At 42.6% G+C, this 72,089-nt stretch overlaps 1 protein-coding gene and 1 pseudogene across 1 annotated transcript; one reads left to right on the forward strand and one right to left on the reverse strand.

Moving 5' to 3' along the window:
- Nucleotides 1–15,942: 15,942 nt before the first annotated feature.
- On the reverse strand, nt 15,943–16,072 carry LOC116871925 (annotated as a pseudogene).
- A 7,506-nt stretch (nt 16,073–23,578) lies between these two features.
- Nucleotides 23,579–30,984, forward strand: SPINK2 (serine peptidase inhibitor Kazal type 2). Its single transcript, XM_032865169.1, has 4 exons — nt 23,579–23,714; nt 24,560–24,612; nt 28,734–28,843; nt 30,669–30,984. Exons 1-4 carry the CDS (start codon nt 23,660–23,662, stop codon nt 30,712–30,714), a joined length of 264 nt encoding a protein of 87 aa, XP_032721060.1. The 5' UTR covers nt 23,579–23,659; the 3' UTR covers nt 30,715–30,984.
- Nucleotides 30,985–72,089: the final 41,105 nt, after the last annotated feature.

A 72,089-nucleotide genomic window follows, 5' to 3' on the forward strand; every position in this document is an offset into this window, starting at 1 on the left:
TTCCTCAAAAAAATTAAAAATAGAATGACCATATAACCCAACAATTAATTCCACTTCTGGGTATTTATCTGAAGGAAACTAAAACACTAACTTGAAAAGGCCTATGTACCCCTATGTTTACTACATTATATACACTAGCCAAGACATGGAAGCAACCTTAGTGTCTGCTGGTGAATGAATGGATAAAGATGTGGCATGTAAAACCAATGGATATTATTCCACCTTAGAAAAGAAGGAACTCTTGCCATTTATGACAACATGGGTGGACCTAGAGGATATTATGCTAAGTGAAATAAATCAGAGAAAGACAAATACCATATGATTTCACTCATATGTAGAATACACAAAACATATGAACAAATAAACAAAAAGCAGAAACAGACCCATAAATACAGAGGGCAAACTGATAGTTGCCAGAGGGAAAGGGGGATGAAAGGATGAGCAAAAAGAGTGAAGGGGAGTAGAAAATACAGGCTTCCAGTTGTGGAATGAATATGTCATGGAGATGAAAGGGACAGTATAGGGAATATGGCCAATCGTACTGTAATAGTGTTGTATGGTAATAACAGACGGTAGCTACACCTGTGGTCAGTCTAGCATGTCAAATCAGTATGGTGTACACCTGAGGCAAATGTAACATTGTGTATCCACTATGATTTGATTTTAAAAAAGGGGGGCACCTGGGTGGCTCAGTGGGTTAAGCCTCTGCCTTTGGCTCAGGTCATGATCTCAGAGTTCTGGAATCGAACCCTGCATCGGGTTCTCTGCTTAGCAGGGAGCCTGCTTCCTCCTCTCCCTCTGCCTGCCTCTCTGCCTACTTGTGATCTCTCTCTCTCTGTCAAATAAATAAAATCTTTAAAAAGAAAAAAAAAAAAACTATGCTGGGATGCCTGGGTGGCTCAGTAGAGTAAGCATCTGCCTTCAGCTCAGTCATGATCCCAGCGTCCTGGGATGGAGTCCAGCATTGGGCTCCATGCTCAGCAGGGAGCCCACTTCTTCCTCTGCCTGGTGCTCCCCCTGCTTGTTCTTGCTCTCTTGCTCTGACAAATAGATAGATAAAATCTTAAAAAATAAATAAATAAAATAAAAGGATGTTATTTTACATCGCCAACTTTTAAGGTAATTTATTAGCAACAATTAGCAATAAGCAAATAATACAATAATAAAAATTAAACAAATTAAGCACTGAATATAAAAAATTTTTTAAAAAACATAAGAAAAGATCATATACAAAAATCAACAATTTAGAGATAAAAAAATGGTAGAACTAATAAATCCAAGAGCTGACTCTTTGAAATGCAGTAAACTACTAACTTACTTAAGAAATAAAAAAGAAGAAAACATGAATATACAAAATAAGAAATGAGAATGGGGAAATAAGCACACATACAGAAGAAAAATTAGGAGTACTTGGTTGAGAAGCCAGTCTAACTGCTCTCTGTTGGGGCTGTTTCTCCCTTTACCCTTAGCCATAGGCCCAAGAAAACCTTGCCTGTCCCTTTGGAAAAAAGAAAGAAAAGAAAAAGTACTTGACTCAATTTTATGAATTATTAAAGTTTAAAAGAAAATGTTTATTTCATACCTGATTCTTTCCTTTTCCCTATGGGGAAGTCAGGTGATGTAAGTTTGGGCTTTATGTCTTTATCCTGATTATTCTCTGTAATTCAGGGTGAAACTGGGTAAAAATTTTACAAAGCAGTGTTAATCTCCCAGCATGTCACCACCTAATAATGGTCATGAAATCCATGTAGTGACTCTTGACCGGAATTTTAAAATGACATACAATAAAAATTGGAATGTGATACACACTATTAATAAAACATAATATATACTAATACACACTATTAATAAAACATAGTAAGGATAAGTGTTGTTTTCATAAAACTTGTACTTCAGTTATGTGTGGGTTATGCATGCACATTAGTTGTTAGATAAAATGTATTTCTTGGGGTATCTGGGTGGCTCAGTGGGTTAAGCCTCTTCCTTCAACTCAGGTCATGATCCCAGGGTCTTGGGATCTAGTCCAGCATCAGTTCCCTTCTCGGCGGGGAGTCTGCCTCTCCCTCACTCCACAGCCCCCCTGCTTGTGCACTCTCTCACTCTCTCCCTCTCTGTCAAATAAATAAAATTAAAAAAAAAATATTTCTTCCTCTTTGTCCAGGTCAAAAGCATTTGAAAGTCACTCGTGCACACTCAGGATATATGCAAAGTAATTCTGTACACACGGAGAGCTCCCAAGAGTATCTTTAATTGGGAGCCCCAACACCAAAACATGGTGGGATGACTTTTTACCATTAAAATGTATGCCACAACCTTATAGGTTTCAAACTGTGACTCATTTTTTTCCAGGGGTTAACTTTCCTTTTTCCACCTGCTGTATAATACCATTGGTAATTTCCATCTGTTCCAATAATCTTGTATCTCATGGCAACTGCTAGACTTCTTCAGTTTTATCCATTTTAAAATTATGTTTGCATGTTTTTTATATTGAGAATTTGTTCGTTTCTTGCTACAAGATGGATTCCTAAACTTTATGTTATTTTTCCTTTAGTTTTAAGCTATATATATTTTTTCCATATGGAATCTATCTGCCTAGCATATGGAAGAACACAAGGAAAATGGTGAAGATCAAACCTTTTCACAAGTCCTTTGGGTTGCCCTTACCTCCCACCTTAATTCCTTCTTCTTGCTCTTCTATGCTTTACTCCTAAATTGCATTGAGAAGGCACTAGCATTCCTCTCTCCCCGCCCACACTCTGGGGGAGGAGCTGCCCATGGCATAAAGTAGCCCTCTGGAAAGGTCTGTGTGGCAGGGAACTGAAGACTGGCTAAGAGCCAACAAAGATCTGAGGTCTGACAACAGCCACAGGAGTGAACTTGGAGGTGGACCCTCCCCTAGTTGAGCCTTGAGGTGACTGTTCTCCTGGCTGATAACCTTCCTTGTCCGAGAGCCGGGGCCAAATCTGTATCCAGATTCTTGACCCACAGAAACTGTGAGATGATGTTTGTTGTTTTCAGTCAGTATGATTTGGGGTAATTTGTTACACCCCAAAGGTAATGAATACTGAGGCAGTCACCATTGTTTCAGCCTTGTTGGAAGCATGGCTCAGCCTCTGTCTTTGGTGTTGAAAGGAGCCAAATATGGTCTGTCCTCAATTCCAGATGAATATGGGCACATGTGGGCACATGACCCAGGCTCAGCCTGTCCAGGAATGGCCTGGGATTTAGTGACCTAAATCCTTAAAGCAGAGAGGGGTGAGAAATGATTCTTCACGGCATCTGCCCTGAGGGTAGCACAGCCGTGGTACCAATGGCAACTCCCCAGCGGGACTGTCCCTTTTCTCTAGTCCTCAATTTCCCTGTCTGTAAAATGGACACAGTAACAGTTCCTATAAGCTAGGGTTGTTATGAGGATTGCACAGATTCCAGTAAAGTGCTTAGGTCAGCAGCTGGCATAGAGTAAGCGCTATTTTAATGTTTATTTTTATTATTATTTTATACATGAGGAAATGAAGTCCCAGAGAAGTAATTCGCCAAGATTGGAACTCATATTGGAAGAGTGGAAGGGGATATAAGAAAAAGGGGGCTCCTTTCCCCTTTGTTTTTAGGGAACTTGTAGAAAGCTGCTCTAGAATTGGGAGGTGTTGACACTGAAGACGGAGATTGAGTGGGAGAATTACGAGTAGCAACGCAGAGTCCTGCTTCATCTCCTGTAAGTCATTCAGTCTCCCCTGCATGCGTGTAACGTCAGATTCCCAGTGTAGTCTGCTTCTTCACGGCTGGACTGTGGACACACTTGGTTTTGAAAGGTGGGTTCAGGGCATCCCCAGGTTTTCCCTGTGGGCAGTCCCAAATAGTTGCCACTTCCCGAGGGCTTCCTGTGTGACTGGCACAAGTTACCCACGTGCTCTGTGCATTAACTCATGGGGCAGTTATTATTAGCTCTATTTTAAAAATGAAGAAACGAAAGCAGAGAGAGGTTAAGTAACTTACCCAAGGTCACACAGCTAGTGAATAGAAGAGCTCTGAATGTGGGCAGTCTGGTTCCAGACTATGCTCCTAACCACTATGTTTCCCTGCCTCTCAGGTGAAGTGTCCAGTCCTACCTACCTCTAGGAAGGCTCACTCAAGTGCCCAGTAACCAGCTCATGTGCTGGTCACTATGGTCAGCTGAATAATGGCCCCCAAAGATAACCCATGTCCTAATGTCCAGAACCTGTGAATGTTACCTTATACAGCAAAAAGGACTTTGCAGATGTGATTAAACAGAAGCTCTGGAAAGAGAAGGATTATCCTAGATTATCCAGGGAGCACTAATTATAATCACAAGTGCCCTTCTGAAGGGAGCCGGAGGGGGATTTGAGGATAGAAGCAAGAAGCAAGAAGAGTGATTCCAGAAAGGTCAGGAGTTATGGGACACCGGCAGCCTCGAGAAGTTAGAGAAGGCAAGAAAATGGATTCTCTCCTACACCTCCAAAGAGAGCCATCCTGCTTACACACCTTGCCTCTAGCTCAGCAAAACTGATTTCAGACTGCTGACCTCAGGAAGTATAAGAACATACATCTGTGGGGTTTGAAGCCACAAAATTTGTGGTAATTTGCTACAGCAATGACAGGAAACCAATAACAGTCACAAACTTTGAGGGTGCCTCATTTCAGGGGTCATGGAATTAAGGGTAGGCATTATAGGTAATTCTGCTCCCCTCGACCCTGCACACACACCCCCCACCATGAGTCATCGGTCCAATCATATACCAGCAGCTTTTGCTCCTTCATTCACACATTTACGGAGTGCTTCTTAGAGTCTAGGCACTATCAGAAGTCCTGGGCTTACGGTAAGCAGCAAACAAAACGAATGCTATCTCACAGTTTCCATTTCCAACGAAGGAAGGGGACGATACATGCACAAAGGAAGAAATATATTCTCTGAAGACAATTATTTGTTTAGCTTAGGCCTCAGTCATTGCTCACCTGGGTAACCTCACAGCCTTCTACCTGCCTCCTCACGAGAAAGACATCCTTGTCCAGTTTCTTTGTAAACAGGAGACCATGTGTGAGTCACCTTCACCTTGCGCCCCTCCCCCACCAACCAATACATTCACCACACCAGTGTTTTCTTTTTAAAATTTTTTACGTAAACACCACTCCCAACATGGGGCCTGAACTCATGACCCTCAGATCAAGAGTCACACACTCCACCAACTGAGACAGCCAGGAACCCCCAGAGTTATTTATTTTAGATTTTTATTTATTTGTTAGAGAGAGAGACAGAGCACAAGCAGGGGGAGTAGCAGGCAGAGGGAGAAGCAGGCTTCCTGCTGAGCAAGGAGCTGGAAGCAGGACTTGATCCCAGGACCCTGGGATCATGACCCGAGCTGAAGGCAGATGCTTAACTGACTGAGCCACCCAGGCATCCCCCAGTTATTTTCTTAAATGGCCCATCAGCCCTGAGCAATCAAGAGCAAAGAGCCTGGCTCAAAAGATCTTTCTGGCTCTGGTCTCTGCTCCCTATCCAGTCTCATCCCACTCTCCCCTTTCCTTGCCTGACCTTGCCTCCGCAGCCCAGCTGACCCATGGGTACCCCGTACTTAAGCCAGGACCCTTCTAGGTCTTTGCCGGTCTACTTGCCTGTTGTAGAGTGCCTTTGCCCATTCCTCTTTCAGAAAGCCTTTCCAGGACCTCTAAGTTTGAGTTAGTTTTCCAAGGGACCTGGGGAACATCCCACACATAGCACTCACCATATAGTAATATATGTACATGTTGTCCTTCCTCAATGAACTGCACGCTCCTTGGGGAATGGGACCGCCCACCTCTTTCATCTTGGAATTGTGAGTGTACCTTACAAAATCTCCAGGCACACAGGAAGCCCTCACAAACACTTCCTGAAGGAACAAGTCTGAGTGGGGAGGTTTCAGAGATCTCACCATGGGAGTGAAGAGAAAGAAATCATTCATTAGGGCTAGGTGTGCCTTTCGAAGAATGTGAAATTTCAGACATGCTGCGAGAAAGGGCCAAGGCTTGGCAGGGCATTCCATGCTGGCAAGCTGGATGGGGTTTCTGGAGAAGCCCAAGAAGCCTGGGGAGGAGGCTGAGGGGAAGCAGCTTATCCAGGGCTGCAGGCGGGTAAGTTGGAAGAAAACATAGAAAGTGTCAAACCACGTTGGCGAGGTATGTGGCTCGTAATGATTCAGGTATCAGAAAACTGTACCAGGCAGCTAAGTCGTTGGGTTGGATGGATGGACCATTAGGAGGTCCTTCTCCAGAGATGTGTTACACAGAGCCACTTCTGAACGCACCTCTCATTCTTGCATGAAAAGAGCTGGAATGCTTCTTCCTTTATTTGGGCCGGGGTGCTTTAAGACAGCTCTGACCGCCCTCCTAAGGAGGAAGAGGCAAAAGTGAGGAGAAAGAAGTCACGGAGAGGTGGCAGTTTTGAGACTCAGTGAAACCAGGCTGCTAGAAGCACCGGAGAATCTACTGTGGGCCAGTTTCATGCCCCGTAGGTACTTTTAAAGCTAGAAAGGGTGTAGCCTTTATATAGTGTGTCTAAAGCTTGTGGACTGCCTCGGGGGTGGTTCTTTGATTGCCGTCCTTTAGAATATTTACATATGAATTAGACACCAGGAGACAGTAGTTACACAAACCCCCCAGGTGGGCTGGTTTCAGGACCAGAATTAAAGATGGGCCTTCCATTCTTCTGAGAAGTCTCTTACAACTTAAAGGACTGCTGAGCGGATCAGAAGATAGGCTGGGTGGGGCCTGAATTTGTATTCTCTTAAACTGTTTTTACACTGATAGAAAACAGGAGAAGAGATTTTCGTCTTGCACCCAACCCAGCGCCCACCTCACTCCCACCCTGTACTCTGTCGCTTTACTCCACAGAAACCGCAAAAAGGTGCTTTCCTCCGGTTGCCACCAGATGTAGAATTTTCCAAGAGGCTAGCATTTTTGTGGTTGTTCCCGGTTGGAGACTATATCCTGATGCCAAATCTCCTCCCCTGTTTCTGTGTTTTGACCCCTTCACCAACCCCACGTGTGTCATCTCACTCGACATTTCTTCAAACACCTGGTACTGTGAGCTCATACTGCAGTGCTTGCTACCAGTGACGTTATCTATGGAATTTTAGCTTAAAAACGGAACCCTGGGGCGCCTGGGTGGCTCAGTGGGTTAAGCCTCTGCCTTCGGCTCAGGTCCTGATGGGATCGAGCCCCGCATCGGGCTCTCTGCTCAGCAGGGAGAGTGCTTCCTCCCTTCTCTCTGCCGGCCTCTCGGCCTGCTTGTGATCTGTCAAATAAATAAACAAATAAATAAAAGGGAACCTTTCAGTGACTGAGGAAAAAAAAGTTTAAACCTAATTTCAAAAGAATTGAGGACCATATATCCACATATATTTCTCCGGAATTGGGCCTCGTGTAGAAAAGACTCTTCATCATGGGGCGCCTGGGTGGCCAGGTGGGTTAGACGTTCTCTTGATTTCGGCTCAGGCCCTGATCTCCGGGTCCTGAGGCCAAGCCCAAGCGTGGGCTTTGTGCTCAGCAGGGAGTCTGCTTGGGATTCTCTCTCTTCCTTTGCACCCCTGCCCACGTTCTCTCTCTCTCTAATAAATACACATATCTCGCAAAAAAAGAGAAAAAAGGAAAGACTAAAGACTGTTCCTCACTACTCCATGCTTGGTTCACTGCCTACTCAAAAGTTTCGCAGTAGCCAAGACTGTGGGATGCCTGAGGTTCGAGGCTGTGTCATTTATTTCGGGAGCCGACGCACAGCTGACATTCAGTAAACATGTTTGTATATTTAGGAAGAGAAGCCGCCAGTATTCTCCAAGCTGACTTCTCCCTCACGCCCCGCTCTTTCTGCAGAAATCATAGACTCACCGCTCACCCCTGCAACACCAAACTAAACAAGCACCCCCATAACCGTCCCCCTCGCCCCACGCCCTCTGGCTCGCCCCTGATATCGGCTTTAGGTACTGTCTTTTCCCTTGCTAGAAAAAAAGCACGTGATTAGCCTCACTTCTCTTCACTCCCTGTCCCCCGACATTGTGAAATCTGCCTCCAGCGTCCATTACTCACAGAAATTGTCCCCACAACACCGGTCAGGGGCCTCTTCATCGCGAAGCCCATGGGGCCCTGTTTGGTCTCCTAGCATGGCTGCTGTTGATTGCGCCACCTGCGCATGACCCCACCGCGGCTGCGCGGGCCACACCTCTTCCGGTTCTCCCTGGATCTCTTCCGGCCACTTCTCCCCGCCTCCACTTCAGGGTCTCTTCATTTTTAGTCCCTGCCTCGTAAACACACACGTTGCCAAGGAGTCTAACACTTGTCCCCCCTCCCCACCACCAATCTAGAACATTGTTCCCAAATGTGCTCTACCTCGATCGCCAACATTGGCATCAGGGACAGCCTGGGAGAAATGCAGCATCTTGGCTCCTCCTTTGGCCTTCCCGCATCAGAATCTGCATTTTTCCCAAGTGACTCATCCACACGTTAAAGTTGAAGGATGGCTGGTCTGTAGCTGCAAGGGCCAAGAGAAATATAATGCACGCCCCGCATGTGTAATTTAATATGTCTAGTAACTACAGTTAGAAAGGTGGCGAGAGGGGCGCCTGGGTGGCTCAGTCGGTTAAGCATCTGCCTTAGTCATGATCTCAGCATCCTAGGATGGAGCCCCGCAAGGGTCTCCCTGCTCAGCCCAGAGCCTGCTTCTCCCTCTCCCTCTGACTGACGTTCTGCGCACTTGTGCTCTCTGTCAAATAAATAAATAAAATCTTAAAAAAAAAAAAAAGGGGAGAGAAGGGGCACCTGAGTGGCACAGTGAGTTAAGCATCCGGCTCTTGGTTGGGGCTCTGGGTCATTGGACAGAGCCCCAAGTGGGGCTCTGCACTCAGCATGGAGTCTGCTTGGGACTCTTTCTCTTCCTCTCCCACTGCTCCTCCCCCATAAAAACAAATAAATAAATTTTTATTATTTTTTCTTTTTAAAAAAGGTTTTATTTATTTATTTGATGGGCAGAGAGGGAGAGAGCACAAGCAGGGGGAGTAGCACAGGGAAGAAAAGCAGGCTCCCCGCTGAGCAGGGAGCCCAACCATGCGGGGCTCCATCCCAGTACCCTGAGATCATGACCTGATCTGAAGGCAGTCCTTAACTGACAGCCAACCCAGGCGCCACCCAGGCACACCCCCCACTCTCCCCACCCTCCCCCTCCCCGCCAAATAAATCTTTAAAAAAGTGAAGAGAAACAAGTGAAATCAACTGTAATCACACATTTAACTCAATATATCCACACTGTTATAACTTCAGCATGTAACACATATAAAAATGATTGCAGCATTTTTGCTGCTTCTTCTGTAGGAAGTTTCTGAAATTTGGTGACTATTTTACATTGACAGCACACGTGGATTCACCCCACCGCATTTTAAGTACCTAGTAGCCACATGACCAATGGCTACACTATTAAACACTGCAGCTGAGCGGTTTAGCAGGAATATAAGACTTTAGGGTTTAGAGCCAAACAAGTTTGTGTACGAACCAGACTTCAGCACTTACTAGCTTTGTGATCTTGGGCAAATTTCCCTCTCTGCACCTTCTTTCCTCCATTAGCAGGGAATAATATTCACTATCCTATCTGGTCCCAGTGAAGATTAGAGATAATGTATATAAAAAGTACATGGCACTTGATAAATGGTAGCTATTAATACTTTTCTCTTTATCTAATTATATGCCAGGTTTGCCTCGTTGATTAGCAACATGTTAATTATCATTATTATTTACAAAGGTTTTTAGAAAGTTGAGTGGTTATTAGAAGATGGCTTTCGTGCTGCTTCATATGGTTCTCAGGGGTTGATTCAAAACATAAACAATGTATTTTTAAAGTTTTTATTTAATTTCTAGTTAGTTAACATATCAAAATGTAAACAATTTAAATCCTTGCTTTCCAAAGTTATATGATGGCGGACTCTAAAGCCAGACTCCCTTGCTTCAAATCCCAGCTGTGCCTGTTTCTTCTTCTAAAATAGGATAGGGCTTATAATAGTCTCTGTACTATGGAGTTTTTGTGAAGATTAAATACATAGAAATTCCTCACAAGTACCTGACCCATAGTAGGCACTACAAATTATAACAGTAATAAAGGACCCATTAGCAATAACAATTATGAAGAGTTTGGGGATATTGGAAATGCTCCCATTGTGATGTTAAATAAAAGAAACAGAACACAAAATAGCTCCTCTAGTAACATCACAACTATAGTTAAAACGAAGTATCTTAGAATTATGGCTAGGAGTGACACACTAAATGTTAAGTGTGGTTGTGTTTGCGAGACAGAATTTTGGGTGACTTTTTTCCTTTCTGCTTTTCTAAATATGCCTTAATTTTGTAACAAGGAGACCTAAATTACCTTTATTTCTTAAATTGTTTCCTTTAAGAGAATGGGCTCTGGACTAAAACTCCCCAGGTTCCCTTGAGGACATTATGTTAAGTGACATAATTCAGACAGAGAAGGACAAATACTGTAAGATCTCCCTTATATGTGGAATTTTAAAAAAGCCAAACTCAGAAACAAAGACTAGAATAGTGGCTGCTGGGAGCTCTGATGTGGAGGAAAGGGGGCAATGGACCAAGTATAAACTTATAGTTATAAGATAAACAAGCTGTGGGTATCTAATATTCAGCATGGTGACTAGAGTTAGTGATACTATATTAAAATACTAAAAAGTTGTGGGGTACCTGGGTGACACAGTTGGTTAAGTGGCCAACCCTTGCTTTCGGCTCAGGTCCTGATCTCAGGGTCATGAGATTGAGCCTCGCATTTGGGCCCCATATTCAGCGTGGAGTCTGCTTGAGACTCTCTTGCTCTGCCCCTCCTGCTTGTGCTCTTTCTCTCCCTCTTTCTCAAATAAATAAATAAATCTTTAAAAATATATATACTAAAAAGTTACTAAGAGTTATTCTCAAATGTTCTCACCACACACAAAAAATTGTAGTTACGTGAGGTGATGGATGTGCTAACTTAATTGCAGTAATCATTTCTCAATACATATATAATCAGATCATCACATTGTATGCCTTACACTTACACAATGTTATGCATCAATTATATCTCAAAAAACCTGAAAAAACCTAAGAAATGGGGGATAAAAGATCTATTTCATAGATGTCAGAGAAGTGAATTTTAACTTTAATTAAGTAAAATATTAAAATAAAAAAAATTTCTGCGGCACCTGGCTGGCTTAGTCAGAAGAGTATGGTGATGTTTGAGCTCAGGGTTGTGAGTTCAAGCCCCACTTTGGGTGTAGAGATTACTTGGAAATAAAATCTTTAAAAAAAAAAAATTCCCTAAGCTCCAATTCTGCCATCCCTTTCGCTACTGGTGACTTTGGGTAACTTGCTTAACTCCTCTGTGCCTTGTTTCCTTATCTATAAAATGGGAATAATAATTATACTTAACTCATAAGAATTGTGAGGATTAAATTATGTAATACCTCTAAAGGGTTTAGGAAAATGACTGGCACATAATTACCATGTTTTTCGATGACGATGAAGAAGAAAGCGATGAAGATGGTTTGTGCTGGTGACGTGTGCCTCCTCTGGGTTTGAATCCCAGTGTTCCCGCTTATTAGCTGTTGGAGTGTGGGCATGTTTCTTATATCCACTAAGCCTCAGCTTCTTCGTCTGTAAATGGGAATAATAACACAGGTCATGGTATCATATAAGATTGTCATGGGTGTTAAAAAACAAAGCCACTGGCCCAAGGTTGAGTCATTTTTGCCAGGCGAAGTCGCCAAACTGGGGCTTACTCCCCAGTTTAATTGCAATTTCAACCTTCCACAGAAACTTGGTCCTAACTGGTCAGTCAAGACTTTTCTGATCAGCCCCCCGCACAGTAACCTGTCACACAGACCCTCTCTGTCCTCCGCTCCCTTCTGTAAGGGAAGATGAGGCAATCTACATGGTAAGACCTTAGCCTGTCCGCTTAAGGGAAGAGGACCCTCCTTGCAACAATCCTTTCCATTTTGTACAACTCCTCAGGACTTCCCTCTTCTTGCTAGATGGGATGCAGCCAGATGGTTAATTCACTTAAAAATTTGCCAATTACATCCTCAAATTTATTCCACTGTTGGTTTTTGTTGTTATTGTTTTGTTTTGTTTTGTTTTAACGGGGAATAGGGGCTCCTGGGTGGCTCAGTCCCTTAAGCATCTGCCTTCAGCTCAGGTCATGATCCCAGGGTCCTGGGATAGAGTCCCGCAGAGGGCTCCCTGCTCAGTGGGGAGTCAGCTTCTCCTTCTGCCTCTGCCTCTCCCCCTGCGTGTGCTTGCGGGCGTGCACTCTCTTTCTCTGAAATAAACACAATCTTAAAAAAAAAAAAAAAAAACACAATACACGGGAGAATAAATAAGATCACTCATGTATAGGGCTTGGCTTACAGTAAGATAAATATTAATTTAAAAAATTTAAACAAATTGGAATAACAATATCTACCTCATAGGTTATTGTGAGGATAAAGTAGGAGCGCTTTGAAAACCACTCTATGAGGCACTAGTTATGTCAACTCAAGGCCACCAGATGGCAGTAGACACCACCAAATACAGCTTAGCTCAGCTAAATCTATAGCTAAGGGAGGGCAGTTAAGAGGACAGTTTCCAGGAAATTACTTAGCAGGGTTATGTGACTACAGTGGAGTTCACTGAGTGCATAGAGTATTTCAAACGAGTGAACTACCTGCGTGGGCTTAGGAATTGTTTTGTTTGATGTAGATTGCAAGAAAAAAAAATGATGATTTTTACCAGGGAGGCCTTGTACAGGGTCATCTTCCCAAGTCAAAGCCACCTCCTTCCCCGTCTGCTGGGCAAACTGGCATCTTATTTGTTCTTCTTACTAAACTCGTTAGTGAAGGAACCAGCAGGACAGGACACCCGGCTCCAAGGAGAATGGAAGACATGAGTAAGCATACAGTCTGTGAGGAAAAGAACTTGGGGATAAGACTGCAACATCACAGGCAACCACACTGCTTTCTGTGGTCAGAGGAAGAGCGCAGTGGGCTTCAGAGTTACCTTTTCTGCCTGACAATATCATTTGCCACTGACCTCCCACAGGTTAGTATCTGACCTTACCGACTCTGGGCCCTGTCAATATACATTACAAGCCAAATAAGATGTAGAGTCAGATGAGCCCCACTTTGGCTTCTTAGACAATACTCCAGGATGACTTTGAAAAGGCACATAGCAATATTTTGCCTTATTTCCAGGTTTTCAATAATTTTTCTTAAAAGCTTAAACTTGATGACAGAGGTAATAAGAAATATACATGTTGGGCTGTCAAACTTAATACAGTACAGTAGAATAAGTTCCTTTCAGAGGATGAAGTGAATATCTACATCACAAAGCTGAACAGAAAGGAAAACGAGATAGAATTAGGTTTCTCTTTTAAAAGATTATCTTCCTGACCTTCCTTGGGCCCCACTACACTAACCATAAAATGGGCATAACATCTGTTTCATAAAGCAGTTGATCTCAAATATTTTGGTCTTAGAGTTCGAGACCAAATTTTCTTTTTTTTTTTCAAGATTTTATTTATTTATTTTACAGAGAGAGAGAGAGAGCACGAGCACAAGCAGGGGGAGCCACAGGCAGAGGGAGAGGGAGAAGCAGTCTTCCTACTTCTCAATCCCCGGACCCTGGGATCATGACCTGAGCTGAAGGCAGACACTTAACTGACTGAACCACCTAGATGAAATTTTAATATTCTTAAAAATTATTGAAGATCTTAGAGTTATGCCTATCAATATTCCATCATATTAGACATTAGAGTGGAGAAATTTAGAAAATACTCTCATTTAAATAATAATAAGAACAAACTCATTACTTGTTAACATTAATAACAATTTTTAAGAAAAAAAACCCCTATGTTTTCAAAAGCCCCACGAAGATCTGGCTTTGATTCAGAGGACCCAGTTAAAGTTTCCACAGTGCCTTTGGTACTTCAATAATTTCTTTAAAAACATTTTTTTGGGGGGTGTGCCTGGGTAGCTCAGTGGGTTAAAGCCTCTGCCTTCGGCTCAGGTCATGATCCCAGGATTCTGGGATCGAGCCCCACATCGGGCTCTCTGCTCAGCAGGGAGCCTGCTTCCTCCTCTCTCTCTCTGCCTGCCTCTCTGCCTGCTTGTGATCTCTGTCTGTCAAATAAATAAATAAAATCTTAAAAAAAATTACACTATGTGTTAATTAAAAAAAATAAATTAAATTTTTTTTTTTTTTTTTTAGTAGTCTCTACGCCCAACATGGGGCTTAAACTCATGACCCTGAGATCAGAGTCTCGTGCTCCACCAACTGAGCTGGCCAGATTCTGAGGCAGTAATTTCTATATTTCTATTTCTATTTCTATTTCTATTTCTATTTCTATTTCGATGAGATTTGCTAACATACTGGTCCAAGACAAGCCTAGGAGTGACAATATATATATTTGGTATTTATATGGCTTGATTTACTCCACTGACTAAATTTTTATAAAATTTATAAAATTTTTATAAAATTTATAAATTTATAAAATCTGACCCATAGATTCCTATAATCACTTCTGTATAGTGGGCTATATATACATTGACAGTGACCATTAACTGAACAGTTTGTATTTTTTTTTTTTTAAGATTTTATTTATTTATTTGACAGACAGAGATCACAAGTAGACAGAGAGGCAGGCAGAGAGAGAGAGAGGGAAGCAGGCTCCCTGCTGAGCAGAGGGCCCGATGCGGGACTCGATCCCAGGATCCTGAGATCATGACCTGAGCCGAAGGCAGAGGCCCAACCCACTGAGCCACCCAGGTGCCCCAACAGTTTGTATTTTTTTAAGGGCCTTTTATCATAGTAATATCACTAGATACTAGGATTAATCCCTGCTTCCTGAGGGCACAGATTTTAAGTAGGCTTTGCTCACTGCTAATCTGGTTCCTGAGATAGTGCATTAAATAGCATTTTGAAATATTTGTGGAATGGATGAATGAATACAATGAACGGCATTTCTAGAATCATATATCCTTCTGGATAGTGAGTTTGGTTTCATTCAAAAATAATTACCTTAACAATTTTTTTTAACTTCCAATTTGTGACCCTGGGGGTTACCACCTATATTTCAAAGAGGGCTCTGAAAACTTCTCTGTGGTAAGAGTCATACATACCTCTTGAGAATTCTTCTCAAATGGGTATAAATTTGATGATTGGTTAAAATTCTGAGAGCCTTTGCTAGTGGCCTAGGTAATGAGCTAGCAAAAAATGCTTCCATTAAACTGTTTTGACCACTATTTTCTGTTTTTTAGCTTTTTGAGATTGGGTTTCTTTTCTTTAACTCAGCATAATGCCCTTGAGATGCACCCACATTGTTGCAGGAATTAGTTTTGGATTCACGTTTACTGTTGAGTAGTACGCCGGTATGAATTACCACAGTTTAACTGCTCACTTGATAAAGGATACTTAGATTGTTTCCGGGTTTTGGCTATTACACATGAAGCTGCTATGAACATTCATGCTCAGGCTTTTGTGTAAACATAAGCTTTCATTTTTGTGGGAGAAATGCCCAAGAGTACAATTGCTGGGTTATGTGATATTTGTATGCTTAGTATTTTTAAAGAAACCACCAAACTATATTCCAGTGGAGTTGTACTGTTTGACATTCCTGCCAACAACGAATGATCCAGTTTCTCCACAACCTTGGATGTTACTAATATTTGTTATTTTAGCCATCCTGACAGGAATGTGATGGTATCATTACATTGTAATTTGCATTTCCCTACTGGCTAATGATGTTGAACATCTTTTCATGTGTTTATTATTCACCATCTGTATATCCTCTCTAGTGTAATGTCTGCTTATAAATTGACTATTTTCTGATCAGCTTTTTTTTTTTTTTTTAACTCTGGCGTTCTCTTTGTATATTCTAAATACAAGTCCTTTGTTGGATATGTGTTTGCAAATATTTTCTCCCAGTCTATAGTCTCTTTTCATCCTCATTACAAGATCTATTTTTTTAAACTGGTAAGAACAGATACTACACTTAATCTTAGTCAAAAGGCCGAGAAGCAATACTAGGTCTATTTTTTTATAACGCTTTTTTTTTTTTAAGATTTTATTTATTTATTTGACAGAGAGAAATCACAAGTAGGCAGAGAGGCAGGCAGAGAGAGAGGGAAGCAGGCTCCCCGCTGAGCAGAGAGCCCGATGCGGGGCTCAATCCCAGGACCCTGGGACCATGACCCGAGCCGAAGGCAGAGGCTTTAACCCACTGAGCCACCCAGGCACCCCTTTTATAACGCTTTTATTTATTTGAGAGAGAGATAGAGAGAGAGAGAATGAGCAGGAGGAGGGGCAGAGAGACAAGCAGACCCCTGGCTGAGCAGGGAGCCTGACCCACGGCTCAAGCCCAGGACCCTGAAATCATGATCTGAATCAAACAGAGACACTTAACCAACTGAGCCACCCAGGTACCCCCTCATTACAAGGTCTCTTACAGAGGAAATTTTTTTAATTTTGAAGAGGACCAATTAACCAATTTTTCTTTTTATAAATCATGCTCTTCGTGTCAAGTCTAAGAACACTTTCCCTAGATCCTCAAGGTTTTCTCCTGTGTTTTTCTCCAAAATCTTTTTTTGAAGATTTTTTTTCTTTTTCAAAGAATGATTGACATACAATATTGTATTAGTTTCAGATTTACAAGGTCAGTCGGTGAAACATGCAACTCTCGATCTTAGGGTTGTGAGTTTGAGCCCAATATTGGGTGTAGAGATAAAGAAACTTTAAAAAATGTATAAAAAATGGTCATCAAAGGAGGACTGGTTACCATCTGTCACCATGCGAAGTTGTTATAATATTATTGACTAAATTCCTTATATAATGTACACATTACATCTTTGTGTCTTATATAGTTTACAATGGAATATTGAACCTCTTAATCCATTTCACCTATTTCACCCATCTCCTGACCCCCCTTCTTTGGCAACCACCATTTTTACCAGTCTGTTTTTGTTTTGTTTGTTCGCTTGTTTTGTTTTTTAGATTTCACATATACGTGAAATCATATGTATTTGTCTTTCTCTGTCTAGCTTATTTCATTTAGCATAATACCTTCTAGGTCCACCCATCTTATCAGAAATGGCAAGATTTTATTCTTTTTTCTCTTTTTTTTTTTTTAAGATTTTATTTATTGATTTGACAGAGAGAGATCACAAGTAGACAGAGAGGCAGGCAGAGAGAGAGAGAGAGAGAGAGAAGCAGGCTTCCTGCTGAGCAGAGAGCCCGATGCAGGACTCGATCCCAGGACCCTGAGATCATGACCTGAGCTGAAGGCAGCAGCTTAACCCACTGAGCCACCCAGGCGCCCCTCTTCTTTTCTTTTTTAATTTTAATTTTTTTGGAGGGGGGAAAGAGCTCAAGTTGGGGGAGGGGCAGAGGAAGAGGGAAAGAGAGAGAATTCTAAGCAGATTCCAGGCCCAGCAGGGAGCCTGATATGGTGCTCCATCTCACGAAATCAAGAGTTGGAACACTAACCAACTGAGCCACCCAGGTGCCCCTAGATTTAATTCTTTATGGCTGAGTAATATTCTATCACATATTTTTTTGATGGGTAAAGAAGATGTAATACATATGTTATATCTTCTTTATCCGTTAATCCACCTCTGGACATTAAGATGGCTTCCATACCTTGTCTTTTGTAAATGATGCTGATATGAACATAGGCTGCATATGTCCTTTCAGTTAGTGTTTTTGCTTTCTTTGGATAAATACCTATCATGTAGATTGCTTTAGGTAGGATGGGTATTTTAACAATATAAACTTCCAATCAGTGAGTACGAACTATCCATTTCTTTGTGTCATCTTCAATTTCTTTCACTGATGTGTTACAATTTTCAGAGTAGTGGTCTTTTACCTCCTTTGTTAAATTTATTCCTACATATTTTATCCTTTTTGCTTTTTAAATTCTTTTTGATGAAATTTAAAAATCTAGAAGTTTCACATTTTACATTTTACAAATCCATATCTTAGTGGAACATAGTCATGCCCTTTCTTTGAATTTTGGTCTATGTCTGCTTTTGTACTGTAATGGCAGCCTTGCCTAGTTGTGACAGAATGTATGATCCACAGAGTCTAAAGTCTTTACTCCCTGGCCTTTTACAAAAAGTGTTGGCTCTTATTCCTGGTGAACAAATGCTAAGATGACTATATGAAAAGCACCATGGCATAAAATATTTCTAAGTTGTAATATCAACTGTTTGGAACCAAATTACATGAAAGCAGCAGCATCCACACACGTAAATTAATAACAAATCTATCTTGAGGGGGTAAATGGCTTTCTTTTTTTCTTTTTAATATTTTTAAAACATTTATTTATTTGTCAGACACAGAGAGAGCACAAGCAGGGGAAGCAGGCAGAGAGAGAAGCAGGCTCCCTGCTGAGCAAGGAGCCTGATGAGGGACTCAATCCCAGGACCCTGGGATCATGACCTGAGTCAAAGACAGCTGCTTAGCCCACTGAGCCACCCAGATGTCCCAGTGGCTTTCTTTTTGAAGCTGAAATTCCTACAAACACAACTCAAAGCATCATTCCTGAGTCTATGTTCAGATCTCAGTTTGTGTTCCTGAAGCATCCGAAATAAAGATGTTTATTAGCAAGTATTTATTATTTGGTACTAGAAATCTAACAAAGTTGAATGTGTGTTGTGTATAATATAACATATATACTCCTTGATGAACATCTTTGGCAAAATGAGCCGTCTTAATTTTATGGCCTTTATTCCAAGAACATACATTATGTGACTCAGAAATGTATTAACACTCATTCCAAATGTACCCTCTGGCCTCAAACTTGATGCTAGTCAGAACTCAGCCGGGCGTGGTGCCAGGTGGGAGTTTAAAACTGCATATTTTCTTCTCTTCCCAGTACTCGAGCTCGCTAAAATCAAAGGGTGGGATCCTGTGCCAGTCATTATTGTAGGTCAGCTCTGAAACCACCCTTCTGGACCCTGTGATGCCAGAATTCATTTCCGCTTTGCCAGCTGGCTTCCTGAGGTTTCCAGTAGGATGTGCTGGGAGGACCCCGAAAGGCAGGACCCAGGAGAGACTTGATCCTGGCATGCTGGCTATTTCTTTCACCTGTGCCCTCCCCGCCCCCCACCCCTCAAATTTCCCTTCACTGGTGGTAGCAGCTGCTTCCAGCCTCTGGCTTTGTCACGCGCCTCCGACTCAGACGGCCTCACCGGGCTCCCTCAGGCGCATCAGCACTGGGCTTGCAACATCCCTGCTCAGAGGTCCAAGTCTCCGCTTTCCGGCAACTCTCCTCCAAATTTCTAGATAATCTCAACCTCTTCTTTTTCCCCAGACCTAGAGGTGACACCTAAGGCTAGAATTTACCATCTTTGTGCATTACCTCATGGTTCCCTTGCTGCTTTTTTGAGTTTTCCAGTACTGGCCTGGTCAATCCCTTATGTTAAATTCTCTTTGGGAGAATTTCTAGTGAGGCTTTTGTTTTCTAGACTGGACCTTGACCGATACAGGGACTATTTCATAGGGTCAACATCTGACAATTAGGCATAGGAGGCAAAAAAGAAATGGATCTGCCAAGTCACTAACTTGCTATGCCCCTTTGACAAAATTATTTCTCTTTCTCCAAACTTCTCATTAAGATTTGCTGAATAGTTACCAAAATCTGTATTCAGAATTAGTAAATACCTCAAAGGGTGCTTGTCTAGGGAGGAAAAAAAATCAGTAAATCAGAATTATTCTCCAGTACTATATGAGTTGTTGTTAGAGCATATTAATGCGTTTCTTTCAGAATAACCATTCTTTGTAAAAATTTCTTTTTTTTTTTTTAAGATTTTATTTATTTCTTTGACAGAGACAGTTCACAAGTAGGCAGAGAGGAAAGCAGAGAGGAGGAAGCAGGCTCCCTGCCGAGCAGAGAGCCCGATGTGGGACTCGATCCCAGGACCCTGAGATCATGACCTGAGCTGAAGGCAGAGGCTTTAACCCACTGAGCCACCCAGGCGCCCTTTGTAAAAATTTCTTAAAATGAAATCTTTTAAGACAAAATAATGCATTTGTTTATTCGTTTATTTATTTATTTATTTATTTATTTTATCACATACATAGACTAGTTTGCTAGGGTTGCCATAACAACGTACCACAGACTGAGTGGCTTAAATAACAGAAATGTATTTTCTTCCAGTTCTGGAAGCTGGAAGTCCAAGACCATGGTGTTGGAAGCTTTGCTTTCTTCTAGGCCATTCTCCTTAGACTACAGATGGCTGTCTTCTGGATCCTCCCAGCGTTATCCCTCTGTTGTGTTTGTGTCCTAATCTTGTCGTCTTGTAAGTACACTAGTGGTACTAGATTAGGACCTACCATAACAACTCTCCCTCCTGGGTTTGAATTCTTGTGTCCTGGATCCTCTGTCTTCCTCTTTTTGGTCTGTTTCCTTGTTGTGATGTCAGTTTAATGTTTCAGAGATTCACTCATTCAGCAATCATAGACTGGGCTTGGGTCAGGCACAGTGTTAGGCACAAAGGATAGGCAAGTAAGAGAAACAGACAATGTCCCTGTGTCCAGGCTGCAAGGGCTCTGTGGCCACACAATGGCCAATGTGACCTGAAGTAGGAGAAGGTGCCCCATTGCCTAGGCATAGAATAACTGCCCTCTTTACAAAGGTCATCGTGGAAAACGTAGAAAGGGACTAAGAGGTACTGAGTTCTGCGCTGTCTCAGCACATTTATGTACGTTACCTCATTTCATACTCAGAAGATTCTATTATTATAACACCATTGTATGAGGAGAGGGCAGAAGTGGAAGCTCTGGGGTGTAGAGCTCCTTTAGTAATTTGTAGAGCCAGTCTTTTCGCAGCCATGTTATGTGATGCTGCAAAAACGCGTACAAACCCAGGAATTAAGGTTTAACTCCTCAACCCAAAGATCCATTTTGCGTATGTGCGTTGGGGATTTGTTTTATTCTGACCACTCTTTCAGGTCAGGTCCTGATTCCCTAGGAATCCCTCATTTATTTATTCAATACTTGTTAAGCTGCTGGGATTCAGGTGAGGCACTCTTCTAGGTGCTGGAGATAAACTAGTAAACCAAAACAGAATTACTCACCTCTTGGAGCTTGAATAGGTGAAGAGTGTCACAAAGTTAAAAACAAAAAGTCAAGATAAATTCTGTGGGGGGGGGCTGGGTGTCTCAGTGGGTTAAGCCTCTGCCTTCGGCTCAGGTCATGATCCCAGGGTCCTGGGATCAAGCCCCGCATCGGGCTCTCTGCTCGGCGGGGAGCCTGCTTCCTCCTCTCTCTGTCTGCCTCTCTGCCTACTTGTGATCTCTGTCAAATAAATAAATAAAATTAAAAAAAAAATTCTGTGGGGGGGAGGTAAGGAGAAGAGGGAGACAGGAGTACTAATTTTTTTTTTTTTAAGATTTTATTTATTTGAGAGAGAGAGCACATGAGCAGGGGAGGGCAGAGACAGAGAGAAGCAGACTCCTTGCTGAGCGGGGCTCAGTCCCAGGACCCCGAGATCATGACCTGAGTTGAAGTTGGACACTTAACTGCCTGAGCCACCCAGGCGCCCCTACTAACTTTATTTATGGTCAGGGAAGGCATTTCTGGCGTGGGCCTGTTTGCGCAGAGACAGATGGAAGGGGAGGAGGAAGCTATGTTGGTGTTGAGGCAGAGGGAGCAGCAAGTATGAAGGCTCCAGGATGGGAGCAAGGCTGCCAGTGTGGCTGGGAAAAGTGAGTCACGGACGAACAGTGAGAGACCAGCAGAGGCTCTGGAGACTATAGTAAGAACTTTGGTTTTTAGTCCTAGCAAGGTGGGAAGACATTGGAGAGTTTCGACATGACCCTCATAAGACATTTTGGAAGTCTCATAGGCTACCTCCTGCCCATATCTGGCTTCCTTTTTACAGCAAAACTCACAAGAGTTATCTAAACTCTCTGTCTCCATGTTCTCACTTCATTCCTTTCAACCCTTGCCATGTGGGCCCTGGACCCCATCACTTCTCTGAACTAGTCTTTTTTTTTTTTTTTTTTAAGATTTTATTTATTTATTTGTCAGAGTGAGCGAGCACAGGCAGAGGCAGAGGGAGAACCAGGTTCCCTGCCGAGCAAGGAGCCCCAGGTAGGACTAGATCCCAGGACGCCCGGATAATGACCTGAGCCGAAGGCAGCAGCCGAACCAACTGAGCCACCCAGGCGTCCCGTGAACTAGTCCTTCTTAAGGCCATCAGTGACTGACTACATCCCGCTAAAGCCCATGACCGCACTCAGTCTGCCAAATTCTCAGCCTCATGGCAGCAGCGGACACCGCTGCAGCCCCTCCCCAGTGCTCTGTAACCCCAGACTCTGGCCTGGTTTTCTTCCTCCTTCACAGCTTTCCTCTCCACATGGTTCGAACCTCTGCATCCAGGGGTGCTCCAGCGCTCTGATCTGGACCCCTGCAATACTTTCTTGCTGGGCGTTGGACCCAGGATTCTCAAGTACCTTTGACATGCTGACGTTTTCTTCATTTGTATCTCCAGCTCCAAATCTGTGATTCCAACTGCCTTGTCCACATGTCCACCGGATCTCCCACAGGCACTGTCTCCAAATCATCTCCATCACAGAGACCCCTCACCCTCACTCCCCGGGCTGCTTACAACAAAAGTCTAGCAAACATCCTTGGTTACTCTCTTCACTCCACTTGGCTCCACCTCCAGAGTAAATCCTGAATCTGACTTCTCACCAGTGCACTGCCACACATTAATTTAAGCCACCACCATCTTTTGCCTGGATTACCACAAAAGCCACCTGATTTGTCTCCCAGCCTCCGCTCTTACCTATCTCTTGTCCATTCTTCATTCAATCTATCAAAGCACATGCCAGATCAGGGGCCTTCCCAAGCTTAAAATCCTCCATTAGTTTCCTGCTGCAACCAGAACAAGTCCAAATTCCTTATCATGTCCGGCACCTCCACACCGGATGTTGGCCTTGGGGTCCATCTCCCTTCCCTCTCCCTCTAATTCACCAGCGGCGGCTTGGCTGAAATCCTGAGCTGTCTGCTCCTGCTTCTGGGTCTCCGCACTGGCTTTCCTTGAGCATTTCCTCTTCACTGGGCTTCCTTCTTCTCCCGTTTCAGCTTTTAGCTCAAAAGCCACCTCTGAAAGGCTTTCCCGGGCCTCCCCATGGAGTCCTCCCCTTCTCCCACCACTCTCAAGCACTTAATTCGAGAAATTACTGCCTGGATTCACTTGTTTCCTGCGTCTCCCTATCCCCAACACCTACACAAGAAAACCTCTGGAGAGCAGGAGCCTCCCCTGTTTAGCGCCAAAACACGGCCTCGGACGGAGTGGATGCTGCAGAAATAGGGGCTGGCTGACGGAACCCCCAAAGTTGTTCCCCCAGGGGCTCCCACGAGGTTCTTGTTTGCCGCAGGGAGAGATCGCGCCCTCAATAGCTCACTCCGATCCTGGGCGGGATGGAAGGAAGGTGGGGGGTAACAACGGCCCGTTCCCTCGCGTCGCCCCTCCCCGCCCCCCGCCTCTCCCCCTCCCCCCAGCCTGCCCGTCGCCGTCCCACGCGGGCGCGCGGTGCTCGTCGCGCATCGCGGGAGCCGGCGGCGATCAGACGGCGATCAGACGGCTGACCGCGGAGGGAGCATGGCGCTCTCTGCCGTGCGCTTGGTGCTGTTGCTCCTGGCCGCGGACTTGGCAGGTAGCGACCACCGCTCACCCGCCTGCTCGGCCAGGACGGGGTAGGGTACGGTGCGGAGGAGTATCAGGGAGTGGGTCGGGCCCCCGGCTATCCACCCCGGGATCCCGGCCCCCTGTCGGCCCTCTGCGCACCCGTTACTGGCGGTTCCCGCGGCCTGCGGTCGTCTAGGAGCGCGAACGTGGCGGGCGTGCAGGGCTGGGGGTAGCGGGGGAGGCAGCGATGCTCTTTGGTTCCAGCCTGGCCTTGGCTCCCGGCTGCTTCGCAGTGACCCCCTGCCGTCTGCCCTTTCTCCCTTGAAGCCGATTTTCTGGAGCCCAAGATAAGACGTTGGTTTTTTACGGTCACAGGGGCCCCACCGAAGCTCTGCGGGAGAGCGACGATAGGGCTGGTGACCGCCGAGTGCGTCGGGCACGCTGAGGCTTAGGAGAAAGGGGCTTTAGGCCCGCCCCATTAGACGCCCGTTTGAAAACGGAGTTAAAACGGTAGCCCCTAACGTTAAGTGGTGCGTTTGTTGCCCTGACCCCCAGAGGAGAAAAATATCGAGAATCAGAGTTACTTCTCTTTTATTCCAAAGCTCCGAATTCTATCTCAGGCGAGCCTGTTAGGGTGCTCCACTACAGAACCTGTGCCAAATGTTCCTTCGTTGTGCCTGCGGGAGCGGTGCCGGAGGACGCCTTAATACCCTTATTTGGGGGTGTGGGGGTGGGCGGTGGAGGCTGTTCAAAGAAGCTAGGCATCTGAGACAACGGGAGAGGGTGGGCCGGGATAAACAAGCTGGATTTTAAAAGCCCCTTATGAGTAAGAATTGACCTTGACCGTGTACTTTAAGGTCTGTCTTCTTGCAGCCTCTTTGGACTCTCTGAGCTCTGAGTTTGACCAGCCTTCGGAATACAGAACAGTAAGTAGGAAATAGCCTGTATTGTTTCCACTCATGTAGTGAAGACCAGACGGGTTGGGTTGGGGATAGTTTTCAGGTCAGACCTGCCACTTTTTTTTTTTTTTTTTTTAACTTCCACTTCTGAAACTGTTGACTGCCTCTTCAGAATTCAGATACTAAGGCAGATCTTGTGATGCAGATCAAAATTGTAAATTTTGGTTGAAAATAGCTCAGTCCTTGAAGGCCTCAGCACATTGTTTCCTTTAATAGTTTCTTTGATGATTCAAAAGTTCCTTGGTCTAATGGTTACGTTTTGTACTAGACATTTTATGAACATTATCTAAATAATAATGTCCACAGAGTGTCCTGACTGCAAGCCTTTCTTCCTGTACCTTCCACTGCTTTCCCATAGCTTGTGCTCTTCTATCCTTATGCTATTGGCAAACTGTTTTTTGTTTTATTTTTATTATTGTTTTTTAGATTTATTTATTCATTTTAAAGATTTAATTAGTTATTTGTCAGAGAGAGAGAGGGAGAGAAACAGAGCGAGCACACGAGCAGGGGAAGCAGCAGCAGAGGGAAAAGCAGGTCCCCGGCTGATCAAGGAGCTGGATGCAGTCCCAGGACCCTGGGATCATGACCTGAGTGGAAGGAAGACACTTAACTGACCAACCAAGCCACCCAGGCATGCCATTATTTATTCATCTTAGAGAGAAAGAAAGGGCATGGTGCAGGGAGGCACAGAGGGAAGAGAGAGGGGAAAGCAGACTCCCTGTGGAGTGGGGAGCCCGATATGGGGCTCCATCTCCCCAACTCTGAGATTATGACCTGAGCCGAAACCAAGAATTGGATGCTTATGACTGAGCCACCCAGGCGCCCCTGTTTTGTTTTTAATTCCAGAGTAGTTAACATACAGTGTTATATGAGTTTCAGATGTTAGTGCCACACCGTTTTAATTACTGTAGCTTTGTAGTAAGTTTCAAAATGGGGAAGTGTGAATCTTCCAACTTTTTCTTCAAGATTGTCTTGGCTTTTCAGGGTCACTTGCATTTCCATATGAATTTTTTTTTAAAAGATTTTATTTATTTATTTGACAGACAGAGATCACAAGTAGGCAGAGAGGCAGGCAGAGAGAGAGGAGGAAGCAGGCTCCCTGCTGAGCAGAGAGCCCAATCCGGAACTCGATCTCAGGATCCTGGGATCATGACCTGAGCCGAAGGCAGAGGCTTTAACCCACTGAGCCACCCAGGCGCCCCTCCATATGAATTTTAAGATCATTTTGCCAATTTGCAAAAAAGGCAGTTGGCATTTTTGATAGGGATTGCATTGAACCTGTAGAGCCATTTAGGGACTATTGCTATCTTAAGAAAGTTAAATCTTTTGATCTATGTATATGGGATTCCTTTTCACTAATTTAGGTCTTTAATTTCTTTCAACAATGTTTTGTAGTTTTTGGTGTTTAATTCTTACACTTCTTTTGTTAAGTATGTTCCTAAATATTTTATTCTTTTTAATGGTGTTATAAATGGGTCTTTTTTCTTAATTTCATTTTCAGATGCTTCACTGCAAGTGTATAGAAATACAACTGATTTTTGTATATTGATCTTGTATCTTGCAGCATTGTTGGACTTGTTTTTTAGTTGTAATCGTTCCTTTTGTATTCTTCAGACCTGTCTATATAAAAAGAGAAATTTTATATAAATCAGAAAGAGTTTTATTTCTTCCTTCCCAATCTGGATTGGGATGCCTTTTATTTATTTTATTGCCTAATTGTCTTTGCTAGAATATTCTATACCAGGTTGAATAGAAGAAATGAAAATGGACATCCTTGTCTTATTCCTAATCTGGGGGAAAAGCATTCAGTCTTTTACCATTAGGTATAATGTTAGCTGTGGGTGTTTTACAGATGTTCTTTATCAGGTTGAGGAAGATGCCTTTTCTGCTTAGATTGCTGAGTTTTTAATATGAGTGTTGGATGCTCCTTTAAATTAAACTGCTTTGCTCTCAGGTCAAACACTTCCCTCACCACTGTGCCTTTGGTTAGTCTGCTTCATTTCCTTGAGGTAGACATTCTCCCAAATCTCTCTGATGTAAATTCTGTCTACCACCGTGTATATTTCTTTTTTTTAAATTATTTTATTTTATTTATTTATTTTTTCCATGTGTATTTTTTATTTTCTTATTATACACTGAACTTCTTACAGGCGGGACTCAACTTGTCTTTGTTCTTGTCTATCATCTATCTTAAAATCTTTTTCATTTATTGAATACACAAACAAGGGAATATATCTGGTAAAGTATTTAAGAACTTTTCAGAAGAAAAGATTCAGAGTATAAAGCTCAGAGAATTATCTAGAAACATAGCACATCCTTCTACAAAAATTAAATTGATTCTAAGGAGTAAGTAAAAACGTGATGTGGCCCTCTTCCAGAATGAGAGTGTCTTCAAAAGCTCTGAGGAGTAGACTACCATGGGTAAACTCTCCTCTATAGTTGGCATGTTGTGGGGTGTAATTTAGAGCCTCCCTAGATGGTAAACCTATTCTGAATTTATATATATATATGCATATTTATAATTTTAAATTATAAAACTAAGGTTAGTGGAGGCATAATATATTAATGAAATTATTTGACCTCATTGATAAGAGTGAAAAGTATTTGTTCATAAAGCCTCATGTCTCAGCTCAGAGAAAATCCAGGAAGTGAGTAACCTGAATTTAATAAAGTTAAATGGTAGATAGTCAAAGCTGGCTTTGAAATCATGAGAATTAGACTGAAAACAGCCTGGGATACCAACATTGTCTTCCCGCTAGATAGATCCCTTGGGGAATCTGAGAGACATCAAAGGTCTTCTGCTTAAAAAACAAAACAAAATAAACAGAACTTCCTTACCGGCCTGTTAGTCCTCCTCCAAATCCGTATGTTAGTCATTCTTTGAGATGAAAGCATTTGAAAACTTCTGTTGAATATTAAAAAACCCTAAGATCTGCAGGCTAAATAGATGGATTTTGATTAGTTGTTTATCTAGTCCGTCAGAGAATGTCTTCACATGATCGTCCCTCTGTTGGTGATTCTGTATTCAAATCTCCCCCTTTTTTCGTTAAAAGATTTTATTTATTTATTTGACAGAGAAAGATCACAAGTAAGCAGAGAGGCAGGCAGAGAGAAGGGGAATCAGGCTCCCTGCTGAGCAGAGAGCCTGATGTGGGGCTTGATCCCAGGACCCTGAGCTGAAGACAGAGGCTTAACCCACTTAGCCACCCAGGCGCCCTCAAATTTTCCCTTTTTATAAAAAGGGATACCAGTCATACTGGATTAGGGTCCATTCTGCTGACCTCATTTTAACTTGATTGCCTATACAAAGACCCTATGTCCAATAAGGTCACATTCTGAGGTACTGGTAGTTATGACTTTAACATCACTTTTTGAGTGGGTACAATTCAACCCATAGCAACCCCTAAGGAAGGTCCAGTTATGAACCTGCTGCTTTCTTTGGTGCTGTTACATGCTAGTACCTTAAAGATCCAGACTAAAAGATTAGATTCTTGAGTTTGTCTTGATATTATGCCAAGGGATTAAGGTGGAACGTAACAACATTAATGTGGAGATGGTAGTAGGATGCAAATTACAAAGTTAAAGGATTGGAAAGTGAGTGTGGTGTCCTGTCTTGACCTTTCATTTAAAAATCAGCCAGACTGGGGCACCTGGGTGGCTCAGTCGGTTGGGCATCTAACTTTTGATTTTGGCTCAGGTTATGATCTCAGGGTTGTCGGATCGAGCCCCACACTAGGATCTGTCCTGGGCATGGAGTCTGCTTGAGATTTTCTCTATCTCCCCCTTCCTCTCCCCCTCCTACCTCCCCTCCCTTTCTAAAAAAAAATTAATTTGATTAAAAAATAATAAATGAATAAAAATCAACCAGACTGAGGTCCTTTTCTTACGTATTAGGTATTAAACCATTGCTTCAATGTTGCATCTGGTTTTTTTACATTTGAAAAGTCATTTTGTGTGTGGCAAATAGAAATATTTTTGTAGGATGTTTCTAGGAAATCTGGGAGACTTGGGACTTTGTCTTCCCCTCCACTATTTTGTGATAAGAATGTCTTAGTTCTGTAATTTCTGTCTTCCTTTCTCTTTTCCAGCCAAACTGCAATCAGTATAAATTACCAGGATGTCCCAGAGACTTTAGCCCTGTGTGTGGAAGTGACATGTCCACTTATCCCAATGAGTGTACTCTGTGTATGAAAATCAGGTAACATAATTTTACAGTATAGACTAGCCAAGTTTTCTTTAGTCCTTTTCTTGATTTTTGATTGCTTAGGAAGTAGCAACTCTTTCCTTGAATGTCAGAATCAAATGTGACATAGTAGTTCTGTTTTCAGACAACATTTAAAAAGACAGAATCTTTTAGTGCATTTTCCAGATCAAAGTTAGAGAATGGCATTTGTGATTAACCAACTGTAGACTAGATAATCAGGCTATGTTACTATCCATGGATGGGCAGTTTCCCCAAATTAGGAGTATATTCAATAGTTAAACTTGTGAGATACTAAATAGTTTTTATTTATTTATTTATTAAAAATTTTTAAATAGATTTTATTTATTAGAGAGAGAGAGAAGGAACAGGAGAAGGGGCAGAGGGTGAGGGAGAAGCAGACTCCGCGCTGAGTGGGGATCTTGATGCAGATGTCCCTAAAAATTTTTTTTTAAGTAGGTTCCAAACCCAGTGTGGGGTTTGAACTCATGACCCTGAGATTAAGAGTTGTATGTTCCATCAGCTGAGGCAGCCAGGTGCCCCTTGAATAGTCTTTTAAATTCAGAGGCATGTGCAGGTATCCTGTACCCCCTTCATTATGAGTTGGGACATAGGTCTTAATAATTCTACCTAGGAGAATACTAAGTAGTATGTGTTATACCTGATGTCCTTGATGTCCTTCATGTCCCTCACAGGTGACTGTGACTCCTCCCATAGGGGTAAAGCAGGGCGAATCACAGGATTAGGCACGTTTCAAATAACCACGTAGTGCCAATCTTAAATTCATGAATTCCTCAGTTTATTGCAAATTTTATCACACAAGTTAGTCACACAAGAAAGTTAGTGGAGGGGTCCCCTGGCTCAGTCAGTTAAGTGTCTGCCTTCGGCTTGGGTCATGATCCCAGGGTCTTGGGATGGAGTCCTGCCTCGGGCTCCTTGCTCAGCAGGAGGCCTGCTTCTCCCTCCCCTACTCCCTCTGTTTGTGTTCTCTCTCTCGCTGTGTTTCTCTCTGTCAAATAAATAAAAAATCTTTAAAAAAAATTTAGTGGGGGGAATTAACAAGCCACTCTGAAGAGGATCCAGGAGGGCGTCACAAGGCGAACAGGGAGACACCTGTCCTGCGACAAGCTTTGGCCTGGATTTCAGGCAGGTCGCCTTCTGTGCTGACAGAGCCTCCAGCAGCATCCGTCTTGACACAGCATCTTCACACCTACAGCTTGGGTGGTCGATCAGCCTTCAGATGTCTGCTGGACAGCTCCTCCGCGTGAGGGTCTGCTTAGTTGGGTGTACCAGTTGTACCCAAGAGTCTCTGCCACATCAGCTCAGCCCACCTGGTCTTACCACATGTTTTTCAAGCAAGTTCTTACTTATTTGTTGGTCACAGAGCTAATGTGTATGGGCATGCTCTAGGTCCTACGTCAGACATTGACAACTAATACGGGAGTTCACATCGGCCACTGACACCCTACCTCGTCTTACTCTAGCTTAGCCTAATGTGTCCCATGGGAAGGAACCACATCCAAAGTATCACGCCAGGACAGGGTGTGCTGCTTTGTAGTTTGGGGGTCCATTCTCTGATGTCAGTCTTTGGTGAGTTACCTCGGTCTTCTCGGAGTGATTTTTCTGAGGTTAGTGCCCAGGGTTAGGAAAAAAAAATGATAGAGTTGAGGCTTTCACACTCACTGTATACCAGATTTAGCTTTAAAAATGATTAAGTCAACATCCCCTTAGAGGGAATCTCATGGGTCTTCTTGGTACAAAGGGCGGGACAGTTTCAGTATGATGGGTAATAAGTGTGTCTTTATGGTTGTTCAATTTGCAGGGAGGATGGTCATGATATTAAAATAATCCGGAGTGGACCGTGTTGATGGAGCAGTTTATAGAAGAGAACTCAGAGAAACCACCTTCAACAGTATGCTAGATGAATTCCATTTCCCCTTTTCTCTTTCCTATGTTCCTTTGCATGGGATTTCTTAGCCCATGGGAGGTGTGGAAGAGAGCTATGAGCAGTGACTGATAATTAAAACAAACACAAAAAAAACCCTTGTTTCTTGGCTTTTGCCCCTTGAGTTAAGCTTATTGCCTGGTGCCCTGTGCATTGCTTTATTTAGCTGGAATAAAACCAGCCTTGTCCTCAAGTGGTGCTGTTCTCTGTTGAGTACCCGTTCTTACTCCGCAGCCTCCTGGTGGCTCTTCTCCTCGCAGGCAAAGGTGACTTTCAGGAGGGCGAAGTGGAGTCTTTGTTGAGAGGGCAAGATTTATTCTTTTCCCCCTTCCTACACATCTTTCAAAGTTAAAGTATAGGTACCTGGACAGTGTTCTGCACTGGGCATATGCCTGTGAAATACTTGGAGCTGATTGTAACCCGAGTGGGTAAAGTCCAGTATCATGCAGGTAGAAATACATCCTAGACTCAGTGTCATATTCCATCTTTCCCATCAGGGCTAACACAGATATTTGGTTTTCCCCTCCTTTTAGAGCAGTGGTTCTCCACTCTGGGGCGATTCCCCCCTCAGAGGACATCTCTCGATACTGTCTGGAGGCATTTTTGGTGTCACTGTTGAAGGGTGGGCACCGCTGACATCTAGTGGGTAGACACGGGATGTTGCCAACCATCCTACAGCACCCAGGACAGCTCCCAACAACAAAGAATTTTTCAGTCCAAAATATCAGTAGTACTGAGATTGGGACATCCTGTTTTCGAGTTTGATACAACATAAGAATAAACGTTAGCAATAATAAAGGTGACGGGGGATAACTTTATTTTTTTTTATTTTAAAAAAGATTTTATTTATTTGACAGAGAGAGAGCACACAAGTAGGGGTAGTGGCAGGCAGAGGGTGAGTGACAAGGACAAGCAGGCTTCCCACTGAGCAGGGAGCCTGATGTGGGGCTGGATCCCAGGACTCTGGGATCGTGACCTGAGCCAAAGGCAGACAGACACTTGACTGACTGAGCCACCCAGGTGCCCCGGTATTTTTTTTTTTTTTAAGATTTATTTATTTGAGAGAGCATAAGTGGGGTGGAGGGGCAGAGGGAGAGGGAGAAGCAGACTCTCCGCTGAGCAGGGAGCCTTTCGTGGGGCTTGATCCCAGGATCCTGAGATCATGACCTGAGTCCAAGGTGACCCTCAACCGACTAAGCCACCCAGGTGCCCCTTATCTCTGTTTATTTTGGCATAAACAGCTTCATTCTTAGACTAGCTTCGCCTCCTGTGGAGAGACAAAATCGGAAGTTACAGATTCTGTCCTAGCAGCTTCCTAAACTACAGGAAATCATTCTTTTCTATGAGCTCCAGGTAAAAAAAAATCTGATGTCACAGCCCCCCAAATTGTACTACCTGAAAAGAAAATGACTCTTCTGGACAAAGACCACCGATTGGTTCATTACACATCCACACTTCAGGCCGATTGTTGTGGTCACAGGAAGTAAGGTGGTGTAGGACCTGTTCAGCTGACATGGGACACTGGGTGCATTGTTCCCAGAAGAAAGAAAGACGAAAATCCAAGAGGAAAAAAAACCCCAACAAATGTTAACTACAGGTTGTTTACAACTTCTAATGATTATAAAACTGTTTCAGAGAACGCTCCTTGTCACTTGAAAAAAACATATTTACACATAACAAGATGAAGGTGGCTCTAAAAATTTTTTGAGAGAAATTTATGCTTGGGTAGTACACATTAGTCATTGGGTGTACCCAGGACCTCTCCTTTCTGCCCTAAAGAAGCATTGCTTCCTCCTTCCCCTCTCCTTTTCCACTCCACTCCCAACTTCTGGCTGAATGGAGCTGCCGCCTCCTTACCTGACCTCCTATCTCTGACTCTGGACGTAAGCTGAAGGGTGAGCGCCTGGTCCAAATGTGACCAGTCACGATCAGTCGTGATTCCCGCTACCCTGCTCACAGGGTTAGTCTGCAGTGGGTCTGTGACCATTCAGAGTCCATCCTTGGAGAAGAGCCCTTTTCCTTCTAGGTGGTGAGATTGAGAGGTTGTGCTCTGGAAGCTGCTGGAAGTTGTGACCCCTTACCATGGAGGAAGACTATAGTAGGAGGGCATGAGGCCAACACGCTAAGGAAGCAGAGACGGAAGAACTCAGAGCATCTTGGTAAAAGTTGACGTTCTGGGCTAGGGCTGAGGGATCCCTGTTTCCTGCCTTGCCAAGGTTTAGGCTTAGTTGGTCAACTTTTCCTTTGATTTTGTGAGCTGGCCCACTGTCCATTCAATATTCCCCCCCTACACACCTTTTTTTTTTTTTTCTTATAGCACTGGGAGTTCTGTTGTTACCACATAAACTCTTCTAATAAATTCAAGCAATTTGGAAACATATAAAGTAAAAGGGTCTATCTCTTTTAGTCTCATTCTTTTTTTTAAGATTTTATTTATTTGACAGACAGAGATCACAAGCAGGCAGAGAGGCAGGCAGAGAGGCAGGCAGAGAGAGAGGAGCAAGGAGGCTCCCTGCTGAGCAGAGAGTCCGATGCGGGGCTCGATCCCAGGACCCTAAGATCATGACCTGAGCCGAAGGCAGAGGCTTTAACCCACTGAGCCACCCAGGTGCCCCTCTTTTAATCTCATTCTTCTCCTGTCCGCTCCTCCTACAATGACATGGAAGGCTTTTATAGTCAGAAAGAACTAATAATAATGATTTCAATAAATGATTTAAAAAAAGATTCACCAGTGTAAGAATGTGTTAAAAGAATTTTGCTGCAGTATTGGTTTTGTGACATTTAACTGTTAATACTTCTATGCTTTTTTGTGTAAACTTTTGTCTATTATCTTAAAGCATATATATACTTATATATATCTCCTATAAACTTGTTTTTCTCTTTTATATTAGGTTTATTTTTATATTAATATATGTAGTTTCTTCTTTTTATTTTATTATTTTTTTGAGTTTATTTATTGAGAGTGAGAGAGAGAGCGCCTGCGTGACAGGGATGGGGGAGAGGGAGAAGCAGACTCCCTCCTGAGCAGGGAGCCCTATGCAGGGCTCCATACCAGGATCCTGAGACCCAAGATCATGACCCAAGCTGAAGGCAGTTGCTCAACCGACTGAGCCACCCAGGCACCCCTGTAGTTTCTTTTTTTTTTTTTAAGCTACATAGTACATTATATTATTGTGCTATTATTTATCTAGTCTCAATTGAGCTGTATTTGGATTGTTTATTTGGATTTTCTTGGTTTAAAGTGGAAAAAACCCAACTTCAACGAGTCTAATTAAAGGGAGAAGTGGTTCCTGGATACAGCAGAATGACTAAGCACATGGGCTCAAAGTCACATAGCTGCATTCATTGAGCAAGTTATGATTTAGCTCTCTTTCCTCCTCTGTAAAGTGAGGATGATAACAGTACCTATTTCACAGTGTTGTTGTGAGGAAAAAATAATACATGTCAGGTGCTTAGCACACCTGAAACGTTGGCTATTTTATAGAGAATTATACCTTTAAAAAAAATCAGCCTGCTTTTTTGACTTACCCTGGTCCTATAATGAGGTATGATGTATATTTTCCCAAGTCATTACATAGAGATCTACTTCATTTGAAAAAGAACTGCATTATCTTCTATTGTATGGGCATACCAGAATTTACTTACAATTCCCTAGTGATGGACATTTAGGTTGTCATTTCCCACTATGACAAATAATGTTGTGGTGCCATTTTGGTACATGTATCCTTTATTTGTGCAAGCAATCTTTAGGATAAACTTACAAGATTGGGATTACTTGGTTAGAAGACAGGCAGATTTAAAATGTTGAAAGAGGGGTGCCTGGTTGGCTTAGTTGGTAGAGCATGTGACTTTTGATCTTGGGGTTGTGAGTTCAAGCCCCATTTTGAGTGTGGAGACTACTTAAAAAAATGTTGAAAGAGACTGCAAAATTTCTTTCTGCAAAGGTTATACTTATTTATGTGCTTTTTTGTGGTAAAGGGAGTGCCTGGTCTTTTTTCACTTGCATGGTTGTGTAATCGAGGCAGTGCTGCCCCAAAGATGCTCAGAGTCATATTACAAATTCAGATTTGTAACCCTTTATTAAGTAATACCTTAAAAATATTCTCTTAAAAATATTCTGATTATAAAAGTGATATGTCATCATTAAGTTACCCAAAGTAAGTGGTGAAAAGAATAGTACAAGTCTGTGGGGAGTTCTAGAATAGAAGCTCCCAGAGGTTAGAGAGCTTGCCAGTCTTACTCATCATGGTATCTTCCGTGCTTGAGACAGTGCCTAGCACAGGGTGTATCTGTTGACTGAAGGAATGTTTGGGAGGCCTCATGAAATAATGACAACAAAACCACTAACCTCCCTGAATTTCCTTCCTTCGCCCCAAAAGGCAAGATAATTCAAACACACAGCCCACGCCGCACAAGAGAAACAAGCTTTTGGACTCCTGCCCAACATTGAATTTCATTTGTGTTCTTACATTACTCTGAAAAAGAGAATAGCATTAAATGCCCAAGTAATCTTGAACAATTCTAGGAGCATGTCTTAAACCTGGTTTAGGAGTTTTTTTTTAAATTAAGTATCTGCTCATCCACTGCTATATGCCATAAACATTTGCGGGTTTCTATTACGTGCTGGGCACTGGTGTACAATGATGAATAAAACATGCCTCTGCCCATTGCGGTCTACAGGATCGCTCTTGTAAGTTTCTCTGAGAAGAGAGCACAAAAAAAAGGGCACCAATTGCAAGCATGTTAACAAATAAAAATGTGTATTATCCCTGATCAGGGACTTTGAGATGCTATACTTAAGAGTTTAATATTCAGGGGTGCCTGGGTGGCTCAGTGGGTTAAAGCCTCTGCCTTCGGCTCAGGTCATGATCCCAGGGTCCTGGGATCAAGTCCCACATCAGGCTCTCTGCTCAGCAGGGAGTCTGCTTCCTCCTCTCTCTCTGCCTGCTTCTCTGCCTACTTGTGTTCTCTGTTTGTCAAATAAATAAATAAAACCTTTAAAAAAAAGAGTTTAATATTCAGTAGACTTTTTTGATAAAGCTGTGTGGGTTTAGGCATTATTATTTTTTTGTGTATGCATAATACTGGCCATTAGCAATCACCATTAACTGGCGTCTACATGCATTTTTTTTTTTTAAAGTAGGCTCTGCGCCCAGCGCGGCACCCAACACAGGGCTTGAACTCAGAACTTGAGCTGAGATCAAGAGTTGGACGCTCAGCTGACTGAGCCATGCAGGTGCTCCATCTACATTTTTTTAAAAGTGACATACAGGAACTAGGTGGCCTGTGGGACTTTATTCCTGTAGAATTAAAGTGATCTACAGATCAAAGAAATGGAGAACTCCTGTTCCAGGGCTCTTTTGAAATAGCCTCTTTAGTCACAAGGTCTCCAAAGAGAATAAAGGATTAGATAAAGCTGCTAGAATGACCTTGAACTTCCTCTAAGCCCATTTGAGTTCTTAGCCACAGACTCACTCTGACACCGTATGTCCGTATTTATGTTGTATTTACGCACATCTAGATGATACAGACAACAATTAATATATAGAAGAAAAGGAACGTGGAGAAACAAAGGACTCCTTCTCAGCTAGTTCTGACTTGCCCAGATCTATGCTTTTGTTACTGTCTTCTCCAAAGTGGGGAGGAAGCAACATATCTACACAGCATTTAGAAATATGACACACCACACTAGATCATTTAGACTGCCAAATTTCCGAATTCTGGGGGCCCTGGGTGGCTCAGTCGTTAAGTGTCTGCCTTCGGATCAGGTCATGATCCTTGGGTCCTGGGATGGAGCCCTGCATCGGATTCCTTGCTCAGTGGGGAGTCTGCTTCTCCCTCTCCCATTCCCCCTGCTCGTGCTCCCTCTCTTTCTCTCTCTTTCTCTGTCAAATAAATAAATAAAATCTTAAAAAATCTAAATTCCACAGGTCATCTTTGGAACAGAGAATTTTATTTTTTTTGTCTTGAAAATGAGATAATATTCAATTTAATGTGTCTCACAGTTCCATTCACCACTGTGTAATTCACAGAATTGGAACTATAGGCAAATTTTATAAGGCTCTATGATCTAAAGTGCTATCCTTTGTGTCTTTTATTTTTTTGAAAGAAAAAGACAATCTCTTTCTTGGCACTCTAGTAAACTCAAAAGTTAATTTTCTTGTTGTGGAGAGAGATCATGTTTACATAACATTTATGATAAAATTAGATTTCATAGTTCTGTGGCTTTTTTTTTTTTCCCTATCCCCAAGTAAACTTAGGTTTCCTTATATGGAAAGAAAAAACCATGGAAGAAATATATCCAAACGTTAACAAATTAAATCAATCTACATGAATTTTTCTTCAAGAAGTACACACTACTTTGATAATTATAACAAAATATGTCTTTTAAAAATTCATGGGGAGGAAGAATAATTATAACCTAAGAAGCCATGAGATGAAAGGAAATCTCATTTGAATCAACAAATCTAAGAGCCAGGAATAGCCCACCAATAATCTTTTACAGACTTCTGCCTAATGTTCTTACCCGTCCAAGGGTAATTCCTGGCCAGTGCTGAGACACAAGGGGGCAGTGGTTTCCTGGGAACGGCCAGTGGCTTGGGCACTCAGCCAGAAACCAGTTAAGTGACGCGTCTCTCATTTGGTGCCACTGGCTTGGGAGAGTCAAATTTCACTTGCCAACTGCTTATTACAGCGTCTTTTGCTTTGATTCTCTGAAGACACTTTTCTTCGGAAACAACAACAACAACAACAACAAACCTGAGTGAATGGTCCATTTGGGATCCACATGGGGTCAAGGACCCAAGTGTCAAGATGGGAAATAAAGACACATAGAAACAGTTTTCCCCTCTGGAGCAAGAGATAGGGAAACATCCCCAGATTGTCTGGAGAAGCTGGAATTTGAAAAGATGCCCCAGGAGGAGGGTTAGCTGACTAAGCTTAGCTGACCCGAGCCAACAGCTCTGACATAGGAACTAGCCTAAGAGAATTTAAGAGACCCCTTCTCTGTGGTGGGCAAGTATATGAGGAACTTTCCAACCTTTCTTCCCAAGCCTTCCTTCTGCACCATCCCCCTCTGGTAGCCTTCATCCTGATGAAAACCTCTACCCTTGTGAGCTTTTGTATTACTTCTGATAAGGCACAATATCTAATATTTCCTTGGATACTTTCAGTTTATAAAGTTTTCTATATTTTAGGGGCACCTGGCTGGCTCAGTTGGAAGAGCATGTGACTCTTGATCTCAGGGTCACGAGTTCAAGTCCCATGATGGGTGTAGAGATGAGAAAAAAAAACAAATAAATATAAAAAAATAAAATAAAACAGTCCTTTATATTTAGTAAGCACTTTCATGTATGTTTTCACCCACAATTTGAAATGTTTTGACTTTTGACCCTCACTTTAGTCAATTTTATTACTGGAAATAAGAACTTCACCATAAGAAACCTAATATATATTAAAACAAACAAACAAACAAACACAACAACGACAGTGAAAGTCTGGGGACCAAGTGCCAAGGCCATTGCATTGGCCTGGCAACACGGACCAAGCTGAAGAACAGAGATGCTAGAATCTTGGCTATGGAGCTCCCCAAGGAATTATTCTCTGCAAAGAAAGGGCCAGGCGGCACCAGAGAAGCGTTTTCCGCTCAAAGACTTTCAGAGGCATCCATGCTCATGAAATTGGCAATGAATATCTGCCGCTTCCAGTCGGCGACGGGAGAAGAATTAGGCACAAACAAGTCAGCTGCAAGAGATTGGGAGCAGGGGACAACAGTCGAAAAAGACTGCTGCCACCAGCAACTCCACAGTCTCACTTTTATTGGATAGAAACAATAGCCAACAGAAGGACCGATGAAGGAGTCAAGCGAGGAGAAGGATAAAGTTTATAGTTAACCAAGCATATTCAAAGGACTCATCTAACTAACAACGGGTGCTTCTGGGAAGAAAAAGGAGCGATAACAGAAAAGGGAAGCAGGTGGTTTTCGTTCCACCCTGAGCTGACCGGGCATTCCCGGGTGCTTGGCTTCCCTGAAGCAGGTGGCGTTCTGCCCTGGGCGGGCCGGGCGTTCCTGGCTGCCCGGATTCTGTGAAGGGGCGGCCTCCCGCCCTGAGCCGGGCAACCCCAGCTGCCCAGCTTCACGGTCGTATATCGTCCTTCTCCCCAAAGACCTGTTGCCAGTATATGTATTTCTTAAGGCCATATCTAAATGTGCTTGGCAACTAGTAAAATCCTCCAAGGGTTACAATTTAAGTAACAAATTACTCCGAGGGGCAGCGGCAAATATCTGTGAGGCAGATGACCCTAACTTTCCATGTTGTACGTTAGTCTTTGGAGGAGTGAGGAAATCCTTTGTTTGCCATAGGGTGATTTCTTAGGAGAAGCTGTCCTCATAAACCAAATATTTTGATAAGCTGCAAAAAGTCTGAGCTATGCAGAAAACCTCTCCAAAGGAGCATTTGCTATTAAGTTTTTAGGACTCTGTGGTTTTGCATACTTAATAAATGCCTGTAACCATATTCGAACTTTGTTTGACTTTTACGATTAGTTAGTTTCATCATGTTTGTCATAAGCATTGTGCTTGTAGGAAATCGGGATTCAATTCATGATGGCTTCTCTTTTGTCAACCAGCAATGATTTGCTATAAGTTGGGGGTTGTTGGGTCTCTGTTTTATGGTTTAGAAAACAGTCTGAAACAGGTTAAATGACCTTGGCTCCTGGCCAACTAAAGGGCACAGCGTGTCTTCTGACTCCAAATGTAGTGTCCTTATTTTATTATTATTTTTTAAAATCATTGTGCTCTCAAAATATCTAACTCAGTGGGGCACCTGGGTGGCTCAGAGGGTTAAAGCCTCTGCCTTCGGCTCAGGTCATGGTCCCAGGGTCTTGGGATCAAGCCCCAAATTGGGCTCTCTGCTCAGCGGGGAGCCGGCTTCCTCCTCTCTATTAAGTCCCTCCTCCTCTCTATTAAGTCCTAAAAACTTAATAGCAAATGCTTCTCCTCTCCCTGCCTGCCTCTCTGCCTACTTGTGATCTCTGTCTGTCAAATAAATAAATGAAATCTTAAAAAACAAAACAAAACCTTAAAAAAAAATCTAACTCAGTGAAGGGAGTCCTTTTGGCAGACCACCTCGGCTTCCTCTCTCTGTGGTGGATTTGGTGGCTGCCGTTTTCCATTCTGAACATACAAAACCACAGCCCTGAAAGAATTTGGTGTTTGCAGTGCTGCTGAGCGAGGTGCTTCTTCCTTAGACCCAGCTGCGAAAGGAAGCTGGTGTCCAAACAAGCGGCAGCCCTTGGAGGGGGAGGTGGAGTTAGTATTTGTTGAATGCTGAGGGTGTCTGATCACAATATAGGGTACATCTGTGCCTCTGTGAGCCCCCTTTCTCGGGCTCCTTGGCTCATATCAGAGAAGAAAATAAGCAACAGACTGATGAGTGTAATGTGAAGCATGGGAAGTTGTCGCTGTCGTTCTACAGAAACCGTATTAGCAGCAAAATAAATCACAGCACCTTGGGCACATTTTATACTTAACTAAAATGTAGACTCAGTGTTAGGTCCATGAAATGGTAGCTTGTAAAGCTGGGATGCACACTTTTTCTGTGCTCTTTTGAACCGAGTCTCTCTCTTGCTTTTTTCTTTGGCTGTGTGTGTGTGTGTATGTGTGTGTTTAAAGCTTTATTTATTTATTTATTTACTTATTTATTTTTAAAGATTCTTATTTATTTATTTGGCACACAGAGATCACAAATAGGCAGAGAGGCAGGCGAGGGCGGGGGATGGCGGGAAGCAGGCTTCCCGCTGAGCAGAGAGCCCGATGTGGGGCTCAATCCCAGGACCCTGAGATCATGACCTCAGCTAAAGACAGAGGCTTTAACCCACTGAGACACCTAGGTGCTCCTAAGCTTTATTTATTTGAGAGAGCAAGAGCAGGAGCTGGAGGAGGGGCAGAGGGACAGGGAGAAACAGACTTCCTCCTGAGCATGGAGCCCCTCCCACAGTGCTTTATCTTCTGACCCTGAGAATCATAACCTGAGCTGAAACCGAGTCAGATGTTAACTGACTGAGCCACCCAGGTGCCCCTGAGTGTCTCGTCTGGAACAGATCTTCCTTTCACTTTCTTCTGCTCTCTCTCTATGGCTTCCCCAAATATATACCTCACCAGCCTTCTACCAATGTCTGAACTTCCATTCATCATCAGTGTTTTAATCAAGTGTCGTCTCTTTCACATTATTCTTCTAATGTGCAAATATCCCACCGAAAGGTAATGTGTTAAATTCTTAATGCAGGAATGGCGAGTTCTAGGCAAGATTTGTGGCACGCTCCCAGCCTTTGGGGGATGTTACTAATCTGTCAGAGCTTGCTTTCTCATGCAGACCGGGGTTAGAACCCTCCACACAGCGCAGCTGGCAGCTTCTGCGGCTAATCAGAGCTGGCACAGGGGCTGAAGCCTACTTGGCATCCCTATCTTAGCAGTGTGATCTCAATGCATTGCTAATATAAGATCTCCTTGGTCAGGGTTCTAGAAACCAGGAAACTGTGAATAATAAGGGCATGAGAGCAGCTATTAAGGTCAAACTTGTCCTACATCACAATTTCACCCCAGGCTCCTTGCCTGATACCATTTTATAACAGAAATAAGAAATCAGTGTAGCAGACCTACATCATAATACTTTTAGCAACACACACTTTACAACAGTGGACTCTTTTCCGTCCTTCCTACATGGGTAACTATCCATCTCCGGATAGCTCATTCATCAAGTCTTGAGCACAGAAATCCGCCTATCTCCGAGCCAACGGAGGACCACACACGGTGGGCCTGAAATTGCTAAGTGGAAAAATGTTACGCAGCTACCGCCAAGGGGAGTTTGATAGTGTCACCCAGAAAATAACAAGTAAATGTCTCCCGCACACTTGGGGGAGATTTTCCAGGTCCTTCAGTGTCACTTGAAGAACTGCCTTGAATTTCTTCTCCTCCTACACAAAAATCAGTCTAAACTATCCCCATAATAGAGAAGCACTGGGAAAAATCATACAGAAAGAGAGAAGCCCTTTTAAGCGAGTGGCAGCTGCAGCTGCTCTGTGACATAAAGCACGATGAACATGAATAAAACTCCTAATAAATATTAACAGCAGGAGGTAAAGCTGTGAGGTCATTTAAAGCTGTAGAGTCATTTCTGGTCTTGGTCTGACATTTGACCTATTGAGAGAGAAAAATCTTTGGTGACGAGCAGAAAAGTCTTGACAATCGTTCTTTCAAAATAAAAAGATTTTGATGTAGCTATTGAAAAGTATTAGCAAAAAATATAGACTGAGAGGACAGAAAATGGGAGGGGGGCCATAGTTGAGGCAGGAATATTTACATTACCTTCAGCTAACTAAAGATTCATTTATTCCTTAGTGATGGGTAGTCATATTTTATGTGTATAAAAATCATGTTTTTTGGGGGCGCCTGGGTGGCTCAGTGGGTTAAAGCCTCTGCTTTCGGCTCAGGTCATGATCCCAGGGTCCTGGGATCGAGCCCCACATCTTTCTGTTCAGCAGGGCTCTCTGCTCAGCAGGGAGCCTGCTTCTCCCTCTCTCTCTGCCTGCCTCTCTGCCTACTTGTGATCTCTGTCTGTCAAATAAATAAATAAAATCTTAAAAAAAAAATCATGTTTTTGAGTCATATTTTATAGTACTTGGGTTTTTTTTTTTTCATGCACCAACACATTTATACATACCAATATTTTAAAATCCTGGTACTTTCTACCTCTTCCAGAAAGTACTAAAAGCATCTGGATATGTATGTGCCAATGCGTGTTTTTGAATGCAGGGACAGATGAATGGATGAGTATGTCTGACAGATCATTTAGGTCAGGTAAGGTAAGGCTGGCATGTGCCATCAGGCAACACCACTCTACTTCCCTATGCCACTCTACAAGGCCCCTGTGAAGTTTAGACAGGTCAGTTTCCTGACTGTTAGAAAATATTCTGAGAGCTTTCAAGCCATTTTGTCATGCTCAGGGACACTGACTAACACAGAGGCCGAAACACACACCCTGCTTCACACGGGGTCCAGAAATCCTATGGGATGGGAACGGACCCCAGTCCAGAGCCATAGTTTAGACATGTAGAGATTGGATGTATGGACCATGACCTTCAAAGAAAGGACCGAAAGGAGGGGTAGTGGGACCTTCTCATAGAACCAGCTGGACTGAGCAGGGGGACTTGAGATTGTCCCAACAGAGCAGCGTTCTAGAGGGCTGGTCTTGGCCACCGTGGCCTCCAGCCCCTTCCAAGACATCACATGTGCCTGAGAGAAGGGGTCCATGGAAAGAAAAGAAAGAACTGTGTCACCAGGAGACATGAACTTTGTCTTGGGACCTCTTTTCCCCATAGCAGGAGAGCAGAACTTAATAGGGACATTGAAACAGATGGAAGGTTTTGCTGCAGCCTCTGGTTAAATGTGAGATTCACACCCTCTCAACCCTATGGGGACTTCCAGAAACTTGGGCCACGCTTGTCACATGGAAGTGTGTGTACATGTTTGTTTAGTTACTAATTCAACAATCCTGCATTTAGTTCATTTCACAGTATCAGTTCACTTATTCTTAAATTATCTCTCTTTTTAAAAATAATAAGTTAGGGGTACCTGAGTGGCTCGAAGCATCTGCCTTCGGCTCAGGTCATGGCCCTGGGTCCTGGGATGGAGTCCCACACTGGCTTCCTGCTCAGCGGGGAATCTACTTCTCCCCCTCCCTCTGCCTGCCATCCCTCTGCTTGTGCTCTCTCTGTCAAATAAATAAAGAAAATCTTAACAAAAAAATAAAAATAATAAGTTAAAAACAAACCAAACTTAGTTATAGTTTCATGATTCTTCAACTCAAGCCTGCAGCAGAGTCACCTGGAGGGCTTGTTAAAATGCACAGGCAACCACACTCAGATTTCTTTTCTTTTCTTTTTTTTAAAGATTTTGTTTATTTATTTGACAGAGGGAGAGACAGAGACAGAGACAGAGCATGCATGAGCAGAAGCAGGGTGAGTGGCAGGCACAGGGAGAAGCAGGCTCCCCGCTAAGCAGGGAGCTCAATGCAGGACTTGATCCCAGAACCCTGGGATCATGACCTGAGCCAAAAGCTGATGTCCAACCAACTGAACCACCCAGGCACCCCTAAGCTCAGAGTTTCTGATTCAGTAAGCCTAGGGTGGGTTCAAGAATTTGTATTTCTAATAACTTCTTTGGAAATGCTGGTGCTGCTGGTCGAGGATCACACTTTGAGAATCACTGCTATATATAATTTTCTGGACCTGGCAGTCCTTAGCTGGAAATATTTGGGGAACCAGATTGTAACATGAGATCATGACCCCTTTTATAAAATAGTCTCTTGTCTTAACAAGATGCATTCCTGGTGAGGCAACCCTTCTAAGACTTTCCAAGGGTTTATACATCTAGTAATAACAGGGCTAAGAAGACTCCTTCTTATCCCTTTCCCAAATCCTTTGCGTGACTCAAATCTGTCAAAACCATATATAACGGATATTTTTAGGAGTATTTTAGCTTCAAACTTAATCACCTTATATAAAAACCAAGAATACTTGATATTTTTGCAATGCCTAATATTTGAAGCCTATTATCCGGGGACCCCTTTCCTGGCATCAAGATTTATTGGACTAAGAATGATCAATTTGAACAAAAAATCAGAGTAAATGGAACTGATAATCTTACAGATTCTGACCCCCAAATCATCAGGCATCATGCGATATGTGGCTTAATACATATCTTGAAAACATAACAGAATGTTTAAAATGAGAACTCTCCAAGAATATCCTGGACATATGATTGTCTTACATATGGGAGATATTCACTTACTCATTTTTTTTTTAAGATTTTATTTATTTACTTGACAGAGAGAGAGATCATAAGTAGGCAGAGAGGCAGGCAGAGAGAGAGAGGAGGAAGCAGGCTTCCCGCTGAGCAGAGAGCCCGATGCGGGGCTCAATCCCAGGATCCTGAGATCACGACCTGAGCTGAAGGCAGAGGCTTTAACCCACTGAGCCACTCAGGCGCCCCTCACTTACTCATTTTTTTAAATAAATATGTATTGAGTCTCATGCCAGGGATGGGGCTGGGTGCTGTGGATATTCATTGTTATGAATAAGGACTAAGCCGGGCTGTGTCACGGTTGGTACTCTGTATTCAGCTAGATTGCCTTGATTCGAATTCCAGCTCCAGGGGCGCCTGGGTGCCTCAGCTGATTAAGCATCTGCCTTCGACTCAGGTCATGATCCCAGGGTCCTGTGATCAAGCCCCATGTAGGGCTCCCAGCTCAGTGGGGAGCCTGTTTCTCCCTCTCCTTCTGCCACTCCCCCTGCTTGTGCTCTCTCTGTCTCTCTTTCTCTCTCTCTGTCAAATAAATAAAAATCTTAAAAAAAAAATTCCAACTCTGTCACTTATCAGCTTGGCAAGTTAAATAACTACTTTGTGCCTCAGTTTCCTCATCTATAAAATGGGACTAGACATTGGCTCTATCCAGTAGGAGAGATGTAAGGATGAAATGAGTTAACATTAGTGAAAAGCAGTGAACTCTATCCAGTAGGAGAGATGTAAGGATGAAATGAGTTAACATTAGTGAAAAGCAGTGAACACGGTCTGGAACATCATATATGTTGTCAAATAAGCACACCAGTCTTTGCATAGCTCACTATAGTGGCAGATGAAGAGTGACATGTAATGAAGCAAGTTACAGAATAGGTAATAAATGCTCTAACGAGGTATAGTGAGGAGCTGGACTGCCTTTGCTGCACAACAGAACACAGTAAGCCCTCTGGGGTCTGGATGGCATGTGCTGTTCCATACCACTCCCTTCTGTAGAACCACGCTGGAGAAAACCCAGCCAAGTTTTTATCACTCCTTTTTATAGCTGCTACCATGACAGCAACATCCATTATGCTAATGTATAATTACCACGAATGGTTTTCAAAACCCTTTCTATCAAATTTAAATGATACTGAAACTTGTTTAGGGGACCACCTGCTAGAACTTTATAGGGCACAGGTGCAATTTATGTGAAAACAGGATTGGGCAGCTATTCTGCAGTTTCTGCAGCTGGAACCCTGGGTGGGGCAGCCTGGGAATTAGCTGTGGCAATGACCTATAGCAGAAGGGTGGCCGATGTTTGCATGAGACGCTCGCCGTGTAGGGGTTGAAGGCAGGTCGCCCAAGAAGAGCCACTTTGGCAGGAAGATTATTTTGAGCTGAAGACAATAGGGGCCCTACAGGCTCAAGGGAAAGTTTTGTCCCTCCCTTAACTACATAGAAGAATCTAAGCTGGGAGTCTTTCCCAGAATAAAGGTTATCTCTATGGCAGGACAAACATCTAATTACCAAACATCTGCTCTTCCAATTGCCTTGTGAAATGCATTCCTATCCTCTGAAGTCCCAGACCCCCACCTCCTTCTCCTTAGTTCAGAATCACACATATACCTTTTTGTCTATCTTTGGAACTTTGATGTCCGTGTGGATTCCCCGAATGTTGGCTATTACATTTGATTTTCTCCTGTTAATTTGCCTTGTGTCAATCCGATTCTTAACCCAGCTAGGAGTCTTGAATGGGACAGGAATTCTTTCTCCCTGACATCTGCTTTATTTATTTTTTATTTTTATTTTTTAAAGATTTTTGTTTATTTGAGAGAGAGAGAGAGCGAGCACGAGTGGAGGGAGCAGCAGAGGGGGAGGGACAAGCTGATTCTGTTCAGCAGATGCAGGGTTTGATCCCATGACCCTGACATCACAACCTGAGCCAAAATCGAGAGTCAGACGGTTGGCCCAACTGACTGATCCACCCAAGAGCCCCCCTGACATTGGTTTAAAACAGAAGGTTCCACTTCCCAGGAACCCTTTCAGTCTTGGGCAAAAATGTAAAATTACAACCCTTCTGATAGGAAAGGAAAGCTTTAAAGAAGAAACACAAAGCTAACATAATGATAGATGTCAATTGTATCACAAAAAAAAAAATTTAAAAATGTACATTGCAAAAGCATTATTTCAGACTTCATACAAGAAGAAAGAAAGAGGGGCACCTGGGTGGCTCCATGGGTTAAGCCTCTGCCTTCAGCTCAGATCATGATCTCAGGGTCCTGGGATCAAGCCCCACATCGGGCTCTCTGCTCAGTGGGGAGCCTGCTTCCCCCTCTCTCTCTCTCTGCCTGCCTCTCTGCCTACTTGTGATCTCTCTCTGCCAAATAAATAAATAAAATCTTAAAAAAAAAAAAGAAGAAAGAAAGAAAGGAAATGTAACTCTTGGGTCCTTTGAATTGGTGATAACTGGGAAGTACAGGAGAAATCAACAGACATTTACTGACTTTCTGCTGGGGGGACACCCACGTGTTCCTGTGCCTGCTAAGCTACAATCTGATTCACGGAGCAGGAAATAAACTGGCATAAAGTTAAATCAAAATACATTTACATATCAGTTCAAGATAACAAGAGAAATGATATTACAAGATGGCTAATGGCCAAATGAGTTTTCCATTCTAGAAATGCTTTGGGAATGGAGGTAAGAGGAAAGGACGAGTGTTCACTGGGAGCTGCAGCATTCATGGGAAACTCCTAGAGTGGTTCTATTTCCTGATGGTCCGGGACAACTGGTGGGACTTTGATACACAGAGATGAAGGGAGGAGCCATCATACACATCATACAGAGATGGTACAGCACAGGAAAACCCACAGAAGTGGGACAAGCCTAAGGCGAATGCAGGGGATGGGAGGCAGCGCAGGGAGAGGAGAGGACAGAGGAGGCGACATGTCATGAGATGAAGTTAGGAGTCACACAAAATTCTGCACTAACACACAGAGCTCCTAAGCTTTGATTGGAAAACCATCTGTTAAAAGACCAGTCTCCCTGTGTGAAGAAATACTACCTTTCCCTCTAAATCTATTTCTAAATTTTTCTATTTTCAAACCCTAAATATAGCATGGGTAGAGCACCTCTTTGTTTCGGTAACTTCCTGTGAACTTCCTCACGGCATGGTGGTCTCCGGATGGCCAGCCTTCCTATGTAGCCACTGGCTTCTTGCAGAGTGTGAACTGTGAAAGCAGAAGCTTCCAGGCCTTCCAGTTCTAGGCCACAAATTGGCCCAACATCCCTTCTGCCTCATTCTGCTGTTTAAAGCAGGTCGCAGAGCCATCAAGAATCAAGGAGAGGGTAGGTATTTACCCTAAAGATACAAATGTAGTGATCCAAAGGGACACCTTCGTCCCAATTTTATAGCAGCAATGTCCACAATAGCCAAACTATGGAAAGTGCCCAGATGTCCATTGACAGATGAATGGATAAAGAAAAGGTGAGATATCTATCTATCTATAGAGATAATATATAATATAATATAATATAATATAATATAATATAATATATAGGTATAATAAATATAATATATAACAATTATATATTATATATAATATAGATATATATAGGTATCTATCTATATATATACAACTCAGCCATCAAAAAAAGAAATATGTCAATTTACAATGACGTGGGTGGAACTAGAGGATATTATGATAAGTGAAATAAATCAATTAGAGAAAGACAACTATCATATGATCTTATATGTGGAATTTAAGAAACAAAACAGAGAAGCATAAGGGAAGGGAGGGAAAAATAAAACAAGACAAAACCAGAGAGGAAACAAACCATGAGACTTTTTTTTTAAGATTTTATTTATTTATTTGACAGAGAGAGAGAGCGAGAGATCACAAGTAGGCAGAGAGGCAGGCTGGGGGGGGAGTCAGGCTCCCCACCGAGCAGAGAGCCTGATGTGGATCTCCATCCCAGGACCCTGAGATCATGACCTGAGCTGAAGGCAGAGGCTTAACGCACTGAGTCACCCAGGTGCCCACCATAAGAGACTCGTAACCATAGGAAACAAACTGAGGGTTTCTGGAGGGGAGGTGGGTTCCGGGATGGGGTAACTGGGTGATGGACATTGGGGAGGGCATGTGATGTAATGAGCGCTGGACGCTATATAAGACTGATGAATCACTGACCTCTACCTCTGAAACTAACAATACGCTATATGTTAATTAACTGAATAAAAAAAAGAGTCAAGAAGAAGGGGCTCTACAAGGATATGAATGCCAGGAGGCATGGCTCATGGTGGATTACAAATACGACAGCCTGCACACTCCTTCTTAGGCTTCTACTGCAAGGTTCTTTGGTCAAAAACCTCTTTCACGGCCCAGAGGTTTTACTTAACATTTAAGTTTAGGCATCTCTGCTTGGAGGAAGAAGCCAGCCAGCAATTTCCCCCCAGGGAGGACAGAACCTAAACAGGAAGTTAAGTTTGTTGAGTCCTAAAAGGGACAGCTGTGTAAAGACCGCGATCAAGGCCCTGAAGCTGGGTAGGTGCCCAAAGCCAGGACAGAGTATCCGGAGAGGGAATCCAGTGTTTAGATTTGAGCCACAGGGTTCCTGTTCACATCTGCTGGGAAAGGTACTACAAGCAGAGAATTCCCCTAGTGATGCACAGAGCCCTGGCCCCCGGACATTTGAGCACTCCCAGGTGTGAAACCAGACTCCACAAGACTTAAGATGGGAGGCCAGACGAGTTGGCAAGTCAGTTGATGCCAGGTGAATGTTTTCCATATGTCATTCTGCAGAATTTCATAAGATCATTGACAACTTTCTGCACTGGCTCCTTTTTTGTTTTGGTCTTCCTCTTCCACTGCCTCCCCTCCTTTTATTCAACATACCAGGTGCAGACTTGAGTTAAACAAACACCAGTCTCAGAATAACATTCTCATCAGCCCTCTATATAGGGCTGTTCTCTTCTTACAGTTTACTTTTCCCCACCGACACCAGCCATGAGCCATGCCTAACTGCAGCCCTCCCACTCTGATGTGATTGAAACGTGCTCCTGAATACATGTATATCCTCGAAACACATGTGTTTGTGCTGCATATACACAAGCAGGAAAGGGGAAGGGGAAGTGTATTAAGGGGTCTGCCAGGCGAGCCTTTCCCCCTTTTGATGAACTTTGTAGATGTCCTGCTCAACTTCCGCCTCCAGCTCGCCAGCCAGAATGTTGCCCCCAACCTGTTCCTATGTGTCCACCTGAGAGGCTGGGAAAAGTAACGGACCACATTTACTGACCTGAACATATTGAAGTTTGCAGTAAAAGCAAAGCTTATTAGTGAGGAAGAAGGGGTAAAAATGGCTGTGGGTAGACACGTAGCTCCTTTTGTAGGAACAAAGAAGGGACTGGCAGAGGTTTCTGTCTGGGGAGAGGGGTGGTGCCTATGCAAGGACAGAAGCAAGGAAACAGGAAGGCTGGGGAAAGGAGGCTGGTTCGGCTTCATTCCATCCGCATTCACTTCCTTAGGAGCGGAGATGATAAAAAGTGACCACAAAAGACATTCACTATAAATGTGTTTTCACCCTAGGGGGAACATGGCCAGATGATCTTGAGATGATTTTAGAAACAAGGGAAGAACAGGGAGGTGGTAGGATGGACAGCTTATGAACACGAACTGTAATGGGGAAGGGCGACTTCCCTTCACATTTTCCTTGCTTTCTACCTTCCTTACAAGAGCAGCTTGCCTACAACGAAAAATATCCCTGGTGTGTTGTTTAAATGAAAATATTTCTAAATTAAATCCCAACCCAAAGATAGTAAAGAAACCTTTGACGAATACTTTGTAAAAGCCACTGTGTAAACCCATGCGAGGGAGAAGACTGATAGATATTTCAAGATGCTAAACTAAAAGAGAAAAATTCATGGGAAAAACTCTCATGCATTAAATATACCCATGTGTATGACACGTTTAAAGACTGGGATTGTGATGGTTCATTGTATGTGTCCACTTGACAGGTCAAGGGTGCCCGAGATTAAATCTATTTCTGGGTGTGTCTGGGTGTTTCTGGATGAGATTAGCATTTCGATTCTTTGACTCAGTAAACTGATGGCTCTCCCCAATGTGGGTGAACATCAACCAGTCTGGTGAGGGCCTGAATAGGACAAAAGACAGAGGAAGGAGGAATTTACCTTTTATTTTTTCTGCCTCACTGATTAAGCTGGGGCATCTTATTCATCTTCTCCTGTAATAGACTGGGCTTTACCTCACTGGCTCCCCTGGTTCTAGGCCTTGGGACTCCAGCTAAAAACGACACCACTGGCTTTCAGTCTCCAACTTGCAGACTATAGATGGGACTTCTCAGCTCCCGTAATCATGTGAGCCAATTCCTCATGAGAAATTTCCACAAATCTATATCGATATCTGTCTTACTGGTTTTGTTTCTTGGGAGAAGTCTAATACAGTGACCTTTGGGGGGAACTGCTGATATTTCCATTACCCCGATTTTGAGATGTCAATTCCAGCATTGCGAATGACTCTTGATTTCTTTTCAGTCTTGACATGAGTGTGGATTTATTCTTACACATTTATTTATTTTCGCAGCTAAAGTTGTCTCTCAGGCACAGGGAAGGGATGTTGCACCCCAGTGCAGTTTCTCCCCACTGTGAAAATTGCCAGGAGGAATCCTTGGGGGCATGCTTACTCATGGGATTTCAAGCTCTAGCATTAAAGTCCTGCCCACTTTACATTGAAATAACCTGGTGACGAAGACTCTAGAAGGATTTCCTTGTCTCCTGGCAAGAGCTACTTTACCATGCTAACCAAGAGGCTGAGCTGTTGGCAGAGCCATTGGCAGAAAGGGCGAAGATCAAAGAGGAAGTAGAAAGTTCCATCTCTTAAATTTTCTCCCTGACTCCATGTTATTCGAAGGCGCTACGTTTCCAAAGACACTTAAATTACAATCCATGACTGCATACCTGTTTCTGAGCTACCCCAAGCAGGTACATAACTTATTCAATAACTGGACAGAAACCCAGCTGAGATAAACTTGGAAAGACACAGATCCTCTTCACCCCATTTGAGAAGACACAAGTAAATGAAGAGAACAATGGGCTGCTCTGGCGGTCAAACCTTTCAGGGAATTCTGGGACACAGATTCAGAATCTGCCTGTCACAGCCTAGCCAGAGCCATCACTATCTCTGCTTTGGTGAGAGCGACTTTGTAAAATAATCGGGTTGGGTTCGGCAATATCTTCTCATCAGAAAATCCAGACCTCTAAGTTGCTGGCCTCCATAAAATCCATTTGACTCCAACAAATCTATCTTTTCTCCTTGCTCCTGGCCACTGGGTATATGTATCTAATTTCTTTAAGCCAACTTCTATGTATTACAGTCTCATAATTACATAGTTCCCTGTATTGCAAGCCCAGGAAACAATTTGGCGAGTTGGCCCGTGTCCCAGGGTTTACTTCTACCATAGTCCAACTCAGTTCTCTTCTTTCTTAGAAAAGCACCAGGTAGGGGCACCTGGCTGGCTCAGTCAGAGGAGCATGTTCCTCTTGATCTTGGGGTCTCAAATTTGAGTCCCCCATTGGGTATAGAGATTATTTAAATAAATAAACTTAAAAAGAAAAGAAAAGGGGAAAAAAAAAGCACCAACTAATCTAAGACAGAAAACCACTGGCAAGCCAACCAGGGCAATTCCTATAGTTCCAATGAGACTATGAGGAGGGCTAGGGGGAGGGGCAGTTATCTTTGTTCTCTTTTTCCAGTCTTCCCAGATCCAGAGCCAAATTCCATTCTCACAGAAGTATAGTAGGTCAAAGGCAGAACTGCAAAGTCCACACAATCTGCATTCCAGGTTTTTCCATTCTGTCTCTTCTCTGTATGCCTGGAATACCTTTCTTGATCTCTAGATACCTGTTAATTACTCTCTTATTCTCCACCTTACTACCTCTTACATAAAAAATTCCTCAACTCTTTGGTCACTTCAAGCATTGATAGCAATTTCAAAATATTGTATCTCCCAAATGTGCCTCCATTTTAGCAAGGATCAAAATCTCAAGTTTAAGGAACAGAATACTGACAATTGAATAGCAGGCATCACCCAGCAGGAGCAGATGGGAGGGAAGGGGCTGCTTGAGACCCTAAAAATCACACCATGGAGGCAAAGGTATAATCCACACACACTAAAACCAGTTCTGTCTTTAGGCTTTGGGGCAAAAATGTCTGACTTTGTCTTGGGTTAGATCCTGAGCTGATTGCTCAGCCCCTAAAGGATTTCTCTGTGATCTTGTAACCTTATAATTTCCAGTGACTGAGAACACAGGTGTCTTTTGGAATTTTCCACGGGCTATTTCCCCCTTACCCTCATCATCTCTTTATCTCTGTCCCAAATACAAATGAAGTCTTGGCTAAACAGATTGGACCCAATGGATTAGTTTACCCCAGAGTGTTTGTCATCATTGACTATGAAGTTCCGCTAGACACCAAATGGATGAATTAACATACACTGAGGCACTCTGTATTTCAAGCCCTGTGTTAAGTGCTGGGGAGCCAGAGATGAAAAGACATGGTCCTTGCCACAAGGAGTAGATAGTCTACTGGGTGGAGAGGCACATGAACAGGTAAAAACTGTCATAACCTGTGATGGTTCGTATTGTGTGTCAACTTGACTGGGCCATGGGATGCCTAGATATTTGGTTAAAATAAACATTATTTGGGGGTCTGTGAGGGATTTCTATAAATAGCATTTGATGGGGCACCTGGGTGGCTCAGTGGGTTAAAGCCTCTGCCTTCGGCTCAGGTCATGGTCCCGGGGTCCTGGGATCGAGCCCCGCATCAGGCTCTCTGCTCAGTGGAGAGCCTGCTTCCTCCTCTCTCTCTCTCTCTGCCTCTCCACTTACTTGTGAGATCTCTCTCTCTGTCAAATAAATAAAATAAAATCTTTAAAATAAATAAATAAATAAATAGCATTTGAATCAGTAGATGGCATAAAGCATACTCTCTCCCCAATGAGAGTGGACCTCATCCAATCACTGATGGCTTAGTAGAACAAAAGGCTGAGAGGAAGGGAGAATTTGCTCTCTCTGCCTGTCTTTGACCTGGAACATTGCTCTTCTTCTGTCTTTGGACTTGGACTGGAACTTACACCATCAGCTCTTCCAGTTCTGAGGTCTTTAGACTCATACCAGAGCTATACCATTACCATCGGCTCCTGGGTCTCCAGCTTGTGGACTGCAGATCTTAGATACCTCAGCTTCCATAATCACATAAGGTACCTCCTTAGAGTAAATCTCTTTATATATATCTTACTGGCTCTGTTTCTCTGGAGAACCCAGACTGATATATAGCCCAAACAAATTTTAGTACACATTCTAGGGTGGGCAAGCAACAAAACTTTTCTAGTTTTTGCTGTAACTAAACTTAACTTTTAACTTTAAGCCTCCATTCTGGCAGGTGGCAGAAAGGTAATCTTAATTAATCAAGCTTTCTCAGCCAATCAGATTCTTTTCTCTCTCTTCGTCATGCTAGGGTTGCATCTTTATTCTGAGGGCTAGGTCAGGGCATTCTGATGAGGAGGGGGAAGAGTGGTTGGTGTCTGGGAATCAATGGCCATATTCTACCTGGTTTTTGGTTGTTCTTCATCTTTCTCACTGGAATCTCCTGAGGTGACTTTATTTTCTTATCAGATCATTGATGAGAAGATACAGGCAATTATCTGCTGCTATGTTTTTCCCTTTTAATCATAAGATTTCCTCAGGCTCATTTGCTCTCTCAGTTACCTTTACATCTCTTTCAGGGCATGGGAAATGTTTGGCTCTTGTTCAACTGACTCTATGGCTCTGGGAATGCCAGTGAAACAGTCTTGGGTGTTCTTGGTTTCAATGCACCTTCAAGCCATTTATACTCTGTGTTCACTCCATGCTGGGTGCAGGCAGGTCCTATGATACTGGTGTTTAGGAACAACTTCCCTCTCCTCTGGGAGACCTTAACCAACATGGAGGTTCTTTTTTTTTTTTTTTAAGATTTTATTTACTTATTTGACAGAGATCACAAGTAGGCAGAGGGGCAGGCAGAGAGAGAGAGAAAGAGAGAGAGGAGGAGGAAGCAGGCTCCCTGCTGAGCAGAGAGCCCCATGTGGGGCTTGATCCCAGGACCTTGGGATCATGACCTGAGCTGAAGGCAGAGGCTTACCCCACTGAGCCACCCAGGTGCCCCCAATATGGAGGTTTTATCATTTCTCCTCACTCCACCCTCAGACTTGGTCTGGAGCAGGACACTTATCAGAATTGTTCTTGATCCTCACCTCTGCTCCAAGGATCTTTACCAACTGTAGAGCGGTCTTATACTAAAGTCTTATACAAGCCTGCATTCTCTCAAATTTATTGATGAAAAAAATACTTACTGCCTTAAATTCTTTGAGATTTTAGCTTCTGGTACTCAAAATCCAGATACTGATGTTCCCAAGAAACTCTTAAGCTATTGCTTCTAAGCATGAGTTTCATAGTCTATTTTTAAACTGAAAAAGTAGGAGTTGATTCTCTCTTCTCTTGTCTGCATTTCTACTCTACAAAGCTGTACTGAGGGCAGTGAATATAGAATATTATCACTGCTACCCAAATGGGAGATGGGTGGAGGTGGCAGGAGATCCTAGAAACAGAAAATGCCAGATAACCATAGTGAGATCCACTCACACCTCCACTAGAAAAGCTAAAATTAAAAAGACTGACAATACCAAGTTGTGAGGATGTGGAATCATACCCATCAGATAAATAGATCGATAGATGATTATCCATATGTCTATACTGCTTTGGGAAGTATAAATTGGAAAACTACTTATTTTCTACTAAATCTAAGCATAGGCATACTTCATGAACCAGCAACTCCACTTGGGTCTGAATCAACTGAATCTTTAGATTCACCAAAAGATAGCACAAGAATTTTCATAGTAGTATTATTCATAATAGTTAATACAACAACAACAATAAAAAACCACCCTGGAAAAATTCTGATGCCCATCAACAGTAGAATTGATAAATTATGGTAATCCCACAGTGAAATACTCCTTAGCAATTAAAAAAATTACATCCACATATAATAACACAGATAAAATTTAAAGAGATAATGTTGAAAAAAAGGAGTTAGACATAAAAAGATGTGATTTTACATGACTCCATTTATATGAAGTTCAAAAGTAGGCAAAACTAATCCGTGGTATTAAAAGATTAGTGGTTACCTTTAGGGTCCACTATCTGGGTTGGAGGGGGCATAAGAAAGCTTGCATTCATGCTGGATAGTTGTGCTCAGTACTCGCACATAAAAAAATCCACTGAGCTGCACACTTTAAGATTTGTGCACTTTCCTATCTGCAAGTTATATCTTGTTATCATAGGAAAAAATAGTTTAATATATGTGAGGTAGTAAAAAATATATATATATATACTGGTGTCTTCTTTGGCTATAGGCGCAGCGCTCCTAAAACCCTTGCAATTTTCTAAGTGATAAGAGTGTCTTTTGTTCTAATGAGACAATTCTCAATGGGGTCCAGGATGGTTCCTGGATGGGGACTCAAAAAACCAAATCACAATAAGAAACTTGGATTTTTTTGCCCCATCCCCCATTCTTTTGAGAAGGGTAAAGGACTGAAAATGAAATTAATAATTAATCATGCCTGCACAAAGAAGGCACCATAAAAATCCCAACAGCACAGAATTTGATGAACTTCCAGGTTGGTGAACCTATCTATGTCCAGGGGGGATGATGTACTCCAAGTCCATAGGGACAGAAGCTCCTGGATTTGAGACCCTCCCAAGCCTCCCCCTATGTATCTCTTCATCTGGCCATTCATCTGTATCCTTTATCATATCCTTTAATAAATTGATGAACCTAAGTAAATGTATCCCTCAGTTCTGTGAGCTGTTCTAGCAAATTAATTGAACCTGAGGGGGGGTTGTGGAACCTTTGATTTGTAGTCAAATCAGGCAGACATTGTAGGTAAACTACTACTTGGTTGTAGGGAACCTACGACTTGTGATTGGCATCTGAAGCAGGGAGGGAGTAGTCTTAGAGGATTGAGCCCTTAACCTGAGGGATCCGACACTATCTTAAGGTAGATAGCGTTGGAATTGAATTAGATTGTAGTGGGGAGAGGTGCCTGGCTGGCTCAGTCAGTAGAGCCTGTGACTTTTTATCCAGGGGGAAGGGGGAATAAGGAGGGGGTTGTGAGTTTGAATTCCATGTTGGGTGTAGAGATTACTTTAAAAAAACTTAAAAAAAAAAAGAATTGTAGGGAACTCCACTGGTATTACAGAGAATTGCTTGGTGTGGGGACTAACCTCCACACATTTGGTGACCAGAAGTGAAGTATTTTATGAGTTGTAAAAAAGACACATAGGAGGGAAGGATTGAGTTTTTCTAATTCATTAAAAAATGATCCTGCTTCACAATCTGTGTTGTCAATGCTCGAAGAGTTGTGTATGGATGGTGCAATGGAGGAGGCAGGTCAAAACCTGCCTTGGGGAGTCAGGGAAGGCTTTCTTAGAGGGGTACTGCCTGAAGCAGGACTTGGAGGGCTTGTAGACATTGCCAGCTAGACATCAGGGTAGAGCAGAGAGAATAGAACATGGAAAGGCAGGGAGGCCTAGCATATTTGGAGGTTGCAGGGTTTGGTATTTCTAGAGCATAAAATGCAATAAGGAGGGATTTACCGAAGTATGAAATTGATGTAGAAGAAGACTATTTACATACAGTGGGTGGACCCAGTTATATTGTCCTGGATGTGGATCCACTGAAGGTGAACAAAGGATTGATGTATAGAGCTGCTTTGGGGGCATTGTTGTCGATGGGTGGCCAGGAACTGTGTCTGAAGTCAGACAGATCAGTAAAAGGGGCTGGTGTCTTGTCCATAAAAGACATGATGAAAACTTGAAAAGTAGAAGGCAACAACAGTAGGAATGGAGAAGCAAATGTAGATCTGAGAAAGATGTCAGGGGCTGATGGCCAGGACTTGAAAAAGGGCCAAGGAAGAACCAAAACCTGCAAGACTTAGGAGATATCTGGTTGGAGAGAAGCCTACAGAAGACTGAGAAGTTGACCATAGAGAGAGGGAGAGAATTGAAGGGGGGTGGAGATGTGGAAGGGGACGGGGGACACATGAAGGAGACACATGGGGACATGAAGGAGATATGTTCCCACTATGGAGGAGCTGACAATCCACTGAGCCAGTCAGATCAGGAGGAAAATGCAGCTCAAATTACAAGGAAGGTGTAGTCTGAGCCAGAGAGATGATCTGGGGGTTTCTCTCTGGTTTTTCAACTTTTGCACAATTCTCCCAGGGCTTGACTTCTCTTTCTATAAAACAGGCAACTATGAGATTATCTTATTATACATAATAGTATAATTATATATAATATAATTAGCAGGGTTGTTTTCTTAGATGAATGAAGTTATGTCTGTAGGATTCTTTGAAGTCATAGGGCAACAGGGCATTCTCATTTTCCTTCTCGCCATTTTTCCATCATCTATAAAATTAGTAGCTTTCAACATTTGTTAACTTCACTCTGGTCTGAAAAATAAAACTAGATCTTAAATTTCTTGACCTCAAGAAATAGCCTCTGAGAACAAGTTTCAAATGACCACTATCATTCAGCCACCCATATCAAATGTGTTTAAATTATTTTTCACATATCGAAAGAGATGAATTTTAGCAAATATGAATCTCATGTCCACATTTTAAATATAAGAAATCCACACTACTCTTCGAATAGTTTTGTTTTTTTAGCCTTGAAGCTTCTAGAACACACCTATCTTTAGAAAATAATGCCATGTGTTCAAAATGCTTCTCTTAGTACTGATAAAATATTTAGTAATATCATTTGCTTGAGCTTATTCAATAATTTAGCAGCCCCGTCTAAAGAAATCTGGACATTGTCCTAAGGCCTATAGTATAAAACTGTCTGACCACCTTTAAGAGGAAAATTCTGAGAAGTACTCAGGAACCAGAGAGGGACACATGTGAATATAGTTTCTCCCCCCTAATTTTTCACCTAAGTTTATGATGATGTAAGTAGGTATTTATAAGACATTTATTATCATAGCACACTGTCCGTTTATTTCTTTATGTCAGCTTGCATCATTTCTGTGATTCAGAGGTGCATTTAGTTTTTCAGCGCATTGTATTATTTATAAGTGGTGATTCTGCAGTGGCATCATTGCCTACCTTTATGACCACTCATCGATAAGAAATTGTTATGAGGTCTCTCTCTGCAGAGATGTCATCGTCATTGTTTATGTTTGGAATAATGCAGGGCCACAGTCACCCTTATTAAATGGTGCCAAAGTTATGAAAACAAATCCTACCAATCTAGAGATGTGTGGGTGGAATTAATCCCATCTTCTCTGAGAGGTTTGTTTGGTGACCGATTTACTGCATCAGAGGAGATAATGTGTTTGAATATACTTGAACCTACAAAATGTTCTGTAATTGTTGTGGCAGTTATAAGGCTGCTAGAATTGAGTTTTTATCCTGCTTTCAATGTTTTGAAGAGTACCTATCCTACTGTGAATACTCACTGAATATTTGTGGAACAAATGCATGATTGAATGAATAGATAAAAATTGTCTTCCTAAGACCTTGTGAATTGTGGGGTAAGAGTAGAAGGCCATTATGAAAGCCAAGATAGTCAACTGAGGGATGATGAGAGGTTGCTAACTGGCAGAAGACAACTTGTCAGCAACCTATGGTATGCCCTTGCTATTGTTTTGGGGGAACTGGGAATTGGTTGTTTGGGTAAGCGGTGATAAAATACTATCCTCTTGTTCTATGTTGCAAGAACATATTTTATGTAAGACAGCACATGATATAACCATTGCCTCAGCAATGATTCCCTTAATCAGTGGTCAAGATGCCCTTGCCTTATACCAAATGCCGTGTTGCAAGGTCAGATTAGAACAAAGTTTTAATTTGCATCTAGCTGTATAATACATTCTGTTCTGGTATTTTTTTTTAAAGATTTTATTTTTTATTTATTTATTTGACAGAGAGAGATCACAAGTAAGCAGAGGCAGGCAGAGAGAGAGAGGAGGAAGCAGGCTCCCCACTGAGCAGAAAACCCGATGCGGGGCTTGATCCCAGGACCCTGAGATCATGACCTGAGCCCAAGGCAGAGGCTTTAACCCACTGAGCCACCCAGGCACCCCTATTCTGGTATATTAACATCTCATTTCATGCCTACATTTCTAGGTTAATATTTTCAAATTTCATATATGTGTGCTTTTCTTTCTTTTTTTATACTTGTAACACCTTAAATGTAATTCATGGCCTTTCATAAGTGGGTTTGTTTAATTTGATTCATTTGCTGTGGTAGAGAAAGGCCCTGACCCTTGGAGTTAAGCATGGAAAGAGGAGATAGATCTCCCTGTACCCTAAGTTCAGGCCTAAACTGCCCTGGGAAGGCTATGAGCTATATATACTGAGATGTCTAGGGGAATGAGAGAATAGTGGTACTTCAGGCTTGAGCCTTAAATATAAACTGGCGCTAACATATCTGAAATGTCAAAAGGAAAACAAACATTATAATATAAAATATAATTATTTTATATCATATAAAATAATTATAAATTATTTTATATCTTTAAGCAGAAAAAAGATGAGGGGTAGTAATTTCTCCTTTGGGGAAAGCTATTCTTCTTTTTCCCTGTGAATTTCATGTAGGACAACAAGCTGTATTTCCATTATATATAGTTGTGTAACAAGGTACATTAAAATGTAGTGGTTTGGGGCCCCTAAGCAGCTGTCGTCAGATAGTGACCTGGCTGGAACCATCAAGATGGCATCATTCATATGTCTGGAGCCGTGGGAGATTCGACTACAAGACTGGCACCTCTATTGACATGACCTTCTATGTGGTCTCTTCAGTAGCGCAGCCTGACTTTTTATGTGGTGGCTCAGAGCTCCCAAAGGTTCAAGCAGAAGCTGCTAGGTCTTCTTAGGCCTAGGCCTAGATCTGGCACAATGTCACTTCTGGCACATTCTATTGTATACGTGAGTCCCAAGGCTAGCTCAGATTTCATGTCAGAGAGGACTACACAAGTATTTAATTAAAGGAGGTATGGTTCTTTGGGGGCTATCTTCAGAGATAGGCTACCACGTCTTCTTCTGGAATGGATGGATTTGATACATGTGTCTCCAAGGAGCTAAATTGCCCTGAATGATAATGTGTAAGGGAAAGACAGTATATTATTTTTAATTTTTGATAAAGGGATGCAGGTGTATTGCTGTACAAATAGATAGGAGATCAGGACACAAGACTCTGAAAATAGCTGGAGGGTTGTTCTCTTGAATGAAAGGAGATTGTGAAAAACAAACTGGATTGGGTTTGCTATGTCTGAGCTGGGGCTACCCTGTGATCTAAATAAGACTGAATTGCTTCGACCTTCTGAGAAACTTTACCCAGAGGGGCAAGTTTAGCCCTATTGTTTGGGAATGCGACATTTCTGCTGCCAATCATTCTGGGAAAAGTTAGGTCCTGGAACTTAACACAGGCCTGCTGGAAGGGAGTTTTAGTAAGGGTCTGAGTAGGGGCAATGTTTTCCTCTACTTGGGTCTGAATTCTTGGCAAATAAGATGTGACCAAAGACTCACTCATGAAGTCAGAAAAGAAGTCAAATCTAGTGGTCTCACTGTGTGATTGCAGGCTGGGGTTTAGACTAAGCTGTGCTCCACAAGGGAGTTGTGTGGAAGGTTCAAGCCTTGTGAAGATTCTAAGCCCATGTCATAGATTCCTTTAAATTAACCACGAGCTTCCAGAAAATCTCCGTTGATTATCACAGCCTGTAAGCGAAGTAAGTCAATCAGAGAAAGATAACTATCATATGATATCACTGATATGTGGAACTTAAGAAACAAAACAGAAGATCATAGGGGAAGAGGAAAATATAAAACAAGATAAAATCAGAGAAGGAGACAAACCATAAGAGACTCTCAAACATAGGAAACAAACTGAGGGCTGCTGGAGGGCAAGGAGGTAGGGGGGTGGGGTAACTGGGCATGTGATGTAATGAGTACTGGGTATTATACAAGACCAATGAGTCACAGACCTGTACCTCTGAAACCAATAGTACATTATATGGTAATTAATTGGATTAAAATAAAAACATTAAAATTTTAAAAAGAAGTTAAAAGTAAAAAAAATAATAATAATAAACATCACAGCCTGGTTTCAGCTAGTACTCTGTAGAAATAAGGGAGAGGCTGTGCTGGGTTGGGATGAAGCAGTAAGGGGAAAGCAGAAGTAACCAGAGGGAGGGCATTTTAGGAATCTCTGGGGGAAGGATCTGGCAGAGCAAACGGTGGCCCAAGATAGCTCAGAGTTGGCTGGATCATTGCTGAGGCGGCAGGGGACAACTTGGATGGACTTTGGAAGCAAGTAAAATTTTCTAGAAATTTCCATAGTACTTTGGTATGTATCAAAATTAGGTTTCCTAAAAACAAGCTAAACGAGGGCTTGAGCTAATATAATTAGGCACTGAGAAGGGAAAGCAGCATTATGTGTAGTCTCTGGTGGGAAAGGCCCAGCCTATGTATTTAGTTTACAGGATACATAAAACCTATGTCTGTCTGTCTGTCTATCTATCAATCTATCACACACATATATGTAAAGGGATTTAAAAAATTCCTATAATATTTACCTATAATAATAATCCTTTGGTATGATTTATTTTTCAAATAATCTATGCCCAGTGTGGGCCTTGACCTCATGATCTCAAGATCAAGACTTGCATGCTCTAGTGACTGAGCCAGAAGGCACCCCAGGCATGATTCCTTTTTATTTTTATCCCCCCAGGCATGATTCCTTTAAATTAAACTCCCCATGCAACAGTCTGACAGCCAAGAGAGACTTTGGCACAATCTACTCTTCTGAACTTTGAGCTCCATGAATACATGATATCTGTTGAAAGTTGTAGTTCGAATTTGCCCTTAAGCTGACCAAAAACTGTAGCAGACCACCTTGGATTTCTGGAGATAAGCTCGCCTAGCCCCAAATATCCCCTCCAATCATGCTCTGGTCACAAGAAAAACTTACACTGTTTGCATTTTCCATCATCATCCTTTTTGGCTTCTACTAATAGATGAATGCATGAGCTTGGTATCCAGGCTGGCACTGACGTATAAGCTCCGCCACTTCATGTGATCTTATCACCTCCCTGTATCCTTCCTGAGCCTTAGCATTGTTTGCTCTATGTTCTGGTTTCATAGTGGCCATTGCTTCATTCTGTTTTAAAGAGTCTTGATGGAGTTTGATCCCAGTTATTAACTGCTTCATAGAAACATTATTCTAGTGAATATTCTTTGTCTACCATTTGGTTTCTTGCTCTTTTACACTTTTTTTTTGGGGGGGGGTCCTTAGAGGATCTTTGTATAGTTCCTTGCCCTGGTTTCTTTTCTATTTTTCATCATTGCAGGAGATGAGTTTTTGTCTTGGTGAGCTTTTTACAGAAAGTTTGTTAGGGGAAGTGTCAGGCTACCTGCAATTTTTCTTGATTTGGGTCAAAACAGAGGAGCGTAGAGGAAGGGAGGGAAAAATAAAACAAGATGAAACCAGAGAGGGAGACAAACCATAAGAGACTCTTAAACATAGCAAACAAGCTGAGGGTTGCTGGAGGGGAGGAGGCTGGGGGATGAGGTAACAGGATGATGGACATTAAGGAGGGCATGTGATGTAATGAGCACTGGGTGTCATATACAATTGATGAATCACTGAACTCTACCTCTGAAACTAATAATATACTATATGTTAATTTAATTTAAATGAAAAAAAAATGAAAGAATTTATTTATTTATTTATTTATTTATTTATTTTGTTGGGGGCAGAGGGAGAGGGAGAGCAAGTCTTAAGCAGACTCCTTGCTGAGTGCTGACCCCAGTCTCACGACCCTGAGATCAGGACCTGATCTAAAACCAAGAGTCAGATGTTTGACTGCACCACCAGGGGCCCCTGATTTGGGGTTTTAAGTGAGTTTGTTGAGTTTTGCTTTTCCCTAAGCAATGAAGGCAAGCAGCCGTGAAGTTCTTAACAATCCAAAGACTTTCGTGCTACTGCAGACACAGAGTTTCTTGCAAACATGGCTAGTTTCTGGTTCCTTGGAAGACTCCTCTCTGTCCTTTAATACCAAACAAGGTCCAGGGAAACTCTTGGTATCCTTGAGTGCACTCTTGCCCCAGTACTGTGAGTAAGGGGAGTTAGATTTTGCCCCTCGATTTCAAGAGTTGCACCTAGCTCTCTCTGAGATACACAGCCACAGTGTTCCCTTGCTGTAGGTTTTTATCTCTGCTTGCTCCCACATGCTGCCTTTCTTAATCTTTACTGCTTTGGGCAGTCCTTCCAACAAAGAGAGACCTGGGGCTTTCGCTATCTCCTACTTTCTAGGAAAAAAGAATTTGTGTCTTTGTTTTTCCATATTTTTGTTGCTTTTGGCTGATTTCAAGGAAGGGAAGAGAAATGCTACTATGTTCAGACTAGAAATAGAAACTCATGGGGTTTCAAGTCAGACAGACTTGGATTTGAATACACTACTTGTGGTGTGATCTCCGCAAGCTATTTAACCTTTCTGTTCTTCAATTTCCTTATCTATAAATTGGGCATCTTGGGATGGCTGGGTGGCTCAGTCAGCTAAGTGTCCGCCTTCGGCTCAGGTCATGGTCCCAGGGTCCTGGGATCAAGTCCTGCATTAGGCTCCATGCTCAGTGGGGACTCTGCTACTCCTCCTGCCTGCCGCTCCCCCTGCTTGTGCTCTCTCTCACTCTCTCTGGCAAATAAATGAATGTCTTAAAAAAAAAAAATAAAATGGCCATCTCTATAAGGACTGTTAATAAAATGAAGTGATGCTTATAAATCTCTCAGGACAATACTTAGCACCTAGTAGGTGCTCAATAAAGAGTAGTCATGACTATTAGTGTCATGGCCACAAACTGGCTCTGTTTAACTTCTATCCTGCTATTATTTGGGAAAAAAATATTCTCCTAAATTAAAATAGTCACCTTAAAGAGATCAGAGTTTCCAAAAAATGTGGTCAGTAGATAAGAAATAGTTCCCAGCTATGACTCAACCTCAAACGGAGAGGGTGGATTTCACTGACAAATAAGCCTAAGAGACACCATGTACTGTAATCCACCCCTTTCAGGAATCACAAGACACATACCTCTGTGATGGTGTTGCAACAGGTCCCATCATGGAGGAACGCAGTACACATTATCATAGAGCACAGAGAGTGTTCTGACACATTTGTGGGAGAGAGCCTCTCCCACTCATGCAGGTGAGTATCTCAAAGGACGATGAAAGAACTGGCAACTCTCCTCCCTGAGAGGAAATGGGCAGAACTTTACCATTAGGTCTGGGAGTCTTTCTGGGATAACAAAGGAAGCTGCTATTCAGAAACACTCTGATTTCTTATTTTGGTAAGTATAGTTCCTACCACAGGCTGGGCCCTGCTCTAAGTGTCGTCACATATACTAATGCATTGAAGGTACAACTGCTTGAAGAGTTTATTTATTGCCCTTTACAGAGGAGGAAAGAGTTCTCTTCTAAAGAATAAAGAAGTGTTCCCTTCCCTGATAATAAGGTTCTAGATGGAAAGAGCTGTTGAAAGAGGAATGTTGCCTTTCTGGTGTGGGTGTAAATGTTGTTAGTTTCATTTATGTATTCCCTGGTAAAGGACAGTGTGTATGCAGCTAACATTGGTGGAATACTGAAAGAGAAAATCCTATAAGGACAAGCTTGGTTCCACTGACTCTGGGATCTAGAGGCCTCAGCTACCTACCCCTCGATGTCCCTGATATTTTGTAGTTGGTCCAAGCATCTGGCAAAGGGAAGGAAAGGAAGCAGGATTGAATAAAGGGAGAAGTTGAGTTGTGATGTAGACCCAGCAAAAGGCTTCAAACCAATCCCTCAGGGAGATCTGGATCCCAAATGTCTCTGCAGAGTTGACCCAAATTGTAGTGAGGGGTTGGGCCTTTACACTCCTGTGTTGATGAGTCATTGAAGAATGTGAACTGTCCCTAAAAGAAGTTGACTTTGGGCAAGGCAATTTTATGATCAAAGGCAGTCCGCAGAGAGGGCTGACGGTTGAGCAATCTTCTCACCACATTTCCAGCAGATGGGAGACTAAGTCTTTCATTCCAGTAAAGGACCCAGGTAGTACATTTCCAGATAGGAAGTTGGTTTGTTTTTGGTTTTTGTTTTTTGTCCCCCCCGCCCCCGCACAGAGAGGAAGTTTTAATGTACCGAGTGTGGCAGGGTGAACCCCAGGGCTCTGCATGCAGACTGGCTTGATGGCAAGGAAGTCATGTTCCATGTCAGCGATAGCAAAGCTTGCAGGAATGGAACTGGCTCAACAGGAGGCAAAAGTTTTTAATTTTGATGAAGTCCAATGTATTTCTTTTTCTTTCTTGTCATTTGTGTTTTTGGTGTATATATAAGAAACCATTGCCAAATCCAAGGTCATGAAGATACACACCAGTTTTCTTCTAAAAGTTTTAAAATTTTAGCTCTTACATTCAGGTCTTTGACCAATTGTGGATTAATATTTTATATGGTATGGTGTTGGGGCTCAACTTAATTCTTTAGCATGTGGATATCAATTTGTCCCAGCCTGATCTGGTGAATTTTATTACCATTGAATTATCTCAGGACCATTGTTGAACATCAATTGACCATAAATGTGATTTTTGTTGGATTCTCAATTCTATTTCATCAACCTATATATCAATCCTTATGTTAGTATTGCACTGTCTAGATTACTGAAGCTTTGTAGTAGGTCTGTTTTTTTTAAGTTTTAAATTTAAATTCCAATTAGTTAACATACAGTGTAATATTATTTTCAGGTGTACAATACACTGATTCAACACTTCCATACAACACCCAGTGCTCATCACAACAAGTGCACTCTTTAATCCCCATCACTTACTTCACCCATCCCCCACCCACCCACCTCCCTTCTGCTAACCATCAGTTTGTTCTCTGTAGTTAAGATTGTCTGTTTCTTGGTTTGCTTCTCTTTTTTTTCTCCCTTTGCTCATTTGTTTTTTTTCCTAAATTCCACATATGAGTGAAATCATATGGTATTTGTCTTTCTCTAACTTATTTTGCTTAGCATAATGCTCTCTAGCTCCATCTACATTGTTGCAAATGGCAAGATTTCATTCTTTTTTATAGTTGAGTAATATTCCATTGTGTGAGTGTGTGTGTGTGTGTGTGTGTGTGTGCACACGTGCACATTTATGTGTGTCTGTATACCACATCTTCCTTATCCATTCTTCAGTCAGTGGACACTTGGACCATTTCCATAATTTGGCTATTGTAGATAAGGTTGCTATAAACATCAGGGTGCATGTATTCCTTTGAATTAGTATTTTTGTGTTCTTTGGGTAAATACCTAGTGGTGCGATTGCTGGATCTTAGGGCAGTTTTATTTTTAACTTTCTGAGAAAATACCATACTGTTTTCCACAGTGGTTGCACCAGTTTGCATTCTCACCAACAGTGCAAGAGGGTTCCCCTTTCTCCACATCCTTGCCGGCATCTGTCATTTCTTAAGTTGTTGATTTTAGTCATTCTGACAGGTGTGAGATGATATCTCACTATAGTTTTGATTTATATTTCCCTGAGTATCAGTGATGTTGACCATCTTTTTATGTGTCTGTTGGCCATCTGTATGTCCTTGGAAAAATGTCTATTCATGCCTTCTGCCCATTTTTAAACTGGATTGTTCATTTTTTGGGTTTTGAGTTTGATAAGTTCCTTATAATTTTGGATTTTAATTCTTTATCAGGTGTGTCATTTGCAAATATCTTCTCCCATTCCATAGGTTGCCTTTTGGTTTTGTTGATTGTTTCTGTTGCTGTGCAGGAATTTTTTATTTTGATGAAGTACCTATAATTTATTTTGTTTTTGTTTCCCTTGCCTCAGAAGACATATCTAGAAAGGGTGGCAAGTTTTTAAAATCATCGAGTCTTCTAACTTGTTCTTTTCAACGTTGATAAGCTACTTTGACTCCCTTGAATTTCCATATGCATTTTTAGGATCAACTTACCAATTTCTGCAAGAAGAGAACCAGGATTCTGATAGGGAATGTGTGGAATCTATAGATCAATTTGGGGGAATATTGCTATCTTAACAATATTAAGTGTCCTGATCCATAACCATAGATGTCTTCCCATTTATTTAAATCTTCAATTTCTTTCAACAACATTTGTAGTTTCAGTATACAGAACATCCTCACTTAAACTGACTAAAACAGTAAGAGATCCCACTGTGTCCCTGGAGGGTAAGTTTAGAGTTAGGATGGGCTCTAGTAATGGTGTGGATCAGTTTCTCAATGATGTCCTCATGCACTTAGGCTCTTTCCACTCCTCCACTCTGCTGTCCTCAGCTTCACTCTAATGCTGATTTTCCGTAGCATTGTAAGTTACCTTCCAGGATCATCAGAACTATACTGCGGTGCTTCCTCTTTGAGGCTCATCTGGCTTACCTTACAGAGGGGTATGAGGGAGACACAGGGAGAAAGGAAGAGAAAATGTCTCTCCCAACCATGGACTCAACTCTTCATCCTCTGCTCCATTTAATTGGGCCAAATACCCAGTTAGGTTGCACACCCACCCCTGGATCAATAACAGTCATCAGGGGAAACAAGATGTCTCTGATTTCCCTAGTCATCACTCCTCTCAGTATATTACAGAACAGGAAACAAGCTAGGGGACCATTCTCACTTGAAGGAAATGGAAAAGCACTATAAATACTATTTTTTCTCCTATTAAATCCTATCATGTGTTGTGGTAGAACAGTTCTGTATCTTGATCGTAATGGTGGTTACATGTAATAAAATTGCACAGAACCACACATACACACAAACACACACACACACACAAAACATAAGAATGCATGTATAACTGATAAAATCTAAATGAGCTTTGTGGCTTGTACCAATATAAATTTCATTGTTTTGATATTATCTTACAGTTATGTAAGATGCTAACATTGGGGAACATAGGGGGAAGGGTGCACGGGACTTCCCTATATAATTTTTTTGTGATTTTCTATGAATCCATAACTATATTTTTAAAATTATATCGAGTGGATTACATACTGGAGTTTTAGGCAATGGTCAGCAATATGGAAGGGAGATCCACGGCAGATCTAGGAGTAGAAGGGAAGATTTGTTTATATAGAGTATCAGGATCAGGTAGCAAAATCTCATAAGACACTTTTGGAAAAAAAGAAATTAAGGTATATTCTACATACAGTAAAGTGCAAAAATCTTGTGTAGCTTGAATTTACACACACACAGGCTCTTTACCAGCTGCAACCTAAAAAGCGACCCTCTCTCTCCAAGGATATCGGAATCTCCTTGCTTCCTTCTTTGGAAGTCCTGCCTTCTCCCACATTGAGCTAATGCAGATGAACACACCCAGCTCCCCCTGCCGCCCTGACTCCACTGCTCTCCAGGGCTGGCTGGTGCCCACAATCCCTGTGCCATGTCAAACTTGCTGCTCACAATTTTTTTTTAATGCACCCAGTATAAAAAGTTGATGGTAGAGATTCTTCAACCAGCAGGAGAGGGAGTCCATAATAAGAGTGTTGAGCACATTCCAAGAGACACTAGGTATGAGAGACCAAGTTCAAGAGGTAGGTGAAGGAAGATAGTACCTCTAGTCTTTTGTCATCTCCTGTCATCTTCTCAACTGCAAAGGTAGAGAGCGCCTTGCCTGGGGCCTGAAACCTCTGCTCTTCTCTGTGTTTTAAAACATGGCCGAAAGCTTAATGGTAACCAAATAGCTGGAGCTGCATTTACTTCCGCTGACTAGGGGCTTCTCTCTCTCAGTGTGATTGGATATCTTAGGGCGAGAGGTCAAATTTCTCGTTCTTGAACAAATATTTTATTTAAGATTTATTTATTTATTTATTTATTTATTTGACAGATAGAGATCACAAGCAGGCAGAGAGGCAGGCAGAGAGAGGAAGGAAAGTAGGCTCCCGGCCAAGCAGAGAGCCCGATGCGGGGCTCGATCCCAGGACCCCGGGATCATGACCTGAGCCGAAGCCAGAGGCTTAACTCACTGAGCCACCCAGGAGCCTCTTGAACAAATATTTTAAGTCCAAAGAGGCAGAGAAGCTAATGGGGATTGCCCATTTGTAAAACTTCCTGCAGCTCACTCATTAACAGGTGCACTTAACTGAGCACAGGACCCAAGGTCAGGAAAAACCAGGCAGGGCTGCTCTGTTTTCCAAATGGAAAGGCAACTGCCAGAGCCAAGGACTGGACCATGCATCACTTCTGCTGAGGAAGAGGCTCCTGTCACTTAAATCAGTCCGGGTCCTGCAACAGACAGACGCCACGCCAGTGAAGAACAGTGGAGGTGGATTTAATAAAAGACTATTTATAAAGGCGTGGATAGGGGTAAGGGAAACCAATAAGGGATGCTGAGGACCACGACGCATGCTCATAGAACTTTACCCGTAGGTCTAAAGAGGCTGGGGAAGGAAGTGGCTACAAAGGTCGGACAGAGCAGCAAAGAAGAGGCACTGACTGACCGGCCAGCCTGGGCCTTTAGTAGAGGAACACAGTCAGTCTGAAGCCCAGCAGGAGGGACCCAGGGGACCTTGTGCCTCAACTGCTCTCTTTTCCCACTTTTAATCTTCTGCTGTTGCCTCCCAGTTTCCTAACCCAACTCAGGTCATGGCACCAGAGATCCTTGTTGATACAGTTCCTAAAGATCATGTCCCCAAAGCCCAGAGTGGGACTGAAAGCAGATATGGTGGGATAGAGTGGAAAACACGCAGCGAGCACTCCTCTGTGCATCATGGCCAGCTGCTACCCTAGGGAGCACTGTCTTCCCGGGGAGCAGTATTTCCTACCCACTGGGGAAAAAGAACCAAGGAAGGAAGAAAGTTTGTCAGTGGTTCTCCTTGAGAATGTTAATCCAGGCTCACACACAGGGTCCAAATGGATTGAATCTCCTTTTTTCTTTCTGCTGCTATACTCCTCAGTCCCCACATGGGTCGACACACAGTGTCCCACATGTAGGTTTGATGAAAACAATTTTACTCTATTTCTAGTGGCTTCAAGGATGCGAGGGTCACCAACACCGTCATCCGGCCCATAGGTCTATTTGTGAGGGACCATAAAAATCATTAGAAAGTCCATCTCAGGGAGGTTTTCAAATTAACCCAGACAACACTGATAGGGATATTAAGAACATGGAATAAGAACTTCTAGGCAGTCCCTGGATACCCGAGCAGTCATTAAGGTGGTTCTATGCAGACCAATGGGTGGGGTAATTTTGAGCAAAGCGGGGAGAGATGAGGACACCATGGGGACTGTTACCTACAAATTTCTCTTCATCTCCCACCCAGAGAAGTGGCCTTACTTCCACTTGATGCAGTTGCAGATATAAGTGCTTGGTACCTCAGAGAAGATCAAGGCAGGGACCAATCCTTCCTTTCTGTAAAAAAATGAGAATTTGTTCATCATGGATTTTTTTTTGCATTAATTGCAAAATTAATTGCATTAATAATACTGCATTATTATTCATCTTGATTCTGAGGGTTTGGCATCCTCTCACTTGCCTCACCTTAGTCCGAGTCCGAACCCTGCAGGGACTGCCTTTTATAAAACTTCCTGGGAGAGATTCTTCAGTGACCTTGCCTGTTGCATTGTGAGTGGGAATCAGTTTGGAAATTTTTCACGTAATTTTTCAGGAACATAGCTAGTATACAACAAAAGGTCAACTCCTCTATTTTCTCTCTCGGTGGTGCAAAGCTCATTGATGCAATCTAAGGCCTCCAATAATACCTCAGGGTCCGGTCTCCAACTCCCAGCTCCCTCCCCAGCTCCAAAACTCCCTCTCAGCAAATGGGCAGTCTTTATCCTGAAGAGAATTTTGTTTAACCCTGAGAGGACATTAAATTCGAGTTATTAAAAAAACAAAACATTTTTTTAAGTCTCCCTATTTTAGTTTCAGCCTGGCCTCTGGTATTTACTCAAAGTGCTTTTTTAACAAACTGGTCTGACAGAAACTGATACTGCAGGAAGCTGGAGCCCAAAACAAACAACCATATTTTTTTTTTAAAGGAAGCACTTGGGTTTAGCCTATGAATTGAATTGCTGAACAGGCTCCCAGCAAGTAAAACCCAGTTCTTCACAGCCAGTGCACTCCCTATCTTATCAGGGAACATCTAGCTCTGGCAGTGCGTCCCCTGACCCTCCGCCCCTGGCCTTCCACCATAAAGCTCCCCTTCCCCCAACTTCGGCGCCAAACAAAGGCTCCAGAGAGGCCTGCCTGCCTTCTGCCCTGTCTTGGATGGCCTGAGCAGGGGCCTCACCCTGACACACTGAAGGAGAAGTTCCATTAGGGAGGCAGGACATTCCTCGACTACTTGAGTGTTTGAAGTGGCGTATTGGCTTCTATAA

The sequence above is a fragment of the Lontra canadensis genome, unplaced genomic scaffold (genome assembly GCF_010015895.1).
Source record: "Lontra canadensis isolate GAN:19392208 unplaced genomic scaffold, GSC_riverotter_1.0 scaffold1, whole genome shotgun sequence".
Classification (NCBI taxonomy): Eukaryota; Metazoa; Chordata; class Mammalia; order Carnivora; family Mustelidae; genus Lontra; species Lontra canadensis.

Bases quoted from the DNA above. Each gene is read 5' to 3' on its own strand.
- SPINK2 (XM_032865169.1), top strand. From the start codon at position 23,660: ATGGCGCTCTCTGCCGTGCGCTTGGTGCTGTTGCTCCTGGCCGCGGAC. The intron at 24,613-28,733 runs GTAAGTAGGAAA...TCTCTTTTCCAG, and splicing joins AGCCTTCGGAATACAGAACA to CCAAACTGCAATCAGTATAA. The intron at 28,844-30,668 runs GTAACATAATTT...TTCAATTTGCAG, and splicing joins ACTCTGTGTATGAAAATCAG to GGAGGATGGTCATGATATTA.